Source organism: Lathyrus oleraceus, chromosome 3 (assembly GCF_024323335.1).
Source record: "Lathyrus oleraceus cultivar Zhongwan6 chromosome 3, CAAS_Psat_ZW6_1.0, whole genome shotgun sequence".
Classification (NCBI taxonomy): Eukaryota; Viridiplantae; Streptophyta; class Magnoliopsida; order Fabales; family Fabaceae; genus Lathyrus; species Lathyrus oleraceus.
The window spans coordinates 340895254-340967342 of NC_066581.1; the positions used below are offsets into that span (position 1 = coordinate 340895254).

The 72089-nt window shown below is 41.5% G+C and overlaps 1 protein-coding gene across 1 annotated transcript; it reads right to left on the reverse strand.

Annotated features, from left to right (window-relative positions):
• Positions 1-35025: 35025 nt before the first annotated feature.
• LOC127131183 (uncharacterized) lies at positions 35026-35538 on the reverse strand. Its single transcript, XM_051060118.1, has one exon. It carries the CDS (start codon positions 35536-35538, stop codon positions 35026-35028), a length of 513 nt encoding a protein of 170 aa, XP_050916075.1.
• Positions 35539-72089: the final 36551 nt, after the last annotated feature.

The window sequence follows — 72089 nt, forward strand, 5'->3', positions numbered from 1 at the left end:
TCCGAGACGATAAACACCCTAATGCCATTTATTTGTGGCACAAATGACCAATCTTAAGCCATGTCACAGAACAAAATTGTTTTCAATAGAGTATACAAGTCTGGTGAAAACAACATTATTTTAAGTGAGTTAAAGTAATGATCTAACCAAATCAAACCATTTATTCAATCACATAACTTCTAACTTAACTTAGAAGTCTTTTTCTTAGCATCAAAATTAACATAACTTTTTCTCTCCTTTTCATTATACCGGTTGTTACAATTGAATTCACACATATATAAAAAGAAATATTTTACTCCAACGGTTATAACAACTTTGAAAACATAGAGAGGGAACAAGTAAACTTAGGCCTCAAGATTTTTAAGTTCGCATTAAAAGCAAAGTTGTTAGTCTTATTACTTTTTCTATGCTTTTTTTCCTTTTGTTGTTTTTTCTTCTTTAGTTTAACAAGTTTTCAAAGTCTTGTGTTTATTAGGAGTTTGTTTTAATTTTTTTTACTAAGTTCAAATTCAAGTTTTGAATGTAGCATAAAGTGTTGGAATTTGAAAATTTGCTTTGGCTTCTCTTAAATGTGATGACCACTGCACTGGTAAAGAGGCGTGAAATGTGTGAAAAATTAAAGGGAAATTTGTTATGCTTTGTATTTTGAAATTTGAATTTGAAAATAAAAGGAACATATATGAAGCTATGAGTTTTATATGTATATATAGTACACTTAATTACACGTGTGAGTTTTCTAAATATGGATAAGTGAAGAGGGATATGATTTTTTCTTTTTTTGCTTGTAAAGGTTGTTGGTGAGTGAGTACACGTTAGTTGGCACAATTTAATATGTTCATTTGTTATTGCTCATGGATCATGATTAGTTTATAGATGTTGACGAGTTAATGATGGTTAAGTTTTATTTGAAAAATACTTTATAAATTACTACTATATAATTTATTTTATACCAAATACAATTCATCCATATAAAATAGGCAGTTGAGTGTTATGTTTTGAAGAGAAAAATTAACCGTTCAAACCAATATATTTTTAATGCACATATTTATCTACTTAATATAAGAGCAAAAGCCTTTAACTTCTCTTATTTTACCATCTTTTCAAATGAATATTATATAAATTGTGGTTTGTTCTATTTTTATATTTTTTTTGATAAAAGTTTATATTATTTTTTAAAATTCTTTTGTTATATTTTATTTTATAATGATTTATTACAAATTTTATAAATTTATTAATTTTAATTAAGTCATTACGATTAAATAAATTATCACATTTAAAAGTTTTTTGAATAATTTAATTTAATATAATATTTATAATTTTTTATAATTTTTTCACAAATTTAATTTCTTTCATGATAATATATCAACTACTAATAAAATCTCTATATTTTTCTAAAGAGAAATATTAGTATATATTTTATATTTTTTTAAGAAATATTAAGATATATTTTATATTTTATTTTATAAGAGGTTTATTTAAAATATTGGACCAGAATCTTTCAATTGTATGGGTCAACCCTGACAGTTAATAGTACAAGTATTTATCATCGATTTGGAGTCCACTATCATCATTCACACCAATTTTGGTTTGGGTGCGGAACTATGGCGCTGTATGTGGGAATTGACTCTTAATTCCTGCGAAATTCTAAGGATAGATCGTCTTCGATGCAAAGTCGGATCTCTACGAGAATCATTGAGAAATGGAGACAGTCGTCTCCAATATCACACCAAAAAGTCCTACTCAACCACTTAATCACGTTCCACCTTTATTATCAGTCATCGATGAAATTCATACAATGAGAGCATCTAGCGCATATTTGTTACCAGAGTTCCTCCTCCATACGGTAAGTAATATCATACTGATAAGCGAAGATCACAAGACACTAGGATTCCTAGATCGTGAGAAGATATATGGAGTTCCAGACGCAGAGTTGCCATTGGTTATGATAGTTATTGTTGCTTATCGCACTCTTACATGATTCCTTGTAAATGGAACATCCTCTACACTGATACGTTAGACATGTTAGGCCTTTAACAATTAGATATGAATCCATAAGATGACAAAGATATGCTAGCCTTCAACAATTCAGTAACTTGCCCCTGTGAAATGTTAGATTTGACAATATCGTTGGGAGAGGGATCAAACGAGAGAATGGTAAACCTCTTCTTCTTAGTAATTGCGTGCAGGAGCACTTTTAGTGGGATTCTTGGTATATCTTTCTTGGCAAAGCTAGATGCCATGGCTTCGTCAATCCATGTGAAGGTAGTATCCTAGAAATGAGGGAGAGTGAGTCGTAATCAACACCAACCTTCTAGAAGCGAAGCGCATTAGGGAAGTTATCCTCGAAGATCTCCCCACTCTTGCAGTAGTAATAGAAAAAGGCCATAAGGGGATCAATATCTTTGATTTAAACACACATGAATAGGAAGTTAGACCTATGCCGGATGGGGAGTTTGAAGTTGTTTAACTTGACGAAAATCCTACCCTGTTGATGAAGATCTAGAGCATAGGCTACCTTCTAGAGAAAAATACACATTGATCAAATGTCTTATGGAAAACACATATCTTTTTGATATCTCCATGCACGAGATGCCCGACATCAACCATACAGTAGCCTACCACAAGCTAAACGTCAACCCTAACGCCATATATGTTTACCAGCAAAGAAGAATGTAGTCCCTAGAAAAAGGCGAAGCTACTATTAGCACGGTGAAAGGCCTATTATATGCGAATTTCATTTATGAGGTAAAGTATACATAATGTCTTTCCAATTTCGTACTGGTTAAGAAAGCCTAAAGCAAGAGGAGGATGCGCGTAGATTGCACTGATCTTAACCGAACTTGCCCAAAAGAATCCTACGTGTTATCGAATATCGACAAACTTGTAGACAACTCATCCAAATATAAACTGCTATTATTCATGGATGTTTATTATGGGTATAACCAGATTCCTATATCCAGACCTGACCGGAAGAAGATGACCTTCATAAACAAACAAGATAATTACCAATACAATGGTATGCCTTTCATATTGAAGAATATCGGCACTAAATATCAAAGGATGATAAACAAGGTCTTCGGGGAAGAAATAGGATATGCATGGGAAGTGTATATAGATGATACGATCGTAAAGTCCGGTCAAGAGGAGGTGCATGATCAATACCGTCAATAGGTGTTCAAAAGAGTATGATAGTACAACATGAGACTCGATCCAGAGAAGTGCACATTTGGAGTTAGAGCTGGACAATTCATAGGATTCTACCTAACAGGAAGGGGACTTGAAGTCAATCATAACAAATGTGAAACAATGGTTCAAATGAATTTCCCAAACTCGAAGAAGGAGATACATAAGCTTAATGATATATTGATTGCTTTGAACGAGTTTATCTCAAAATTCACCCAACATGTGTTGCCTTTCTATGGGTTATTGTAGAAAGATGTGAAGTTCGAATGGACATATGAGTGGGAAGAAGCATTTAAGTCACTAAAGAAAGCACTAGTGACACCACTAATAATAACATGACCACTCCTTGGGGAAATCCTATACTTATACCTCGTAGTCTCAAAGGAAGCGATAAGCACTGCCCTGATTAGAGAACCAGAGTTTAGTATACTTCATATTGAAGGCCCTAACGGGACCAAAGATGCACTACCAGAAGATATATAAGGCATCTTTGGCATTAGTAATTATGTCGAGGAATGGTACTTCCTTGCTCAATCTATTGTTGTTCAAACAGATTTACCCTTGAAGCAAGTACTTCACTGGCCAGATTTGGCAAGGCGATTGATAAAATTGTCAATTGAATTATCGAAGTTCAAAGTATCTTTAAAAGCAAGGAAATCATTGAAAGCTCAGTCGTTTGTCGATTTCTTAGCTGAAATGACTCACATCACACTGGAGTGGAGTTATCAAACACATGGATAATATTCATTGACGAATCATCTAACAGTTGAGGAAACAGAGCAAGCATGATTCTAGAAAACGGATTCGGCCTAGTGGTAAAAGTTTCTTTGAGATTTGAGTTTTCAGCTGCCAACAATCAGGATGAGTATGAAGATGTGATTGTAGGAATGACCCTGAAAGAAGATACAGGAGTCGATAACATCAAGCTATAGATGGATTCCCAGTTGGTCATCTCAATGATTAAGGGGGAGGCTCATGCTAAAGATCCATTGATGCGACAATAGTTAAGGCTAACTAAGAATAAATTCACAAAGTTCAAGGCATCCGAAGTCGCTCATGTCACTCAGAAAGAGAACACTCGGGGTGACATGCTTTCTAGGTTGGCAAGCACAAGAAGCCCCGTAATGAATTATTCTTTCATCTTGGAAGAAACACTCAGAGAGAATTTCAGACAGGACTCTTAGTGTTGGGAAGAGCCGATGTAGGAGGAAGAAACGCTCGAGATGGTAAGTTGGCTGCTAATTGAAAAAGACCATACATGGTGAAATCGAGAACCGGGAAATGGGAATACGTATTAGAAACTCTTGTGAGGGAGAAAATACCAAGGATATGGAACGTCTCAAAGTTAAAGTGGTATTAGAACTGAAAGAGTTGTTCCTTTTGATTATACCCTTGGAACGTCTCAAAGTTAAAGTGGTATTAGAACGTCTCAAAGTGTAATGAAATTTTACCCTATCATATCAATTACATCCATTTTATTACGTTCTTTCTTTTAGGAAAAAGGAATCCAGGAAGACTAAGCACATTTCTGCGCAGTTGGAGGAACCTTCCCTTAGGAGCTAGACACTCCAATGGCATAGGCAGTGGAGCCCGAGAGACATCCATATCGATTCGAGTCATAACCCGAGGACAGGGACGAGGGTCATACCCTTGGCCAGGGATAATCCTCTATGACGCAAAGTTACAAACTTATCCCTACCAAATCCCTCCAACCCCTGTCAAGGGTATCGACACCATAAAGCAAAGATGAGTACAACAAATAAACATTGTGATAAACATTCTTCTATTTACAAGGAGAGAAATAACCATAAGTTACATAGTCTTTCTTGGAACAAATTTTAAAGAGCCACAAAAGGCTCGAACATTAGGATTAAAAATTTGTAGTTGGTCCATAACATTCCTGAACGCAATCTCCTTCAGACCTTCATCTGATAAAGCTAGCAACTGTTTATCCTTACTGGCTCGTGCCTTTTGGAAAGCCTTTAGTTCACTTGAGTGAGAAGTTTTTTCCTCTTTAAGCTTCGTCCTAGATACTAGGATACTTAAAGGCAAGATCTCTAGAGCAAGATTCACTTCATAATATCCTTTCTTCTCCTCCTTAAGCAAGGCCTCGAGTTCAGCCACCCTGCAGACTAAAGTTGCGGGAGACCCATGTAAGCCCACTTCTTCCAAAAAGGGAGACACTTGATCTAGGTGATGACGTAACTTGGACGATTCTCCCTAGAAACAGGTAACTTTTGACTCACCTGGAAAGTCTTGTCATCATTTCGAAAGATGGATACTGACCTATGGCCATATCATTTCCTTGAAGCAGGGTTCACACAAAAATATGTGAAAGAAGATATTTTTCGAGGTTGAGCTAGGTTGCCTCTGATATTTGTACCAATGTTGAAACACTTGCACATACGCCTAGGAAATTGGGTGGAGTTGCGAGGGAGATATGCAAAAGTGATCCAGTACCTCCTCCAAAAAAGCGGTAAGGGGAAATCGGGCACCCGACTTTTGGAAAATGCAAACGTATAAAGGAATATAAGACCCACCAAAATTGTTGCATATCCTCTTATTAGTGGGCATGAAAGAGGATGGACAAATAGAAGGACACCCCATTTTGAATGTAGGTTCCTTCATAGAAGTCTCCCGAATAAATGAAGAAACCATTCTATGGTATATAGGGTCTACCCAAAAATAATCACCTGCGTCAATCAGAGCCATACGTTCTTCAAGGCGAACAATTTTCGTTTATGCATCAGGAAATGAACCATTTTGGTTAATAATAATATAACTTCAACGGAGAGGACCTTTTTCTAGAGAATGATATATAAATTAGTCTCATGTTATGCTATCTCCAATAATATGAGATCCAAATTTAATTCAACACGACAAAAGGGAAGTGACATAGGTGGCTACATCACTTATCAGGGAGTCACCCTTATTAGTGGAAGAATATAAATCTGATCGAGAGTTATCACTAGTCACATTTAGGACAGGGTTAGAAAATTCCACCGCGGTGAAGAGGTATGTGATTTCGAGGTTCTCAACTGTCGTAAATGATGCAGGACCATCATTTTCAAGATCAAGATTATTGACTACGGGTACATCTCTAGAGTTATCCATAACAACCTGCAGATAAATACGACAACGCACCTTCGGATGGAGAAGAATAAAAAAGAGCAACCCAAAAGTGAGGAAGCATTAGAATCTTTAAATGTGGGAGCAAGCGAATATATGAGTAAATAGTGAGAGTAACATTTGAGTTGCAAATGAGGAAAAATAGACATTTGAACAAGGGCCAACCTTTTATAAGGAAATCAATCACAAATCAACAAACCAACTCAATAAAAGCAGGAGGGTGTAGCACCTCAAATTTGCACCCCCCATTTGTACATTCATTTCATTTTTAGGTCATTAACATTGCATAGTACCTTGCATCTTATCAGTCAAAAATGGTATCAGGAGAATTCATTTGTGCAAAGGAGCAAGGGTTTTCCATGAGGAAAAGGCCCTATGGTGGTTCTAGAGAGCTTATGTGAACCCAAGGTTCATTTTGAAGCAACTTGGCCAAGTGTTAGAGGCTCAAAGTCCACAGTGCAGTTTCAGGTCATCTGGGGCCCATAAAAGTCAACTGCAAAGTCAACTGAGGGCTAGGAGGTGGAGAAGTGGTGTGAGACACTTCATTCATGTCCAAAAGAGGTTTATTCAACATGCCAAACTCATACCTTGAAGACTTTGAAGCCAGATCAAAAGTTTCCCAAAATGGAAAGTGACATGTAATTTCAAGTTTCCAAAAATGGCAAGTTTTTGGACCAACTTCAACTTGACTTTCCAACATCAAAGAAGCTTCAAATGAAATTTTGTCCAACATGAAAGTTGAAGATGTTTCTCTCCCATTTCCAAAAAGTCCAAGATCATGAGCATCTGATGAATGGTTGAGGAGATATGATCAAATCATTGCCAAGTGTGCATGGAACTTCCAAAGGCCATAACTTTTGACTCATAATTCCAAATTGAGTGCTCCTTTTTGCATAATTCTTCTCATGACATGAACTTTTCAAATCATTCATCACATTGCATGAAATTTTATCATATGATCATTTGCTTATTCATGTGATTTTTGGAGGGAAAATCATGAATTCAAAATTGGTGCATCATATGGACTTTTTAACCATTCCAACATGTTCATAAGAGGATTTTAAGTGAAATTGCATGGCTATTGTTACTGTTCACGTGGGGATTGCATGCATGGGGTGAAAAAACCAAATTTTGCATAACACCTCTTTTCTCATTAAAATGTAATTAGCCAAGCCTAAGCATGATTAGGAAATGGATTAACATGTCATATACACAATGCACAATTCTAGATCTAGATTGAAAATTTCCCTCCAAAATTTCTCTTCTTCCAAATTCAAAAATTCTTCAAAGAACACTTGATTTTTCTTCCATATTCTTGTTCTCTGATATTGATTTAGTGTAGATCAAGCATTGGATCATTGATTTTGGCCAGAATTCATGCATAATCCAAGGAAGAACATGAAGATGGAAAATGATTTTTGAGCAAGATCTAAGCCTCTCCAAGCCTCAATTTCTAATTCAAGCTTCATAGCAAGTGCTCAGGAGTGGAATTGCACGATTACCAAGCCTTGAATCACCAGAATTCACTACTGCCATTGTTGGAGCTTCAAGAAGGTGCAAATTTCGAATCTCATAATTCTCAAATCTATTGACATGTTTAAGTAGATCTTTGCTTGCTGATTCCACTGGTATAAAGAACATGAAATTTGGTGCAATATTGAGGAAGATACATGAGATTAAAGTTTGAATGTTCATTTTGTTTTCCCTTCGATTTGCATAATATATGATGTTTTAGACCAAATTAGTAATGGATTCATGTTCCTCATTGCATAACGGTTCGAATGATATAAATATTGCATGATTCTGCAAAATTTTGTTTGGAGGTGGTACTGTTCCCCCACCGTCTCCATGAAGGAGACGGTTGTTTCCTCCGCTAGCAACAGTAGCGCTGCCGTGCGCTAGGGTTTCTGTTTTTTTTTTCTTCTTCTTCACTTAACCAAAACGACACCGTTTTTTTTGGGGGGGGGGGGGGGGGGGTAGCGCCATGGCCAAACGACGCCGTTTTGAGGCGCACGGTTTGATTCCGGCTGGAAGCAACTGCCATTTTATTCAATTCTTTTCATTATTTTCATTTTTCTTCAATGTTTATTTCATTTTTTCCACAATATTCAAAAAATCACCAAAAATAGATAGATGATCCAATTAATTCCCAACTTTTTTCTACTTGTTCATGTGGATGTGTAAAATTTTATGGCTTTGATTTTAGGATTTGATCATTTCTGGAAATTAAAATGTGCTAGACTAATTGAACATGTATGCTTTTGTGACATGCCTCATTCATCCTATCATAAAATGCTCATACATGATCCAAATGCCATGAAATTTTGCATGATGATTCTTAACACGTTGATGGATTTGTGTGATTTTATTTAGCATTTTTTGCTATTTCCTTCTCTGTTTGGGACACATGTACTTTAGGTGTGACAATGTGTGTCACACAATTGGATGTCTTGCTTGTGCATTTTATTTCTAGGTCATTTGAGTTCTGTTGATCCTTATTTTTGGCATGTTGATTGTGTTAGACATGTTGATTGTTCATGAAAATTTCCAGAATTGTTTGATTCATTTCTGTTTTAATATGGAATTTTGATTCTTGATGATCAATTGCATGCTTTGAAATTGCCTTTGCCTTCTCATGCTCATGAAATGACTTTGCTTAATGATTTTGATTTGGTCCTTTTTAGGACATGTTCATGATTGTTTAAATGAGCTTTATGTTGAGTTTTAGTTGCTGTTTTGACTTTTTTCTCCATCTTTGACCCTAGCCTTTGAGCTAGTGGTTTGAACTCACATTTGAGCTGTGTATTTCAGGATCAAGCATCCAATCTCCATGGTTGATGTTGCCTCATCATTTGAGTGTTGCTATTTACTTTGTCCACTAACCCTTGCTGTTTGTAGGTCATTTGAGATGATTAAACAATTTGAATGCTTGCATATAAAGCTTGCATGTTGTGTATATTGGTTGTCTGACTGTTGTTATTTGTTGGTTGTTTGTCTGAACATAGTACTGATTGTTTAGCTTTTCTTACAGGTACTTTAGCCGCTTTAACTCATTGTTTGAGTTGCTTTGCTTGTGGTTGGCATACCACCTAGGTAACTTCCTATTCTCCATGTAGTCTGGAAGACCTGTCATGTTATGTTGGCAGGCACCTGTCTGAAGCCCTCCTTAAGAGGCAATGTTTGTGGTTGTTTATCTCTGTGCCATGTACTTCAAAGACCTCCTAAGTGAAGAGGCATTGGCAGATAGAAGGGATGTGCAATCCATCCCCTGCTATTCAGTTGAGTCATTCATCTTGCTCGCACTACGTGCTGATGCATTTTGAATAAACACCCAAGATCCTTTGTATATAGAGTCAGTCAAGTGGAGTAGAGTCCCGCATTCTGGACTCCCACGTTTTTATTAAGTCAAGCTCACCCAGGCCCGGGTTAAGAGCTATGAGGTCTTATCCTCATCACCTTTCATCTGCTCACCCTGACGGTCAATGTCAGTGGTTAAGAGCCTCAGATACCTTTCCAGCCGGCTTGTTTGTCGAGGTTGACATGACCCCTCGACTAAAGCCTTACCCTTGATGTTTGAGCCCCTTGTTGGTGTGTTTACTTTATGCTGATGTTTTTGTGTGGTGTGATTGTATCCCTATAGGATTGCTAGACTTTGCATAGTCTCTCGTTTGCATGTCAATTAAGGTAGCACGGTTCCTTCGTCTAGGACTTCCTTTCTTGCGTGGGCTTTCCTAAAACACAAACAAATTTTATCCCCTCTTAAGGACACATTAACTCCTTCTACTGCAGGTGAGTAAGTCTCCCAAGGTCGAGCATCCGGTAGATTGTGTAGTAACGTCATCCGCTTAAAAAACACAAAACAAATAGAAATAGTTTAGCCGAACTACGATAACTCTGATTCTCATGTTCAGGTGAGATACGTAGGCACGAGATGCGATGTCTTGTCGAGTTTGACTAACAACTAACTTTGATCCTTTCTTTTCTCTCGCCCTCGTTGCGATTGAGACCTTCCCTTTCTCTTGCCCTAGTTGCAATCGAGACCCTCCTTCTTCTTGTGTGTGTGCTTGGAGTCTGACATAAGTCCAGCGATTGGCAGTCGGTTTCCCGTGTGTGTTTGTTTGTTTAGAGTCTGACATAAGTCCAACGATTGGCAGTCGGTTTCCCGCGTGTGTTTGTTTGTTTGGAGTCTGACATAAGTCCAACGATTGGCAGTCGGTTTCCCGTGTGTGTTTGTTTGTTTGGAGTCAGATGTAAGTCCAGCGATTGGCATTCGGATTCCTGTTTGCGTTTCTTTTGTGGAGTTGGATGTAAGCCCAATGATTGGCATCCCGTTTCCATTTTGTGTTTGTGTGTTTGCTCTGACGTCTCAGCGTCTTATTTCAGCGTTTTGTTGGGCGTGCGTCAGCCGAGCTACGAGTGCTCTGATTCTTTCTCTGGTTAGAGAAGATACGTATGCATAGGATGCGATATCCTAGCGAGCATATTCCGAGTCCGCTTCTTCCGTCTTTCATTTGTTTGCATATAGTGTGTGTGCAGTTTTGGGCAGTCTTTTTAGCAACCTTTCTTCTATTCTTTCTGAGCGTGGATCCCGTCGAGTACGACGGATGCGTAGGGGTGCTAATACCTTCCCTTCGCATAACCGACTCCCGATCCTATCAATCTCTGGTCGTAAGACCATTTCCTTTCCAGGTTTACTTCGAGCGTTTCCTTTCCCTCCTTTGGGATAAATAACGCACGGTGGCGGCTCTGTGTCTTTTCCCGCAGGTTTTTCGCGTAATGTGACAGCTGGCGACTCTGCTGGGGACAATAGAAGTTGACCTCTTGCTGGTCCATCTTCCCTAAGCGAGTCAATCCTAGCGCTCTTTAGGATAGTGTTGGTTGCTTTTACTGCTTTATTTATTGCATTTTGTTTATTATGATGTGATTGTATATATGTGCATTATATGTTTGCATGCATCATATTATCATCATGCTGGTTGTGTATCTGTTTCTCTGGTGGGTGGGGGATCACAAGAGGTAAAAGGCCCAATACCCAGGCTATGAGTGAACTTTAGGACACCTAGGAATAGAGTGATTCATGGGAAGCGGGTGGTGTGGCGCCACTTAGCGGAACATGGTATCACGAGCAGTTCAGATCCTGATGGGGTATTATCGTTGCATACATCTGGTGTGTATATGATGATATTCTTGAAAAGGTTGTTTATCCTGCGTTTCTCTTGACCTTACCCTGGCCTAGATGACACCCGTGAGTGGGGAGGGAATGAATCATTACATGTACAGTTGGTGACTTGATCTGTTGATGACTTGATCTGTTGGTGACCGTATCCTGTTGGTGACTCTTGGTCCTGTTGGTGACTTGGTTCTGAAGCAGGGGTTCCAGATGACTTTGGGTTCCAGATGACTTTGATTTGTGCTCTCCGGTTCCGAATTCATGCCGAAGTTCTGAGCCTGTGCCTCGTGATACACAGCCAACCAGTCATGTTTGCATCATTTGCATCATAGCATGTTTATTTTCAAAAAAAATAATGCAATAAAAAAGAAATGAAAAAAGAAAAGAGAAAGAAAAGAGAAAAGAAAAAAGCTAATCTCCTCATGCATATCATTTCTCAGGTTCATTCAGGAGTCTGTTCACTGTGAGAGATGGCAGCCATTCCAGAGTTGAAGAGGAAGACTTGCACCTATAGTTTTCACCGTGAGCCGTTGACATCTTTGGTAGAGTTGAGCAATCTTGTAATCGGGGGTAATCAGAAGGTGTTTGATGATCAATATGGGGATATTTTGACACTGTTGAGGATGGTGGTAGATCCAGTACCTCTGCAGACTCTCCTACAGTTTTATGATCCAGAGCTCCGTTGTTTCACTTTTCAGGACTATCAGTTAGCTCCCACTCTTGAAGAGTATTCCATTCTGATGAATGCCCCGATCAGATATCAAGTACCTTTCTTGGATGTGCCAAAGGAGGTTGATTTCAGGGTTGTTACGAAGACTCTTTATTTGAGTATCAAGGAGGTGAGTGATAACTGGAAATCAAGTGGTGATGTTGTGGGTTTGCCTTTGAAGTTTTTGGTGAGAATGGCTAAGGAAGAAGCGAAGAAAGGAAATTGGGAAGCTTTCAACGCTCAGTTAGCTGTCATGATCTATGGAGTTGTGTTGTTCCCTAGCATGCCTAATTTTGTGGATCTTGCTGCTATCACTATTTTCATTGGAGGAAACCCGGTTCCTACCTTGTTAGCTGACACTTATTATGCTATACACAGCAGGCATGGTAAGGGTGGAGCTATCAGGTGTTGTCTCCCATTGTTACTCAAATGGTTCTTGTCCTTTTTGCCGACCAGTGGACCTTTTGTGGATACCCAGAGCACTCATAAGTGGACTCAGAGGATCATGTCTCTCACATCCTATGATATCAGGTGGCAAGCTTACAGGTTGAATGTGCGTAATGTCATCATGAGTTGTGGAGAGTTTCGTAATGTGCCACTCATAGGGACTAAGGGTTGCATCAATTACAACCCGGTTCTTTCTCTCCGTCAGTTGGGGTTTGTCATGAATGGAAGACCGCTAGATGCTGAGATAGCTGAGAGTGTGTACTTTGAGAAGCGGAGTGACCCAGCTAGATTGGAGCAAATGGGAAGAGCTTGGAAGAACATTGGTGTCAAAGATGGATCTGTGCTAGGGAAGAAGTTTGCCATTGCTATGCCTGCTTACCTCGATTGGGTCAAGGATAGAGTTGGAACTTTGTTGTTACCCTATGATAGGATGGAGCCATTGCAAGAACAACCCCCTTTGATATATTCTGAGAATGTGCCCGCTGAGTACTACAAACAAGCCTTAATGGAGAATCGCCGGTTGAAAGAGAAGGAACAAGATATCCAGATGGAGCTTTATAAAGCCAAAACTGATAAGTTGAACTTGGCTCATCAACTCAAAGGAGTGCAAGGTGAAGATGCTAGCAGATTGAGGAGCAAGAAGAGGTCTTATGAGGAGATAGAGACAATGCTGAATGAAGAACACCATGAGCGTTTGAGGTTGCAAAAAGCGGAAGCTAATTACCAAAAGAAGATACGGGACTTGGAAAAGCAACTTAGGGACAAAGATGTCCAGCTGAAGAAGGAAGTGGACCTAAGACATGCATCAGAGAGGCAGCTGAGAGGAGAAGTAGTGGAACTCAGGGAGCAACTGAAGGAGAAGCTCACTCCTTTACCGGGTTGTTCAAAGTGTGACCTGTTGATAGACCAGTGCCAGTACCTGAAGACTCTCATTCCTGGAGGACGACTTTCTTAGATTGAATTTGTTGTTTATGTTGAGAATCACCTCCAGGATTGTTGGATGGGATCCCTTGTTTGATTTTGATGATTTGAATCTTTGCTTGAACCATGTTGTATGATCCTTGTTGCTCATGTTTATAGATGAGATTGTTGATGTTTCACTTGTGCTCATCATCCTGTGTAGGTTGTTTCTTTGTTGTTTATGCTGCAGGTTGCCATTTTTCAAAAGTAAACAAGGCTCTTGAATGCCTGAGAAATGAACATAACATGTGCATCATACACATCATACGCATCATACACATATCATTCTTGCATTACAGGTGTTCTTGAACGAGACTTCTCACTCTGGTTCCTGTTTTAGGCAGGATTGTTGATCGTCGTCCGCACCGCTACGTTACAAGACTGAATCAACAGAGGAGTATGGACCAAGTTCAAGCTGAGTTGGCTGAGATGAGGGATAACATGGCCCAGTTTATGACCATGATGCAAGGGGTCGTGCAAGGGCAAGAGGAGCTGCGTGCTTTAGCCCAGAGACAGGAAGCCGTGATTCCCCCGGTCAACCGTGCTTCACCAGAGGGGGTCCCTATTAATGACAACGTTGCTGCTGCTATTATTCCCGTCAACAACTATGCCATGGGTGATGAGTTGAGGGGTATCAGGATCAATGGACAACCCATTTCTCAAGAGACTGTCAATACTAGAGCAACCCGTGCTCCGGTTTGCCATCCTGCTCCGTTGGTTGATAGACAGGAAGACATGTTTACTCTCCTCAGTGATGATGATGAGGTTGGAAGGACTGAAGAGAGGGATAGGAAAGTTGATGCCCTAGCTGAGAAAATCCGTGCCATGGAGTGTCAGAACTCTTTGGAATTTGATGTGACCAACATGGGATTGGTTGATGGGCTGAGGATTCCTTACAAATTCAAGGCGCCATCCTTTGACAAATATAATGGCACTTCTTGTCCCTGCACCCATGTGTAGGCTTATTACAGAAAAATCTCCGCATATACTGACGACGAGAAGATGTGGATATACTTTTTCCAAGACATCTTGTCTGGAGCATCCTTGGACTGGTATATGGACCTGAGGAGAGAATCCATTAGAAGTTGGAGAGATCTGGGTGAAGCCTTCTTGAGGCAGTATAAGCACAACATGCATATGGCTCCGAGCAGGACCCAACTGCAGAGTCTGTTCCAGAAGTCTGGTGAAAGCTTCAAGGAGTACGCCCAAAGGTGGCGTGAGTTAGCTGCCAGAGTGCAACCTCCTATGTTGGAGAGAGAGCTGACTGACATGTTCATAAGAACCCTGCAGGGTGTGTTCATGGACCGTATGGGGAGTTGCCCGTTCGGTAGCTTTTCTGATGTGGTTATCTGCGGAGAGAGGACTGAGAGCCTTATCAAACCAGGGAAGATTCAAGATTCTGATTCCTCGTCTTCCAGTTCTAAGAAACCATTTTCTGGGGCACCCCGAAGGAGGGAAGGGGAGACTAATGTTGTGCATCACAAAAGGAATGTAAACAGAGGACAATATCGTCAGGTTGCTGCTGTAACCATCCCAACTCAACCTCAGCAACAACAACAAAGAGCTCCACAACAACAACAACAACAACGCCCGTTTCAGCCAAGGCAGAGAATGCCCGAGCGTCATTTTGATCCGCTACCAATAACGTATGCTGAATTGCTTCCTGAACTGCTCAGGTTGAAATTTGTTGAGCTTCGCACCATGGCTCCGTTGACAAGGATTCCTGCTGGGTATGATGCCAATGCTCATTGTGATTTTCATTCCGGTGCACCTGGGCATCATATTGAGAATTGTCGGGCTTTTCATCATAAGGTCCAGGATCTGATTGATGCCAAAACAATCAACTTTGCTCCTGTTCTGAATGTTGTGAACAACCCTATGCCTCAACATGGTGGGCCCAGGGTGAATAATATGGAAGATGAGGAGGCTGTAGATTTGGTGGTTGATGTTGATGAGGTTCAGACGTCGCTGATTGTGGTAAAGGAACGTCTGTTGAAAGGGGGAGTGTTCCCGGGCTGCGATGATGGTTGTTCAGACTGTGATGAACGTGGGAATGGTTGTGACAAGCTAAGGAGAGGTATCCAGGGTTTGATTGATGATGGTTGCCTGCAGTTTGCTCGGGCTGTAAAAGATCGTGGAGTGGTGTCAACGGTCACCATTTATTTCAAACCTTCTGAGGGTCCTGGACGTGCTCCGAGAACTGTTAATGCACCCGTAACTGTTGGTACCCCTGTCACCATATCTGCACCAGTAACGGTTGGTACTCCTACTACTATTGTTACTTCTAATAGAAGACCTGTTGAGAACAGTAGGGCCGTTCCTTGGAAGTATGATAATGCTTACCGTAACAACAGAAGGCCAGAAAGTCAGATCAGACCAGTGAGTCAAGCTCCAGTGACCATTGGTGTGCCAGTTAAAGCTCCAGTAACTGTTGGTCCGGCTGTGGACAATGTGGGAGGACCTGGGGGTTTTACAAGAAGTGTTCGTCTATTTGCACCACAGACTCTGAGAGACAACAATGCTGAGGCTCTTGCCAAAGCAAAAGAGAAGCAAGTTGTGGTTGAAGAAGGACCTGTGCAGAAGGAGGCGCCTGAAGGTTCCTTTGAGAAAGATGTAGAGGAGTTTATGAAGATCATTAAGAAGAGTGACTATAAAATTGTGGACCAGCTGAATCAAACTCCCTCGAAGATTTCTATCCTCTCATTGCTATTGTGTTCTGAGGCACACCGTAACGCCTTGCTGAAGATGTTGAATCTGGCTTACGTGCCTCAGGAGATTTCTGTCAATCAACTTGAGGGTGTTATTGCGAATGTGAGCACGAGACATGGCTTGGGGTTCACAGATCTGGATTTGACACCTGAGGGTCGCAACCATAACAGAGCTCTACATATCACCATGGAATGCAAAAGTGCAGTGTTGTCGCATGTGTTGGTGGATACTAGCTCTTCGTTGAATGTGTTGCCCAAGAAGGTTTTGAGAAAGCTGGATGTTGAAGGGGTTGTCCTCACTCCGAGCGATCTCATAGTACGAGCTTTCGATGGATCCAAGCGATCAGTCTTCGGTGAAGTCACATTGCCCGTGAAGATAGGCCCAGAGGTATTTGACATTGTCTTCTATGTGATGGATATTCAACCAGCATATAGTTGTCTTTTGGGGCGCCCCTGGATACATGGGGCTGGGGCAGTGTCGTCTACTCTCCATCAGAAGCTGAAGTATGTTTGGAATGGTCAGGTTGTGACTGTATGCGGCGATGAGGACATTCTTGTGAGTCATCTATCTTCCTTCAAGTATGTGGAGGTGGATGGCGAGATCCATGAAACTCTGTGCCAGGCGTTCGAGACCATTGCTATTGAGAAGGTGGCTTTCGTCGAGCAGAAGAAGCCAGGTGTCTCAATTGCATCCTACAAGCAGGCTTTGGAAGTTGTCAACTCTGGTAACGCAGAAGGCTGGGGCAAGATGGTTGACCTGCCCGTGAAGGAAGACAAATTCAGTATCGGTTATCAGCCTCTTCAGGCAGAGCAGGGTGTTCAGAAAGGGCCGAGTACCTTCACCAACGCTGGGTTGATGAACCATGGTGACATCTTTGCAGCCAGTAGCGAAGATGGTGACAGTGATTGTGATGTAGACAACTGGGTGCGCCCGTGTGCTCCAGGGGAGATGGTCAACAATTGGACAGCCGAAGAAATAGTCCAAGTTACTCTTCAGACAAAGTAATTTTCTTTTGTTTTTCATTCTGCATAAAAACCCTACGCTCTGCCCAAGGCGTAGTGGTTCATTGTAGGGTCACATCATGTTTTCAATGATTATCATTAATAAAGGACGTTTTGTAATCAAATTTGTGCTCACTGTCTTTCTATTTTTATTTTTCAAAACAATAAAAATGGCAATGTTTTTTGTTTTTTTGTGACTTTCTTGAACTCTTTTCTAAAATAAAGCATTGAACATCGTTCATGCAGAATTGATCTCGCGGACTCCATTATAAACAGTTTTGTTATGGCTCAGTATGATTTCGATAATCCCATTTACCAAGCCAAAGAGGAGAGTGAGGAAGATTGTGAACTCCCCAAAGAATTGGTCAGATTATTGAAGCAGGAGGAAAGGGTCATCCAACCTCATCAGGAAGAGTTGGAAGTTGTTAACCTTGGTACCGAGGACGCCAGGAAAGAGATCAAGATTGGGGCTGCTTTAGAGGAATCTGTCAAGAGAGGGCTGATTGAAATGTTGCGAGAATATGTGGAGATATTCGCATGGTCGTATCAAGATATGCCTGGGTTAGATACAGATATTGTGGTGCACAGGCTACCTCTCAGAGAAGATTGTCCTTCAGTAAAGCAGAAGCTTCGCAGAACTAGTCCTCATATGGCTGTCAAGATCAAAGAAGAGGTTCAGAAGCAATGGGATGCGGGTTTTCTGGCAGTTACCAGTTATCCCCCTTGGGTGGCCAACATCGTTCCCGTGCCGAAGAAGGATGGTAAAGTCAGGATGTGTGTCGATTACCGAGATTTAAATAGAGCCAATCCGAAAGATGACTTCCCATTATCTCACATTGATGTATTGGTCGATAATACTGCTCAATCTTCGGTTTTCTCTTTCATGGATGGATTTTCTGGCTATAATCAGATCAAGATGGCGCCAGAAGACATGGAAAAGACGACATTCATTACACCTTGGGGCACTTTCTGTTATAAGGTTATGCCATTTGGGCTGAAGAATGTCGGTGCTACCTATCAGAGGGCTATAACGACTCTCTTTCATGACATGATGCACAAAGAAATTGAAGTGTACGTGGATGATATGATTGCGAAGTCTCAGGCAGAAGAGGAGCACTTGGTAAACTTGCAGAAGTTGTTTGAAAGACTGAGAAAGTTCAAACTGAGGCTGAATCCAAACAAGTGTACGTTTGGAGTGAGATCCGGGAAGCTGTTAGGCTTCATTGTTAGTGAGAAAGGGATCGAGGTTGATCCAGCGAAAGTCAAAGCTATTCAAGAAATGCCTGAACCAAGAACTGAAAAGCAGGTCCGTGGGTTTTTAGGGAGACTGATTTACATTGCACGGTTCATATCTCACCTAACCGCCACGTGCGAACCAATTTTCAAGTTGCTAAGAAAAGATCAAGCAATCAGGTGGAATGATGACTGTCAAAAAGCTTTTGATAAGATAAAAGAATATTTGCAGAAACCTCCAATCCTCGTACCTCCAGTCCTTGGGAGGCCTCTGATAATGTACCTGTCAGTGACTGAGAATTCGATGGGGTGTGTATTGGGACAGCATGACGAGTCTGGTCGAAAAGAGCATGCTATATACTACCTTAGCAAAAAGTTTACCGACTGTGGAATAAGATATTCGCAGCTCGAGAGAACTTGCTGTGCTTTGGCCTGGGCTGCTCGCTGACTGAGACAGTATATGTTGAACCATACTACTTTGTTGATTTCTAAGATGGATCCAGTGAAGTACATCTTTGAGAAGCCGGCTCTTACCGGGCGTGTTGCTCGTTGGCAGATGATTTTAACTGAGTATGATATCCAGTATACGTCGCAGAAGGCCATCAAAGGTAGTATTCTGTCTGACTACCTTGCTGAGCAACCGATTGATGATTATCAGCCGATGATGTTTGAATTCCCTGATGAAGACGTCATGTACTTGAAGATGAAAGACTGTGAAGAGCCTCTTGTCGAGGAAGGACCAGATCCTGATGACAAGTGGACACTGATGTTTGATGGGGCTGTGAATATGAATGGCAACGGTATTGGGGTAGTACTCATCAATCCTAAAGGTGCACATATACCTTTTTCTGCCAGATTGACTTTTGAAGTGACCAACAACGAGGCTGAGTATGAGGCTTGTATCATGGGGATTGAAGAAGCCATCGATCTAAGGATCAAAACTCTGAACATTTATGGAGATTCCACTCTAGTGATTAACCAGGTCAATGGAGATTGGAATACTCATCAGCCACATTTGATTCCTTATCGAGACTACACCAGAAGGATCCTGACTTTCTTCAAGACAGTGAAGTTGTATCATGTTCCCCGAGATGAAAATCAGATGGCTGACGCCTTGGCCACACTGTCTTCCATGATCAAATTTCATTGGCAGAATCATGTGCCACATGTTGCGGTGAATCGACTCGAGAGGCCTGCGTATGTGTTTGCAGTCGAGTCTGTTGTGGATGAGAAGCCTTGGTACTATGATATCAAGAATTTCCTCAAAAGTCAGAAGTATCCTGAAGGAGCGTCAAAGAATGACAAGAAAACCCTGAGAAGGCTAGCTGGAAGCTTTTATCTGAATCAGGATGATGTGTTGTACAAGAGGAACTTTGACATGGTTCTGCTCAGATGCGTGGATAGACACGAAGCAGACATGTTGATGCAGGAAGTACACGAGGGGTCTTTTGGCACCCATGCTGGTGGTCATGCAATGGCCAAGAAGTTGTTGAGAGCCGGTTATTATTGGATGACTATGGAATTTGATTGTTTCAAATACGCTCGGAAGTGCCACAAATGTCAGATTTATGCAGATAAGGTGCATGTACCACCAAGCCCTCTGAATGTCATGAATTCGCCTTGGCCATTCGCGATGTGGGGCATTGATATGATTGGGAAGATTGAACCTACTGCTTTTAATGGGCATCGCTTCATCCTGGTTGCGATTGATTACTTCACCAAATGGGTGGAAGCAGCTTCCTATGCCAATGTTACTAAGCAAGTGGTTGCCCGATTCATTAAGAAGGGGATCATCTGTCGTTATGGGGTTCCTGAGAGAATCATTACTGATAATGGTTCGAATCTCAATAACAAGATGATGAAAGAGATTTGCAGAGATTTTAAGATCGAACATCACAATTATTCTCCTTACAGACCGAAGATGAATGGTGCTGTAGAGGCAGCAAACAAGAACATTAAGAAGATTGTGTAGAAGATGGTCGTGACGTACAAGGATTGGCATGAGATGTTGCCTTTCGCTTTGCATGGGTATCGTACTTCAGTACGTACGTCGACCGGGGCAACCCGTTACTCCCTTGTGTATGGTATGGAGGCAGTCCTACCTGTTGAAGTGGAGATTCCTTCTCTGAGAGTCCTGTTGGATATTAAGCTGGACGAAGCTGAATGAATTCGAACAATGTTTAATGAGTTGAGCCTTATTAAGGAGAGGCGATTAGCAGCTGTGTGCCACGGACAATTGTATCAGAGAAGGATGAAGAAGGCCTTTGATCAGAAAGTGCATCCCCGAAGCTATCAGACAGGTGATTTGGTTTTCAAAAGGATCCTTCCTCCCGGTACAGATAACAGGGGCAAGTGGACTCCGAATTATGAAGGTCCATATGTTGTTAAAAAGGTTTTCTCCGGTGGGGCCTTGATGCTGACAACTATGGACGGTGAAGATTTTCCGTCCCTTATTAACTCAGATGTAGTCAAAAAATACTTCGCATAAATTGACCCGTTGGACGAAAAGAATAAAAGAGTCCAGGCAAAAAAGGGCATCTCGGCGAACCAAGAAAAAAGAGAAAAAGGTTCGGGCAAAAGTTAGGGATAAAGAATGAAAAAATATATACACCCGGTAAGTCGAAAACCCGCAAGGGCGGCTTAGGCAAAAATGGGTATCCCGGTGGATTGAAAACCCGAAAGGGCGATCCAGGCAAAAGAGGGATTAAAGCGAAGGCTACAGTCTGAGTTATCTGTACTTCATCGCGCTTCATCGTCTACTATCTCGAAGGATATGATCGGTCCAATCGTTCTTCTCAGAAGGCAAGGAATGTGGGGGAAATTAATGATCTGTGAGTCATAACAGAATTGGAAAATAGTGGATGCCGTGTTCACATTGCCATTAGGATAGATTTTCCTTTTGTGCGCAATTGCCACTTTCTAGGAATTGCTTCCCGATGTATTCGCCTTTACAGGCCCATTTTCAATCAATAAAAAAGTCGTTATTCAGTTAAATTGCTCTCTTGTTTTTTTATTTTACTGTTTTGTTTGCAAAAACGTCTGAATTTTTGATAAACATTGCATATAAAAGCATGAAGGCTAGACAATAACGTGCAGAAAGATAAAACATTTGAAAATCATTTTTGAATGTTGAGTACACTTGGGTGTATTTTGTCCGTACAATCCCCTGGGGCATGTATGTCTTGCTGTTTTGCAGGTTATTATTTCTGATTGCTGGCTAGAGCAGATAAGCCACGGTTTGTTCAGAGATGTTTCAGCACTGTCCAGTAGTGTGAGAATTTGGGTTGTCTAAAGCAAGTTCAGGACATGTCTCCCCAACCTATTCGAGATCAGGGACTTCCCAGCAGGGTTGAGGACAGCGGGCTTGAAAGTTGCTCTTTCCCCAGCAAGTCTGAATACTGTTAGTCCCCACTGAGCCTGAAGGTTGCTATATCCCCGGCGGAGGTGTCTGTGGGTAGTTTGTTCCTCAGCAGTTGGGTCTGAAGTATTGTAATCCCCAGCAGGGTCGAGTTTGCAGTTTCCCCTGCAGGGTTATGAATGCCTTTCCCCAGCAGGGTTGTGAATGTTTTCCCCTAGCAAGTCTGAAGTGGGTAGTCTCCCCAGCGGAGGTTTGTGTTGATGGTTTTCCCCAGCGAAGTCCCCAAGCGGATCAGGTTCGGTGAAAATGGTCCCCAGTAGAGTTAATCCTGCCTGTGAGTTGGTAGTTAGCCCCAGTGAAGGTGAGCATTGGTTGTTTCCCCTAGCGGAGTTTCCAAGTGGATTGGATTTAGTGAAAGTTGTCCCCGGTGGGATTTATCCTTTCTCCAGCAACAATGTTATTCCCCAGCATGTTTGAGAGGTTGGTGTGTTCCCTAGCCAGAGGCTCCCCAGTGGAGTTGGCTTCTCTGCCGTCCCCAGAGTGTCAGATCAGCAAAGCACCCCCAACAGTGCGTCTCCCCACAGAGTTGGAGGATCAAATCAGAATTGTGCGCTCAGCAGAGCGACCAGTTCTCCCCAGCAGGAGTTTTCTTCATTTGCATCTTGCATGTAGTAATCATTGCATCCTCAAATAGCGTAGCATTTCCATTCAATATGGAGCATTACGCCATAGAAGTTCAAACATATGCATACATGTGTTAAACCAGATTGGATCATATCCCCAGCAGAGGCGGATCATATTTCAACATCCGTATGGCACAGTTGCTGCAGTTGCTCTTGACAAACAACATTCAAGATTGATAATCCCCCAGAGAGGTTTATGTCCTCACCCGTAAGTGAAAGGAAAGTTTGACTCACCAGCGTAGTCCCCGACAAGTGTGTGGCCTTGTTCTGACATATGTAGATGTCATCCTTACGATGCTAGTTGATCCCCGTATGGGTCCTTCTTTTTCTTGGTGTCTGTAGACATCATCTTTCGATGCCCGTAACGTCTTTCTCCTATTCGTCCGTTGACGTCTAGTCGTGGTTCCTTTATTCCTATTCGTCCTTTGGCGTATAGTCGTGGTTTCTCTTTCCCCTATTCGTCGGGTGACGTCTAGTCGTGGTTTCTTTTCCTATTCATCGTCTTTCGATGTCTAGTCGTGGTTTCTTTCTCCTATTCATCCGTTGATGTCTGGTCGAGTCTTTCCTATTCGTCCGTTGACGTCTAGTCGTGGTTTCTTTATTCCTATTCGTCCGTTGACGTCTAGTCGTGGTTTCTTTATTCCTATTCGTCCGTTGATGTCTAGTCGTGGTTTCTTTATTCCTATTCGTCCGTTGATGTATAGTCGTGATTTCTCTTTTCCCATTCGTCCGTTGGCGTCTGGTCGTGGTTTCTCTTCCCATTCATCGTCTTTCGATGTCTAGTCGTGGTTTCTTTCTCCCATTCATCCGTTGATGTCTGGTTGAGTCTTTCCCATTCGTCCGTTGGCGTCTGGTCGTGGTTTCTCTTCCCATTCATCGTCTTTCGATGTCTGGTCGTGGTTTTTTTATTCCCATTCATCGTCTTTCGATGTCTGGTCGAGCCTTCCTATTCGTCCGTTGACGTCTAGTCGTGGTTTTTTTATTCCCATTCATCGTCTTTCGATGTCTGGTCGTGGTTTCTTTCTCCCATTCATCCGTTGATGTCTGGTCGAGCCTTCCTATTCGTCCGTTGACGTCTAGTAGTGGTTTTTTTATTCCCATTCATCATCTTTCGATGTCTGGTCGTGGTTTCTTTCTCTCATTCATCCGTTGATGTCTGGTCGAGCCTTCCTATTCGTCCGTTGACGTCTAGTCGTGGTTTTTTTATTCCCATTCATCATCTTTCGATGTCTGGTCGAGTCTTTCCTATTCGTCCTTTGGCGTATAGTCGTGGTTTCTCTTTCCTATTCATCGTCTTTCGATGTCTAGTCGTGGCTTCTTTCTCCTATTCATCCGTTGATGCTTGGTCGAGTCTTTCCCATTCGTCCGGTGGCGTCTGGTCGTGGTTCCTTTTTCCGATCAAAATCAAAATCCCCAATAGAGTCGTTCGTAAACGTCTTGTCTTGTCCAATTGTAAATATCCAATCCCTAGTGGAAGCCACTATTGGTGGATGGCCTCGCTTTCTTCGCTTTATCCCCCCCGCAGAGTGCAAATTCCAGGTTCTTTTGGTATTCAATCCCTGTGTACCTTGAAGGTCTGACAGCCGTCGCTCTCGTCCGTTCAGGTTCTCAGTTGATTGAATAGGGGCAGAGGGTATGAGATCTACAATTGGATTTCTCCTAGTGAACGTAAATAAACTCAAGTGCACTACATGGAAACACCATACCCTAGTGTTAGCCTGAGAGTTTTACTCAGTATAAAAATTCAAATGAATGTTACACTAATGAAATGCTAAGTGTGAGCATTGATGGGTAGATGTCGACAATAATGACACGTCGACTACAACTTCCAATCTGACATTTTTAGATGTGGTTCGGAAGAATCTAAAGAGAAAATCTTGAGATTTGGTTTGGAGGAGTCTCATGAACAGACCTAGGTAAGCACTCGACACCATGTTGAATACGAGACTCTCGAGAGGCTCGAAAGACTTAGAAAATTGAGGAAACCAAAGACATAAGGGACTTAGCACTATTAATAACTACCTTCGACAAACAAGCAGTTACTAGTCGCTAAGAGCAGTTAGAGAATGTGGGATAATGGTTTTCAGCAGTTTCGAAGTGTTGACAACGTGGTTGTGTGCTGGAAAAGGAGTTGCATGAATTCGAAGACCTGTCAATTATTTAGGAGCAAACGGTCGGAAACATTTATTTTAGGTTTAGTATATATAGCAGACTCATATGTTGTAATCTAGGTCACAAATTTCATATATTTTCTCTATAGAACTAGAGTACCCAAGCCAAAGTGTTAAACTATTTGTGAGTAATATGTGAGTCTGCGTTCTTTTTTCTTTGTACTTTTTTTATGTTTTATTAATTGAAACACCTTTTTCTTTTGTCACTTATTTAATGTTGTTTACTTTAAACATCTTTTATTTTAATTGGAGCTTTATAATCTTTAAAGTTTTTTTTTACACTGTCAGCACCCAGACATTCGTAGTCACATCATACACATACTTTCTTATAAAGGTTTTTGCACAAAGATATTCTCGATATTTTTCGAGTTAATCTCAAATATTTTCAAAATGATTGTTCGCTAAAATCACCTGCGAACAAATTGGCACGCCCAGTGGGACCCGTTTTGTGCAAAAGAAAATTACTTTCCTTTTACAAGAAATTGTAGTATTATTTACTTAGTTTTATCGTTGAAATATTTTCAATGTCCAAGGTCATATACATTTGAGGAATGGTAAGATCTTAGTAGAAATGGTTAACACAAAGAACACTTCTCGTGCCCTAAGCGATGCTCCAGACCATGAACTAACAGTTACTACGATGGTTGGAATAATAGGGACAACAAACACTATCGGAGTCACATGCCTCATCCTATCTCTGATAGAAACTTCTACGTCGATGCTAGGAGTGGTGGCTACTTTACCATCGGTAACAAGCGTGCCAACCTCTTCTAGGCCTACTTCGACAGTTGTGGGAGACCCTAGCCTCCCATATGTCCCGAGTTTTACTTTGCCCTTAGTTTCGAGGGATTACCCATATGGAATGCCAAATTCCATGATGGAGAGGTTAAAAATTCATGCTTTGATGTTTGCGGATAATGCTACAACAATAGTGTCACCCCTCAATCCATATTTGGCGTAAGGATTTTCCATAAGCAGCCCTAGTCAGATGAGGCAACCATAAGGAGGGCTTCGATATTGTCCTCCTATAATGCCAACTTTAACTACTGATTCCCTAGCGACTATGAGGAAATAAATGGATAAAAGTAAATGTGAGATGGTGAAGATGTTAAGACAACAAATAGGTACGGTGTTTCATCCCATGATGGATAACACTACCTAAAGTTACCTGTAGTTAGCCCATCAGATGGGCATGATTACTGGCTTTTTTAGGGCGCCTCCAGCGCCAGTTGTGCAACCACCTATTAATCAAGTTCCTGTCAAACAACCTCCACCGAGTATAGTCGAGAGAACCAAGTCCAAAATGGTCCTGAAATAGTTAGGGTGTAAAGAGACCAGAACACCGACCAAGTACTTAGGAATATCCAACATAATGGCTTTGGGGTGAAGAATAACATAACTAACATGGTCGAATAGATTTTGGCCCAAAGTGGCCTCAATGTTGGCCTTCATATTCCTAATCATGTGTCCCATATGTCAGAATATGTTTGACATACCAAACTCCCTAGGGGGTGGAAAGTCCCCAAATTCACCAAGTTTTCTAGTGAGAGCAATGAGTCCACAATCGAGCATGTCTCTAAATACCAGACTGAGGCAAGGGATATGACTAATAATGAGAATTTAAAGATGAAATACTTTCCAAATCCTCTGATAAAAAATGCCTTTACGTGGTTCACCACACTCTCTCACCATTTCATACATTCTTGGATTCAACTAAAGAGAGTGTTTCATGAATAGTTCTACTTGGGCAAGTAAAAAATTAGCCTTAAGGAACTGGCCAGTGTTAAGCGTAAAATGCCTGAGTTGATTGATGAATACTTGAGTTGGTCAAAATGACCGCTGGTGGTTTAGACAATTTAATTAGAAAGAAGTTAGACACTCAGTACCTAAGGGATATGGCCCAACTGTAAGATATGGTTCTACATGTCGAACATTTGAAGGCCGAAAAAGCCAGGTCGAGTAAGTGTCATAAAAAGGAAAAAATATCTTACGTCGAGATAGACGAAATAGATAACTTATTCGACATAGATAACAAAATTTTCAAAGAAAACAGGGTCAATATGGCAGAATTTAAGCCATGACCTCCTTATGTGTATAAATTATTGAAACCTTTAAATGAGAAAAATCCTATTGAGCCTAAAAATGAGAAATTTATCACAAAAACTTATAAGTTTGACGTAGCTAAATGTGACAAAATTTTTGACCTTCTAGTTTTCTGATGGCCAAATAGTAATCCATAAAGGGTTTAAAACATTGTCGTTAGAACATAGGTAAAAGTTTTTTTTTTGTAAATTTCATAATTTTCTTGGGCATAAAACCTTACAATGTGTGCTTTTTAGGTACCTGGTTCAGAGTGCGCTGAAGGAAGAAAGACTCAAGTTTGCTGAGAAGCAAGAATCTCGACCAGAGGGTGAGTCTGAAATAAAGTTGAGGAGGTTAGATTCGTCGAGCCTATAAATGTGTTCGTGGTGGACATAAATGAGAGTACAAAAGAGGTTGGACCTAACTATAAAAAGCATATGAAAGTAGTTTTTCTCAAGGTTGAGGAGGAACTCATAGATTTTTTGAATAGATGTAAACTCAAGGATTTTGAGGCTATCTTATGTCCATGCTACAACGACGTCTTCGCTAAGGAAGCGACAAAAGAGTTGGAAAACACTAACTCTGATCAATTAAAGAAAGTTGGCCGACAAGACCAACGCAAATAATTCCTTTTTAATAAGAGGATGGTACCTCAAAGGACTCAAAGGCCTAGGACTTACATTCCACCTACCAATGTTCCTCTTATGGAGTGGTTTGGACCTATAGGGTGGTCAGTCGCTTAAAAAGGAAATTGGAAGTGGATCAATATAGGCAGAGGATCTTCCTACCTTGTGTTATACCCCAATTTTGTCTGGGAATTTTAAATTCATTTGATACATGTCCATTTGTCAAGTTTTGAATTTTTTAGCCATATGCATTTTTATCATCTAATAAAGTCACCCTAATCATGTATGTATGCATATATAGTAAAAAAGTTAACATAAAGTAAATATTTTACATATTGAAGAAATTGACTAAAATTGCATTTTTTCATTATGCATTTTGAAAAATAAATTCATGATCATTTGATTTATCATCAAAATATCCATTTGAATTTTACTAATCAGTTTCATGCATTATAAAACAAAAATCAATGATTCTAGAAAATCCAAAATATCTCTCATTTATTACATCATTATTCCATGCATGTATATATTACATCATTATTAACTATTTAATTAAATAAGTGTTTAGAAGACACTCACATTCTTTGTATAATTCATAAACTACCATTTTTAGAGTCTATAAATAAAATCATTCCCACTCACAAATCTCACCAAGAATCACTCACAAGAATAAGCCAAAAATTTGCATAAATATCTCTCCAATTTTCAAGTCACTTTTTATTCTTCTTTATTTAGGTAGGATTTTAATTTTTGTGTATTTAATTTTCTTTGCATTAGTATTCTTGTTGCATTATCTTAGTACTTTAATCATCACCATTTTGCATAGAAAATCCATTGGTTTAGAATCAATAATTTAAAGTGTTCTTGAACCTTGTCATACCCTCAAATTTACCCTACCTCATGTCACCTTATTAAATCCTACTCCATATGCATACATACCACACATGTCATCTCATATGCATCCGTACTTAACAATCCACAATAATCCATAAATTCAAGGCATGAGATTCATTTGTGAAGAGTCAAGGTCCTCAAGCCATGTTGAGGTGTGCTCAAGCCAACTTAACCCTAATCTCATCCTATAGAATCCCATAAATCTTGTAGGATTACTCAATACATATCACTCACTCCCCAAACCCAATTTGGGTGGTGAGTCCCCTTTGAAAAAGCTTCAAGATTCATCTATCACTCAAGGACCAAGTCCTAGTTCTTGACCCTGCTTTGCCTTGTACAAGTCATGGTTCACCATGGATTTTTACCATGCCATTGAGGACCCATCAAATCTAAACTTTGTCCATGCCCCACACCTTTGAAACATCCCAATGTGACCCTTGGATCTCAAACCCTAATCCATATGGATTTGGTTTTTGACAAGACTTGTGGCTCAAGAAACCCTAATTTGGGGATCCTTCAACCATTGATCTTTCCCCATTTTGATCATCCAATCACCATTACTTCAACATCATTTCATGTCTATTATAATCAAAATCCCTCATTTAAACATCCATTCAATCCATTTTACAAGTACTTGATTTGTTCCTGATTTTTCAACTTTCAATGCTTTGATCCACCTATCAACTTTGCCAAAAATCATCCCACAAAGATCCAAATCTTATTTCCTATCATGGCATGATCATATGAACTAAAAAAAATTCACCTTTGTGCCTTGGAAATCAAGAAATCACCGAATCACATTTTTAGGTCATGTTGGTTGGTTGCATTTTGGCAAGAATGACCTATGGAAAGTTCCAAAGACCATAACTTTCTCATTTCTCAAGATTTTTAAATTCCAATTCAATTAAAATGTCCTAAATAAGTTTCTCTCCAAATTTGTTTAAATGTCCAAGATCTAAATCATTGAGGAATTACTTCGATTTTGCTATTGGCCAAGCTGGTCCAAAACGCCTACCATGCCCTAAAAGCATGTCATGGCCATTACTTTAGCATATTGCCATTTCCAAACCACAAACCGTTTTGACCTGGTGTTTACCAGTGATTTCTGATAAACAACCGCTAGTCTTCCAAATTTATATATTTTTGGTAACTCACAGGATCGACTAGATTGATCCTAGGACATGTGTCTTAAGAATTATTATTACGGTGATTTGACTCATGGTTAAGTTTGTTTCTAATTCTTAGATGATGAAAGGCGTATAGACAACGATTCTAAGTGAAACTTATGACTTTATGAACAAAGTAAATGACGATAACTTCACAGTAAAAGATTTCTCAAAGATAACAAAAAGACTTAGGAAAGGTAAAGATAAATGACTCAAAGTAAATGCTTTAAGTTTTTTAGAAAGTACTGGAAATGAACATTTGGCGAAGTGTAAATGCAGAAGTAAAAGTGATGATAAATTACTGAAAAGTAAGGGTAATTCGACAGATTAAAAGGCAGTAAAATACTTTAATTTAAATAATTTGTATGAAAAATATAACATGAACGAAACTTATGGTGTTCTTCAATACATACATTTTCAGCGTAAAACTCTTTTCTCTCGCTCCGGTACTTCGAGTGTATTTGTGAATTTCTGTATATCTGTTTGAACCACCTTTGAATCTAAAACTAAGACCCCTATTTATAGTAATTTGACCCTAACGGCCTTTACACATATGACTGCCACGTTCGTCGTTCCCAAGCGTTGCATATCTTAGATGTTTCCACGTGTTGGCCTGACGAAACGACTTTGTTTAAATTTCAAATACTTCCGCTTGAAGCTTCGACTCTGTGAAAGCCTATGTCAAAGAGAGCTTTATAAAAACCCAAAAAAATTTCTAAGTTCCAGGCTTCGACAACAAAGAATTGTTCACCCACAAAAAGAATTTAAACAGCTTCGCCACAATCATCTTTTGCTTATTCTCAAAACATAATATTTCCAAAGACCTTCAGCTATCTGTCGAAATCCCCAGCTAACAAATTGCCCCCAAGAAATGTCTATTTTGAATTACTGTAGAAATGGACATTTTTTGCATTTACCAGATTTCGACCAGAGACCTTTCATAGTCCTAAAAGTCCATGTTTGTCAGTTATTCATGATTAACTCTTTTAAAAAGTCTCATCAGAACGTGTGTGCAGTTATATGCCATCATGAGTTTTAACTTCCAAGAAAATGAATAGTATTCCCTGTACCCTTTTCTCAGAAAAACTTCCACGTGGCACACTACCCTAGTAAAGCGTAACCAGTCAGCTTCACGAATTCAGCATTATAAAAGCTCATTTGTCATTTTTCTGTCTCTTTTCACGAAAATCTCCATTTTTCCTCTAAGTTCATCTTCTTCAACCTTTCTGAAAAATGCTTCTTCTTCCCTAAACCCTAATCCTTCAAAATCTCCAAAGTCCATTACAATGTCTTCTGATAAACAACAAAAGCAATCAAAGAACATCAAAGGTGTTGGACCTTCAAAGAGTTCTACTTCCCTGAACATTCCAACCAGCACAACCATCACTATTGGGGACCGAGAATACATCACTGCTCCAAAACTTTTGAAAGAACAGAAAGCAATTTTTGCTTCTCAGGTAATGGTTCCTTCCCTTCTTTCTGGAAATCCTTTAGGGTTTCTAGGCCCATTAGTATCTGAAGAACATTTAGAGAAGTGTGCTCAATTTTTTCCTTGTCACTATACTACTAAACCCATAGCCAACAAAACCCTTTCTTATAAAGACAATGAGGATCTAAACCAGAGAGAGGCTTTTCAACTGGACTTTATCACTGATAGTTTCAGACCCTTTCGGTCTTGTCCTACTCTAGACAAATCCTATCTCGCTTGGTTAACAAAAGTCGAGAAGAAGAAAGCCTTACTTTGGAAAGAATTGGGTATTTTTGACCTAATCCAGATGTCGAAGCTGGGATTCAGTTACTGTCAGCCTTTATTACTATCCAGCCTATATTTCTGGGATAGTACCTATAACACCTTTCATCTTCCTTGTGGAATGATGACTCCCACACTTTTCGACGTAGCTGCCATTGCTGGACTTCCTCCGACAGGAGAGACCTTCGACCCCTACCAAGACTGTGAAAACTTGATTGACTTTAATGTTAAGAACGCTTCATTTAGTACTTACATTAATCTATACCACACTGATGGGGAAGAAGTTTCTGATATAGAACATATAGCATTCTTAGGTTTATGGTTGTCCAAATTCTTCTTTTGCTGCAAATCTCTACAAGTTGCTAAGAGATTTTTAACGCTCGCTAACCAATTGCATGTTGGTCGAAGAGTATGCTTGAGTGAACTCTTATTGGCTAGTTCGTACGAAAGTCTAGGATCAACTAGTGCTAAGCTAAAGGAATATGAAGCTGGCACCAATCTATTACTATCTGGGCCTTATTGGCTTCTTCAATTGTGGCTTAATGCCACTTTCAAATCCTTTTTGCCAACACGAGGAAACGTCGAAGAAGACGCCCCAGAGATAATGAATCGAAGCATTGAGGGCACCAGACTCCTTCGACTGACTCCAGCTGATGATGTTGATAACTTACAAACTTCCCTCACGAAATACACCTTGATGTTCTCGAAGCATCATCATTTCCTTCCTTCGATGGTTCCTTTTTCCAGTCGAACGTATGGTCCTTCCTGGTTTACTGCCTCACTCGAAGATGTTGTGAAAAATGCCAACACAGAGATCGAAGACATATGGCGTGCCTTTCTCCTTCCAAGGCTACTTGTTTCTAGGATTCTGCCAGTAAAGAGTCATGTGTGTCTGTTGGCTTATTAGCCTAATTTTGTCTCTAGACAATTTGGGTTGTGTCAACTCATACCTTTCTCTTTATTCAAAAGGAAGCGCGAGATCTGCTGTGCAGGAATTGAATGGAGCGCTCGAGACATTGCCGTCCACAAAGAATTCTATGCTAATTTTGCGGATTTTCAATTAATAGCCTTCCAACCGTCGTTCTATTCCACCAATGGTTTCGCCACTGGGTGGACAGATTTCTATTCCAAGAATATGTTTTTGACTGCTGAAATCAAAGAACGTCTAACGAAGGCTTTTTCATCTTTGTAGGAAAATGTCCCCAAGGGTAGGCTTACTCATTCTGCAGAAATCCAAGCATTCCAAAAGTACTTTGAAACTGTCTATAACCCAACGAACATTGTTGAAACTGTTTGTTATGCAGCCCCAATTTTAAAAAAAATAATTGAAAAGCAGATTGCCAAAAGAAAATCTCTAAAAACTGTAAAACCCGAATTGAAATATGACTTGGCCTTTGAGTGCGAACCACCCAAATTTCCAAAGTTACCCAGTGCAGATTTTGCTTTGTCATTTTCCCCCCTTACCCTTACTGGTTCACGTGTGGGAACATTTTTAACATACTAAAAAATGACCAACAAAAGCCTGCAAAAAGAGTAGTTGCTACCAAACATACCTTAGACAGTTTCAAAGGCTTCCTTCACTTTGATTTATCTGCAGTGAGAATCACTTCTCCGACATGTGAAGGTGTGGAATGTTTGGATTTCTTGGTTTTACAACTCCTTTTCGTTTTTTGCCAGTATTTTAAACATTTGCATGTTTCGACTAACTCACATCCTTCTTTAGCTATCGAAAGGAAGGTGGTGAAGAAAGAAAAACCTGTGGCGAAGGCTAGTTCGACTACTGCTTCTAGGCCAACTACCTCTTCAAGCCAGGGAGTGCCTTTTGGCACCGCTCCAGAAAAAACGAAGAAGAGTTCAAAGGTATTACATCAAATAACTTCTCTGTCTCTTTCGAATTTCTTTCTAATTATTTATAATTTTCTTTCTTCAGGGTAGTGGCAAGCCTCCCTTGACACCCAAGAAAAGAAAAACCTCTCCTGCCAATATCATTCTTGTCGAAGATGATGAAGAGGATACTCCTCCTACTCCACTCAAGAAAAAACAGAAGGAAAACAAGGCAACAGTTGCCCCTTTCCAACCAAATCAACAACAAGGTGTCGAAACCACAACTCTCCCTCCTCTTCCAAAGAAAATTCCATCCCAGCCTTCTGGTGTTGCAGTGCTGGAGCATATTGGGAGCAATGCCTCTGATCCTGAGGCTCAACAGGTATACTTCGACCTTAAGTGTTTAATCTAGTTCGACAAATTCATATTTTCAATCTAACATTTTATTTTCAGGACAAAGCCGCCACTCCCCTCATTTCTACTGCCAATCAAAGCGATCCTTCGAGCGGCATGAATCCATCTCCTCCTCTGACAGTCAGCGGTGCTATCCAAAACAAAGGCTCTTCGACTGGAGCTCACAATCTTGAAGAAGACAATGCTCAGAACAAAGAAGAAACCTCTTCTCCTGGTGAAGATGGTAAAAGACATTCGAAGCACGTCGACGAGAAGGACTTAACAGGGAAAGAAAACTCTGAGAATACTCCTAGTGATTCTCCCGCCAGAGTTGCATTCCCTTCAAATGATGCTGATGAGGACGATCAGGATTCAGATGAAATTGAGGGGTATTTTTGAGAAGATGAAGACATAAATATGGGAGAAGCTGATACTGAGGAAAATCAAACTGGAACTAGTAATGCCAGCGTCGATACGGTCCCAAATCCCACTAAAGTTCGACCATCCATCACCCAGACTTCGCCCATACCACTCACTAAGGAGGAGAAAAGATCTTTAAAACAAAATGATCCCCTCAACTATGTGAGGTTAATGATGGCTCAAAGAGAGTCTTCCTCAGAGCAAAGTATTTCTGGAGCTTCGACCCAATCTGGTGCTAGTGCAAACGAAGCATCACATGACGAACTCCTTCAGCAGGTGAAGAAGGTAGTTTTTGATGTAAATCTCTTTGAGGAGCTGAAGAATAATGTGGGGGCGAGCTTTAGCATAAAGAAGCTGATAAGCAAGATTAGCATCACTGCTTGCCCCACTGATGTAGGTGAAGCCCTTATTGATATTCAAAACCTCATTGACCAAGTGTGTGCTGAATATCATAGGGAGGTGGATGCCAAAGCTAAGCTTCTATCGACTGAAAAAGCTCAAGCCATTGAGTTTGACAATGCCCTTAGAACTTCACAAGCTTTTGAGGAGTTAGCTGCTTCCAGAAAATCAGCCCAAGTAGAGTTCGAGACTTACACTGCTTCGATACGTCTCTGGGAATCTCATATTGCAGAATTGTAGCAAAAGATTTCTGATGCTAAGGCGAAACATGCTGCTATCCGAGGCTTGGATAGTACTGAAGCTGATGATCTAGAGAAGCAAAGCGTGGACCACGTCGAAAAAGCTACGACTATGAACGAAGATATTGCACGCCTCAGAGGAGTTCAAGCGGCTGTTCAGTATAAGATTGGCTTGGCGAAGAAGAAATATGATCAGATGAGGGCCACTATTCCTTTGATTTCCTCCTATATTTGCTTTATTCGACTCTTGTTTACTTGTAATTTGATTAAGACAAAAACCATTTTGGCACATATTTTGAGTTTAAATATCTTCACCATTTTAGCCATGATAGTTTTTTTACTTACTCTGCTGTTATGATTCTAACTTCGTGCATAAATGGTTTATACTTCTTTAAGTATTTTCCATTTACTTTTAGGATTCTTCGATCTTCTGCTAGTTCTTCTATTTCGTATGCATTGTTTGAAAAGGCTTTTAGAATTCAAAAAGGTCCTTCCCAATGTGGAGACCATTTTCCTAATGCCTTATTCTTTCGATCCATAGGCAATATGACTTTCCACACTAAATCATTCATAGTAAAGGTTTTACCTTTGACCCTCTTATTGTATGCCCTTGCTACCCTCTCCTTCTGTCTTCTTAATACTTCTAACGCATGTAACCTTTCTTCGTCCAAATCCACCAACTCATTTATCATCATTTCCCAGTATAAGTCAGATGGGATTTCTCCTTGTGTTTGGATTCTTACTGATTTCAAGTAGACTTCGACAGGTAGTACTGCATCATGTCCAAATGTAAGCTGGAAAGGTGTAATGTTAGTGGCTTCTTTAGGGGAGGTTCGACAAGCCCAAAGTGCTTGGTCTAAAGTTTTGTGCCAATTTTTTGGCTTTTCCCCTACATGCTTTTTGATTAGCTCAATTATTACTTTGTTGGCTGCTTCAACTTGCCCATTGGCTTGAGCATAATAGGGTGTGGATGTTAACAATTTGAACCCCATTTCCTTTGCAAATTCTTACATCTTTCGACCAGTAAAAACTGATCCTTGATCTGTTGTTATACTTTCTGGGATTCCAAATCTGTATAAAATTTGCCTTTGAAGGAATTCGATAACAATTTCTTGATCCACATTTACTAAAGGTACTGCTTCGACCCATTTAGTGAAAGACTCAATTCCTACAAGTATGTATCTTTGACCTTTGGATGAATTGGGTCTAATTTCCCCAGTTAGATCTAATGCCCAACCTCTGAAGGGCCAAGGCTTAATAATTGTATGGAGTTCACTTGCAGGAGCATGTTGAATTCCTGCGTGTATTTGACATTCTTGGCAACCCTTAGCAAACTCTATACAATGTTTTAACATGGTGGGCCAATACATTCCATATCTGAAAAGCAACCATTTCATCTTATGGCCTGCCTGATGTGCTCCACAAGCTCCACTATGTACACTAGATAATGCCAAGTAAGCTTCACTTTCTCCTAAGCATTTCAACAGGATCCCTTCAGGGGTTTTCTTGAATAATTCATTCCCTATCAATACATAAGATAAAGCCTTGTACTTGGTTTTTCTTTCTGTGTCTGTCGAAGGGTCCTTGAGATAATTAATAATTGGACTCCTCCAATCTGTATCTATCAAGGTATCAATGGCCAATACTTCAAACTCCTCTTTGTTAGCATATCCTAACTGGGTGCTTTCCAAATCTGTCGGAGATAATATGGCAGCCATTGCCTTTCCTCTTACTTCGACAAGTTCTTCTAGCTTCTCTTTTGAAATTCTATACCCTGAGGCTATTTGTGCTAAGTCATTAACCTCTTGGTGTTTTATTTTTAGGGACATGTTTTATGTCGACGTAATCGAATTTTTTGAGTAACCTATTTGCAATGACGAAGTACATAATCAAATTTTCTTTTATACATTTGTACTCCTTCGTCAGTTGCTTGATTACTAATTTTGAATCTCCTTTAATTTCGACCCTAGTTGCCCCCAATTCCAACAAAGCCTCAAGTCCTCCAATAAGGGCTTCATATTCTGCTTCGTTGTTAGAACACAGGGGACCTTCAATTCTATATTTGAGTTTTGTTGGAATTTCGTCAAGAGAAATTAACATTATCCCAACCCCACTTCCATTCTTATGAATGGAACCGTCGAAGAATAATTTCCAAGGTTTCAACTCGACTTGAAGTTGAGGATTTTCGACCACTGCATGGTCTACAATAAAGTCTGATACTACTTGTCCCTTCATCGCCCTTAAAGGCATAAAGGTTAAAGAGTACTCAGTGAGTGCTAAAGCCCATTTGCCAATTCGAATGTGCATTATTGACTTAGATAACATATATTTGATGACATCAAAATGCGAAGAGATGTATAAATCAATAGGTTTTATATAATACTTGAGTTTAGTACAAGAGAAATGCAAGCAAAGACACAACTTTTCTATTGAAGTGTATCTAGTTTCTGCATCATTTAGAACCCTACTAAGGTAATAAATGGCTCTTTCAACGCCATCTTCATTCTCTTGCGCCAACATACTACCTATGGTAGTGTCGGAAGCTGATATATACAGTCTCATAGGCTTCTTTCCACATGGCTGTGCCAAGATAGGAGGATTCGTCAGATAATGTTTGATCTTGTCGAATGCCTTTTGATGTTCGTCATTCCATTCGAACTTCCCTTGTTTCAGGCGCAGAAGGGGAGAGAAGGCTTGAGTTCGACCACTTAAATTCGAGATGAATCTTCTTAGGAAGTTTATCTTTCCTAATAATGATTGCAATTCTTGTTTGGTTGATGGTGCTTTGGTCTCCATAATAGCCTTCGTATTGTTCTGATTGATTTCTATCCCCTTTTTGTGGACCACAAAGCCCAGAAAATCTCCAGCCTGCACAAAGAATGCACACTTAAGAGGATTCATTTTTAAGCCATGTTTTCTCATTCTTTCGAATGATTGGCTGAGATGGGATAAATGATCTTCATCTGATGTAGATTTTATCACAATGTCATCTATGTATACTTGCATGAATGTCTCTATATAATCATGAAATATAGAATTCATTGCTCGCTGGTATGTTGCCCCAACGTTTTTTAGGCCAAAAGGCATTACTATCCACTCATATGTGCCTATTGCCCCTGGACATCGAAAAGCTGTTTTAGAAACATCTTCTTCTGCAATGAAAATTTGGTTATAGCCAGAATATCCATCAAGCATGCTGAGATATTCATAGCCTGCGGCTGAGTCAACCAACATCTCTACCACAGGCATTGGATGCTCATCCTTAGGGGTTGTTGCATTTAGGTCACGAAAATCTATACATACTCGCAAAGAGCCATTTTTCTTGATAACTGGGACAATATTAGCAATCCAATCGACATACCTTGTGGTCCTGATGAAATTGCAACGAAGAAGTCTTTCGACCTCTTTTTTGATCTTTGTGAGGATTTCTGGGGCGAATCTTCTTGGAGTCTGCTTGATGGGCTTCTTGCCATCCTTTATAGGCAGCTTTAATTCGACCAAGTCCCTCTTCAAACCAGGCATCTCGTCGTAATCCCAAGCGAAGCAATCTTTGTTCTTCCTTAGTAATTCAATAACTCTCACTTTCAACTTGGGGTCCAGTTTAGCGCTGATGTAGGTAATTCTTTTTGCACTTCCATCTCCGAGATCAATCTCCTCGAGAAGATCTTGCGCTAACATCTTTGCACTTGACGTTACTGGATCTTTTTCAAATCCCAGAGGCTCTTTGTCGTAAATGGCGTCCAACCTCTGTTCTGTTGGTTCCACAGGTACTTGTTCGTCAGGGGGTTTTGGTTTAAAGAACTCCCCTGGTCCTGTATTACAGATTTCAGTATATGTGGCTTTGTTAGCCATGTTTGTTATCTCGGCTTCGAGAGCCGCTTGTCTTTTGTTCTCAGCCATGTAGGCCGAAATCTTTTTGAAGAAAGAAGACTCAGTCATAGTACAGGTCTCATCCCAGCCTGTTGGCCGTATTTCAGATGATTATCCTATTTTTGGGTCTCCCATAATCTCCCTATCCCACTGAAAGCCATTTGGGTGGAGAGTCAAGAAGTACAAGGCATTTTTATTTGGGGCGTAGCCTTCTTCCGCTGGATAACATGGTCCTATGTGCGCCAAGTTCCTGTCGAAGTTTCTCTTGTCCACATGGTTTACTTCTGCCATGAAGTAACTTTGGTGAGCTTCGACATTCTCTACCATGCCATCTTCTCTCCAGATAGATATTCTTTGATGCATGGTCGAAGGGACCGCTCCTATTCCATGTATCCATTCTCTTCCTAGTAGTAAGTTGTAATTTGCTTTTGCAGGTATTACCATAAACATAGTTGGTCTTGTGATTGACCCAACAGTTAGGTCCACTTGTATGACGCCTAGCGTCTGTCCTATCTTACCTTCATAATTTGACAACACCATGTTGTGAGGTTTGACATCAGTGTCGAACATCCCTATCTTTTTCAACATGAATTGGGGCATCAAATTGACTACTGCTCCCCCGTCTGTAGCACCTCAAATTTGCACCCTACCTTTTGTACATTCATTTTCATATTAGGTCATTAGCATAACAAGGTCCATTGCATAGCATTGCATAGCCATTTGCCCAAGTGCAAGTTCAGCTGACAAATTAGGTCAAACTGGTTAGGAGATCAGGTCAAACAAGCAAGCATGTGCCATTTTCATTGAGACGAGGCCCTAGGGTTGATTTATCAAGTTCATATGGTCTAAGGATCATTTTGAAGTGATTTGGCCAAAGATTGGATGCTCAGAAGTCATCAGTCAAGCTGAATTTCAGCTGAAACCATAAAAAGTCAACTGTGGTCAACTGTGCATGATTTTATGGATTGGAAGGTGTGAGATGGTTTGTAAGGCCTCATTCATGTCCATATAAGTCTCATTTGACATATCAAAGACCAAGGTTGAAGAATTGGAGGTCAGACAAGAAGTTTCCTAAAATGGCAGGTGACCTGTAATTTCAGCTGCCCAAAATGGAAAGTTTTCCTCCTCAAAATTACTTCATCATACAAGCTTCAAATGGAATTTTGTCCAACATGAAAGTTGAAGATCTTGATCTCACCATTCCAAAAAGTCCAAGAACTTGAGATTCCCATGTGTGGTTGGCAAGATATGGTCCATTCATTTTCAGAAAATGCCCAAATTCAAAGTGCCATAACTTTCACATGGAAAGGCCAATTTGGCTGATTTTTCTTTGAGCAAACCACATTTCATGTGATCTTTCATGGTGTATAATCACATTTTATCAAAAACTCTCATAGCAAAATGGCATTTTTCAAGTGAATTCATTTGCATTTTTGGCATGACATAATGATTTTGAGAAATACGTGGCCTATGCACATGGGACCTTTTGCAACACATTCCAAATGACATTTTGGACTTGCTTGAACCAAATTTGGACTGATAAATTGGCTGCACAAGAGAAAGGGTATTTTGGCCAAAGCATGAAAATGCACTTTGTACTAATTACTTCCATTTGCTTAATCTTGATTAAATTTTGGATTAGGCATTGGTATAAAGAGATAATTATAACAGAATATCATAATCACATCTCATTTTTTCAGATCCAAAAACAAAAATCTCACAATTCTCTCATTTTCTCTCAATTTCTCACATACTATTTTTCCTCATTTTCATCAAGAATTCATCAACACTCGTGGCTTCTCTTTGTTGATTCTTCACTTGCAGGTAAAATAGAAGTTCTGTTGAAGCTCACAGTGGAAAAACCTTGAAGATCCATGGCCATGGCATTTGCACTTTGTGTATGACAGTTGAAGATTGCCACGAATTGGAATTGCTGCGAGCTGAAAAGTTGATTCCATCTTCTTATCTACACCTTGCTGCGCATCTGTTTTTGGATATCAAGGCCTGAATTCACCAAATCCGTAGCTGCACTTCGATTAAGGTTGGAAATCGAACTTCATAATTGCTTCAATTAGGATAGGGGTTCGATAGAATGTTCATTGTAGAGTAGCCTAAAGCTTGAATCGTGTATTTTCGTTGTATATTCATTGAGAAATCTTGAATCAAAGTTTAGATGCCAAAACTATTTCTGTCTGATTCTCTTTGTATGTTGAGTTCTGGACATTTTCCTCATCATATCCTTGATCCTCATGCTTAGACGGTTCCAACGGTATATTGTTTGTTCATTTTGGTGCAAAAATGTTCTTGATGATGATTTTGATGATGAACTGCTATGAACGTTGATGAACACGGTTCCAGCGAAGTGTTTGATCCATTTTCCTGCGCCTCAGTTTGAATTTCATGTTTCCCTCCGGTTTGGACCAATCAGAACGCGCCAGGCAGTTTAATGAAACTGCATCGTTTTGGCCTGGCGCATGAGAATTACAGAAATGCCACTCGGATTAATTAAATTCATTTTAGGTTTTAAATAAATATTTCAATTTCTAATCAAACTTCAAAAAATCATAATAAATCCAATTTTGGTCCAAATTGAATGGGAATTTTTGCATCCATCTCCAAATTTTGTCTAGTTTCTTTTAGGCATAGTAGTCAAAGTTGTGCCTGATGAATTTTTGACTTTGCCTAGTGATCTTGTTCATGTATGCATTTTTTGTATGTTTTACCATTTTTTACATGAAATCTTGATGCCTCAGCCAAAATGAATGAAATTTCACATGCTTGTTCATGACTCATTGCTGGTGATTTTGATGTATAGTTTGTGAATTTTGAATTTATGGTTTGTAAGATATGATGTGCTCAAGTTGAGTGTGACAATGTGTGTCACACTATGTTATGCTGTGTTCATGAATTTTGTTTCCCTGCCTATGCTTTGCCAAATGCTCCCAATTTTTGCATGTGATATCATCTGTATGTCTAGCTTTGCCATGATTTTTTGTAGGAATTGTTGATTCATTTCCTATTTGATTGGGATTTTTGCTTGCTGTTTAGACATTTTAGGGTTTTGCTTGAGTGATTGCCTTCTATGCCTTGTGAAATGCTCATACCTTATCATATGAAGATGAAATTTGATGGAGTGATTCCTAACATGTTTGAGTTCACTTTGGCTTTGGTCCCATTCATTTATCATTTGTTCTCACTGTTTTATGATTGATGGATGTTGATGCTTGTTTTGATGCCATGTATGGGTTTATTTGCATTTGTCCTGACTTGTTGAATTTAATTTCCTTACTTACTCTTGTCCAAATAGCATGAAATTTGATATGTAGCTCCTTGAATGTGTTCTGTTTAGGCTGGAAGTTTTGTGGAATTTATTGAGCTGTTTAGGTATTTGTTTGAGTGTGGCCATTCTGTTTGCTCATATATGGTTCACAATTGCCTAGTTTGACTTAAATTGTGCATGAAGTGAATTTGGTGCATAGTTTTGATGTGAGACCAATTGGATTCTCTTTTTGATTGATTAATCTTGATTTTGATCATTTTTCACTTGCTGTTTTGGATTTTTCATTTCCTTTTGACCCTAGTCTTGGACTAGTGGTTTGTGATCTCACTTTTGAGTTATGTTTCAGGTTAATAGCACAAATGGCCTTTGCTTGATGGTGTGCTTCCATTGGACTTGATTCGTGACTTGTGTATAGCTAATTTTGACTTTGTTTTGCAGGGATTGATACTTGAGTTTGAGCCTTAATGGCTTGCACCTTTGTGCATTGGCTTGTGTTTGTCTGTGTATAGCTAATTGTGAACCATTTGCTGTTTAGTTCTGTGATTGGTATACTGATTGTATTTGATTGATTTCAGGTACATTAGTTGCTAATATTGCTTTGCTTTGCTTGATAAGCAATTTGCATTGAGGTATAACATTCTTGTCTCCATGTAGTCTGGAAGACCTGGCCTGTTACTTGGCCAGGCACCTGTCTGAAGTCCTCCTTAAGAGGTGATGTTTGTGCTTGTTTATTTTTGTCCCCAAGCAGGTAAAGACCTCTATGAGGCAATGGGCGGATATAAGAGATATGCAATCTATCTCCCGCTATTCTGTTGAGTCATCCCTCTGCTCACACCACTGTGTTGATGCATTGGGATACAAACCCAAGATCTTGTACAATGTACAGTTGTGTCAATATCTTAAAGTGTAGAAGGGTTCCCACTTTCTGGACCCACACTTATTTGTCTAAAGCTCTCCCTGGCCAGGGATAAGAGCTGTGAAGTCTCATCTTCACTCACCTTTCATCTGCTTCACCTTGGCTCTCAATGTCAAGGTTAATAGCAAAACTCACCCTGTACAGATGGCTTGCTCTTGCAGCCCCACCCTTGTTTGAGCCTCACTTGTGTGCATATAGTGTGTGCTGTTTGTGACTGTTTGCTATTGCTTGTGCTTTAGGATAGGCTTGCTTCCTGTGCAAGTTAGCTAGAAACCTTGACTTAGGGATGATTTTGCATGATAACATCTAGGCTCGAGTCGTAGTCTCCCTAGTTGTGTCTCCCTCTGTTATCTGGTTAAGCTAGTCCTGTGTCCCTTCGTAGGGGAACTACGTCGCCCTGATCCTCATACCAGATGAGGTACGTAGGCAGGAGATGAGCAGATCTCTCCGGGCGCCTGTGTCTTTGTTTTGTCTTGTTGTGTGCTTGGAAGCTGATGTAAGTCCATCGAGTGGCATTCGGGTTCTAGTGTGCGTGTGTTTTGGTTCGGATGCTGATGTAAGCCCAGTAATTGGCATTCAGGCTCCATGTTTGCCTTTGCCTGTGTTTGTTTGTGTGCGTGTTAGCCGAGCTACGGATGCTCTGATTCTCCTTCGTCCAAAGGAGGTACGCATGCATAGGATGCGACATCCTAGCGAGCATGTGTCGTTTCCCCAGTCCGAACTACTTTGACTCTGATGTCTATGCTTGATAGACTAAGTAGGCCCAGGATGTGATATCCAGCCGAGTCAGTTTCAGTCTGTTTTCTTGTGTCTCTTTCAGCCAGTGTGTGTGTGTGAGCAGTGTTTTAGCAACCATTTTCCTTCCTTTTGTGCGTGGATCCCATCGAGTACGACGGATGCGTAGGGGTGCTAATACCTTCCCTTCGCATAACCGACTCCCGATCCCATTCTCTTTGGTCGCGAGACCATGCTTTTTTCTAGGTTTACTCTGAGCGTTTCCTTTCCCTCTTTTGGGATAAATAACGCACGGTGGCGGCTCTGTTGTTTCATTTTCCCGCCGGTTTTTCGCGTAATGCGACAGCTGGCGACTCTGCTGGGGACTAAAGAAGTTGACCTCTTGCTAGTCCATCTTCTCTAAGCGAGTCTCTCCTAGCGCTCTCTAGGTTAGGGCTTTGGTTGCTTTGTGCTGTGTTATTTATTGCATTCATTGTTTATTGTTTGCATTTATTATGGGCATTGATGTTTGCATTCATTCATATTCATCTGCTGTGCTGGCTGTGTTTCTCTGTTTGGGGGTGGGAGTTACTCGAGGTAAAAGGCCCAAAACCCAGGCTATGAGTGAAATCTAGGAAACCTAGGAATAGAGTGATTCATGGGAAGCGGGTGGTGTACGCCACTTAGCGGAACATTGATATCACGAGCAGTTCAGACTCTGATGGGGTATTATCGGTGCATACATCTGGTGTGCACAGGATGATATTCTTGAAAGGGGTTGGTTATCCTGCGTTTCTCTCGACCTTACCCTGGCCTAGATGACACCCGTGAGTGGGGAGGGAATGATCACTTTAACAAGTACAGATGGTGAATGATGGTGACTGATGGTGACTTGATGGTGACTCAGGGTTCTGATGGTGACTCAGTTTCTCAGATTGGGTTCAGATGACAGTTGATCAGTTGACTTTGGGTTTCAGATGATGGTGATCAGAGCTCGAGCCGAAGTTCGATCCTGTGTTCAGAGATGCACAGCTTGCCAGCCGTGTCTGCATCATGTGCACCATAGCATATTTATTTTTCAAAAGAAATGCAAAAAAAAAAGAGAAAGAAAGAAAAAACTAATCCCTGCATGCATATCATTTCTCAGGTACATTCCAGAGCTTGGTTCACTGATAGAGATGGCAACAGTCCCAGAGCCGAAGCGGAAGACTTGTTCCTACATTTTCCACCGTGAGCCTTTGACACCTCTGATTGAGTTGAGTAGCCTTGTGACCAGTGATCATCAGAAGGGGTTCAGGGACCAGTATGGGGATCTGTTGACTTTGTTGAAGATGGCAGTCGATCCGGTGCCGTTGCAGACTCTTCTTCAGTTTTATGACCCGGAGCTTAGATGTTTCACTTTCCAGGACTATCAGTTGGCGCCTACTCTCGAGGAGTACTCCATTCTGTTGTGCGTCCCTATTCAGCATCAGATTCCTTTCTTGGACGTACCAAAGGAAGTTGACTTCAGGGTTATTGCTAAGGCTTTGCATTTGAGTATTAGAGAGATCAGTGATAGTTGGAAGACCAGTGGGGATACAGTTGGGCTGCCTTTGAAGTTTCTGCTGAGAGTTGCTAGAGGAGAAGCAGAGAGGGGGAATTGGGAAGCTTTCTATGCCCAGCTTGCTGTCATGATATATGGGATCGTCCTGTTTCCGAGTATGCCCAACTTTGTTGACTATGCTGCAGTTTGCATCTTCATTGGAGGAAATCCAGTTCCTACTCTGTTAGTTGACACTTACTACGCTATTCACAGTCGGTATGGTAAGGGTGGAGCTATCAGATGCTGTCTCCCACTCTTACTCAGATGGTTTATGTCTCTTCTGCCAGTTAGCGGACCGTTTGTTGATGCTCAGAGCACTTATAGGTGGACTCAGATGGTGATGTCTCTTACTTCATATGATATCAGATGGTAGTCTTACCGGATGGACGTGCGGGATGTTATTATGAGTTGTGGAGAATTCCGGAACGTGCCACTTGTAGGGACCAGGGGTTGCATCAATTACAACCCAGTTATTTCTCTTCGCCAGTTAGGGTTCGTGATGAGTAGAAGGCCACTTGAAGCTGAGATAGCTGAGAGTGTGTGTTTTGAGAAGCGAAGCGACCCTGTTAGATTGGAGCAGATTGGGAGAGCTTGGAAGTCTATTGGTGTTAGAGATGGATCTGTCTTAGGGAAGAAGTTCGCCATTGCTATGCCTGATTACGCTAATTGGGTGAAAAAGAGAGTGGAAACTTTGTTGTTGCCCTATGATAGGATGAATCCGTTGCAAGTGCAACCACCCTTGATTCTTGCTGATACTGTGCCCACTGAGCAGTACAAGCAAGCCCTGATGGAGAATCGCCGTCTGAAGGAGAAAGAGCAAGATGCCCAGATGGAGTTGTATCAAGCCAAGGCTGAAAAGCTGAACCTGTCTCATCAGCTCAGAGATGCCCAGAGTGCAGATGTTGGTGGAGTGAGGAGCAAGAAGAGATCTTATTCAGAGATGGAGACCTTGCTAGATGCAGATCACAGAGAGTGTTTGAGATTGCAGAGAGCTGAAGCCAGTTATCTGAAGAAGATCAGAGACTTGGAGAAGCAACTCAGAGACAAAGATATCCAGTTGAAAAAGGAAGTCGACCAGAGACTTGCATCAGAGACCCAGCTTGGGGCAGAAGTTGTCGAGCTTAGAAGACAGTTGAAGGAGAAGATCACTCCCTTACCAGAATGTTCAGAGTGTGAACTGTTGATAGACCAGTGTCACTACTTGAAGACGCTCATTCCTGGAAGTCATTCGTCTTAGCTTGTACTTTTCTGATGTATATGTTAAGAGTCACCCCCAGGCTTGTTGGGTGGGATTCTTTGTTGTACTTTGTTGGATATTCGGATCTTTGTTGTATGATCCAGTTGCTCATTTATAGATGAGATTGTCATTTCACTTTGTACTCACTGCTCTGTTGTATGCTGTTTCTGTATCTCCTGTGTTGTTGTTGCAGGTTGCCATCTTTTGAGGATGGATCAGGCTCTTTGAATGCCTGAGAAATGATCATTATCATTTGCATCATATGCATTAGCATCATACTCATAACATTTGCATAACAGGTGTTCTTGCACCGACTTCTCACTTTGGTTCCTGTGCCAGGCAGGATAGCTGATCAGCGACCACACCGGTATTCTACCAGACTTAATCAACGAAGGAGCATGGATCAGGTTCAGAACGAATTGGCTGAGATGAGGGAAAACATGGCCCAATTCATGACGATGATGCAAGGGGTTGCTCAGGGTCAGGAGGAGCTCCGTGCTTTGGTTCAGAGACAAGAGACGGTTATTCAGGCGTCTAACCGTGGTTCACCTGTTGCTCCACCTGTTCATGAGGCCGTTAATGTTGCTGCTGCTCCCGTTTATGGCTATGCTGTGGGAGATGAGCTCAGGGGTATAAGAGTGGATGGACAGCCTCTTGCTGCAGAGGTCAATGTCAGAGCTACCCAGGTTCCGGTGCGTCATCCAGCTCCTATTGTCGACAGACAAGAGGACATGTTCACAATGCTGAGTGAAGATGATGGTGATGTTGTCAGAAGGGAGGATAGGGATCGTAAGGTTGATGCCCTGGCTGAAAAAATTCGTGCGATGGAATGCCAGAACTCTCTTGGGTTCGATGTCACAAATCTGGGGTTGGTGGAAGGTCTGAGAATTCCCCACAAATTCAAAGCGCCCACCTTTGACAAGTACAATGGTACTTCTTGCCCTCGCACTCACGTGCAGGCGTATTATCGGAAGATCTCGGCGTATACAGATGACGAAAAAATGTGGATGTATTTTTTCCAAGATAGCCTATCTGGGGCATCTTTGGATTGGTACATGGAGCTCAAAAGAGATTCTATCCGATGTTGGAGGGATCTGGGGGAAGCTTTTCTCAGACAATACAAACACAACATGGATATGGCACCGAGCCGGACTCAGCTGCAGAGTCTGTGCCAGAAGAATAATGAGAGCTTCAAAGAATACGCCCAGAGGTGGCGTGAACTTGCTGCAAGAGTTCAACCCCCTATGCTGGAAAGGGAGTTGACAGATATGTTCATCGGCACACTTCAGGGAGTGTTCATGGACCGAATGGGGAGTTGCCCATTTGGAAGCTTCTCTGATGTTGTAATCTGTGGTGAAAGAACCGAGAGTTTAATCAAGGCCGGGAAGATTAATGATGTGGGTTCCTCTTCATCCAAGAAACCTTTCTCTGGGGAACCTCGCCGTAGAGAAGGTGAAACCAACGCTATTCAGCACCGCCGAGGTCCGAACAGAAATCAAAATCAATACAGACAGGTTGCTGCAGTGACCATTCCTGCACCTCAACAACGTCAACCTCCGCAACAACCGAGACAACAACAACAACAGCAGCAACGTCCTTATCAACCGAGGCAGAGGCTGCATCCTGACAGACGGTTTGATCCCTTGCCCATGACCTACGCTGAGCTACTGCCTGAGTTGCTCAGACTAGGTTTTGTGGAATTGAGAACCATGGCTCCACCAACTGTTCTGCCACCAGGGTATGATGCAAATGTCCGGTGCGATTTCCATTCTGGAGCACCAGGTCATAATATTAGGAAGTGTCGGGCTTTCCAGCACAAAGTCCAGGATTTGATCGATTCCAAGGCGATCAATTTTTCTCCTGTGCCCAACGTTGTGAATAATCCTATGCCCGCGCATGGCGCTCACAGGGTGAATTGTATTGAAGGGGTCGAATCTGAAGATTTGGTTGTCCGTGTTGAAGAGATTCAGACTTCTCTACTGGTTGTCAAAGGTCGTCTGCTGAGGGGTGGTGTTCATCCGGGCTGTGGTGAAGACTGTTTGGGCTGTGCAGGGGCTGAGAACGGTTGTGAACTGTTAAGGGCTGGTGTCCAAAGATTGATTGACAAGGGCTGTGTGCAGTTTGGCCGGGATGACAACAGAGATCGTGGGGCAGTGTCTACTGTCACAATCTTTTTCAAACCGTCTGAAGGACGGGCGCCTACAACTAGTGGTAATCCAGTTACCATATCTGCACCAGTTGTTACCAACACTCCGACAACGATCGTCGCTCCGGTAAGAAGGACCGTGAATAGTAATGCTGTGCCTTGGAGGTATGACAACGCCTACCGAAGCAACAGAAGGGCTGAGAACAGGGTCAAACCTTCGAATCAAGCGCCCGTGACAATAAGTGTGCCAGCCAGTAAAGCTCCTGTGGTTGCAAGTCCTGCTGTGGACAATGTGGGTGGACCAAAAGGCTTTACTCGCAGTGGTCGGCTGTTTGCGCCTCCACCATTGAGGGATGCTAATGTTGAGGCATCTGCTAGAGCTAAGGGCAAACAGGCCGTAGTGGATGAAGCGCCTGCTCAAACAAATGTGCCTGGTGGCTCATTTGAGAAGGATGTGGAGGAATTCATGCGCATAATTAAGAAGAGTGACTACAAGATTGTAGATCAGCTCAACCAAACTCCCTCCAAAATCTCTATTCTTTCGCTGCTGTTGTGCTCTGAGGCACATCGAGACGCCTTGCTGAAGATGCTGAATATGGCGTATGTACCTCAGGAGATTTCAGTCAATCAGCTTGAGGGTGTAATTGCTAATGTGAGTACCCGACACAGTGTGGGGTTCACTGATCTTGATCTGACACCCGAGGGGCGGAATCACAACAAGGCCTTGCACATCACCATGGAATGCAAGGGGGCTGTGTTGTCTCATGTACTGGTGGACACGGGTTCTTCGTTGAATGTGCTGCCGAAGCAAATATTGAAGAAGATACCTATTGAAGGGGTTGTGTTGACGCCTAGCGACTTGATTGTTCGTGCTTTTGACGGATCCAAACGTTCTGTGTTTGGGGAAGTCACTTTGCCCATGAAGATAGGTCCTGAGGAGTTTGACATCGTCTTCTATGTCATGGACATCCAGCCTGCTTACAGTTGCCTACTGGGACGTCCATGGATTCATGCAGCAGGGGCGGTCTCGTCGACTCTCCATCAGAAGCTCAAGTACGTCTGGAATGGTCAGATTGTGACCGTGTGTGGCGAAGAGGACATTCTGGTGAGTCATTTGTCCTCGTTCAAATATGTCGAGGTGGATGGCGAGATCCACGAGACTTTATGCCAGGCGTTCGAGACGGTGGCTCTCGAGAAGGTGGCGTATGCTGAACAGAGGAAGCCAGGTGCTTCAATTACTTCTTACAAGCAGGCTAAGGAGGTTGTTGATTCCGGTAAGGCTGAAGGCTGGGGCAAGATGGTGGACTTGCCTGTCAAAGAAGACAAATTTGGCATTGGGTATGAGCCTCTCCGAGCAGAGCAGGATGCAGTAGGTCCAAGTACCTTCACCAGCGCAGGGCTGATGAACCACGGTGACGTCTTCGCAGCTGATGTTGAAGACAGTGACAGTGACAGTGATCTCGACTGTTGGGTTCGCCCGAGTGCACCAGGGGAAGTGATCAACAACTGGACTGCGGAGGATATAGTCCAAGTTACTCTTCAGACAGAGTAATTTTCTTGTTTCTTCATTCTGCACAAAATCCTACGTTCTGCCCAAGACGTAGTGGTTCATTGTAGGGCCTCATGTTTCAATTTTCATCATTAATAAAGGACGTTTTGCAAACAATTTTGTGATCCCTGTCTTTCTATTTTTGTTTTTCATTTTTCAAAAAATAAAAATGGCAATGTTTTTGTTTTTTGTGACTCTACTGAACTCTTTCTAAAATAAAGCATTAACATGCAGAAATGACCTTATGGCATCCACTATGAACAAATCTGTTATGGCTCAGTATGATTTCGACAATCCCATCTACCAAGCTGAAGAGGAGAGTGATGAAGACAGTGAACTCCCGAAAGAATTGGCTAGATTGTTGAAGCAAGAGGAAAGGGTCATCCAACCTCATCAGGAAGAGTTGGAGATTGTTAATCTTGGTACTGAGGACGCCAGAAGGGATATCAAGATCGGGGCTGCTTTGAAACCAGAGATCAAGAGCAGATTGATCGAGATGCTGAGAGAGTATGTGGAGATATTCGCCTGGTCTTATCAAGATATGCCTGGGTTGAATACTGATATTGTGGTTCATAGACTACCTCTCAGAGACGATTGTCCTTCGGTCAAACAGAAGCTTCGTAGAACGAGTCCTGATATGGCAGTAAAAATCAAGGAAGAGGTTCAGAAGCAGTTCGATGCGGGTTTCTTGTCAGTAACAACTTACCCACCGTGGGTAGTCAACATCGTTCCCGTGCCGAAGAAGGATGGCAAAGTCAAAATGTGTGTCGATTACCGGGATCTGAACAGAGCGAGTCCGAAAGATGATTTCCCATTACCTCACATTGATGTATTGGTGGATAATACGACTCAATTCTCGGTATTCTCTTTCATGGATGGTTTCTCGGGCTATAATCAGATTAAGATGGCGCCAGAGGACATGGAAAAGACGACATTCATTACACCTTGGGGCATGTTCTGCTATAAGGTGATGCCATTTGGGCTGAAGAATGCCGGTGCTACCTATCAGAGGGCAATGACGACTCTCTTTCATGACATGATGCACAAAGAGATTGAAGTGTATGTAGATGATATGATTGCGAAGTCGCAGACAGAAGAGGAGCACCTGGTTAATTTGCAGAAGTTGTTTGACAGATTGGTCAAGTTCAAACTGAGGCTGAATCCAAACAAGTGTACGTTTGGGGTGAGATCAGGGAAGCTGATAGGCTTCATTGTCAGTGAGAAAGGGATTGAGGTCGATCCAGCGAAAGTCAAAGCTATTCAGGAAATGCCTGAACCGAAAACTGAAAAGCAGGTTCGTGGGTTTTTAGGGAGATTGAATTACATTGCAAGGTTTGTATCTCACCTAACGGCTACGTGTGAACCAATTTTCAAATTGCTCAGAAAGAATCAAGCAATCAGGTGGAATGATGACTGTCAGAAGGCTTTTGACAAGATCAAAGAGTATTTACAGAAACCTCCAATCCTGATCCCTCCAGTTCCAGGGAGACCACTGATAATGTACCTGTCAGTCACCGAGAATTCAATGGGGTGTGTATTGGGACAGCATGACGAGTCTGGTCGAAAAGAGCATGCCATATACTACCTTAGCAAAAAGTTTACCGACTGTGAAATCAAATATTCACAGCTTGAGAAAACTTGTTGTGCTTTGGCCTGGGCTGCTCGCCGACTGAGGCAGTATATGTTGAACCATACTACCCTATTGATTTCTAAGATGGATCCAGTGAAATACATCTTTGAGAAGCCGGCTCTCACTGGACGTGTTGCCCGATGGCAGATGATTTTAACTGAATATGATATCCAGTACACGTCGCAGAAGGCTATCAAGGGTAGTGTTTTGTCAGACTATCTCGCCGAACAACCGATCGATGATTATCAGCCTATGATGTTTGAATTCCCTGATGAAGACATCATGTATCTTAAGATGAAAGATTGTGAAGAACCTCTTGTCGAGGAAGGACCGGATCCTGATGACAAGTGGACATTGATGTTTGATGGGGCTGTTAATGTGAATGGTAATGGTGTTGGTGCAGTGCTGATCAATCCGAAAGGTGCTCATATACCATTTTCTGCCAGATTGACTTTTGATGTCACCAACAACGAAGCTGAGTATGAGGCTTGTATAATGGGGATAGAAGAAGCCATTGATCTGAGGATCAAAACTCTTGACATTTTTGGAGATTCCGCTCTAGTGATCAATCAGGTCAATGGAGATTGGAATACGAACCAGCCACATTTGATTCCGTATAGAGATTACACCAGAAGAATACTGACGTTCTTCAAGAAGGTGAAGTTGTATCATGTCCCGCGGGATGAGAATCAAATGGCGGATGCCTTGGCTACTTTATCTTCCATGATGAAAGTTCATTGGTGGAATCATGTGCCACACGTTGCGGTGAATCGACTCGAGAGGCCTGCGTATGTGTTTGCAGCCGAGTCTGCTGCGATTGATGAGAAGCCGTGGTATTATGATATCAAGAACTTCCTCAAGACTCAGGAGTATCCTGAAGGTGCGTCAAAGAATGACAAGAAAACCCTGAGAAGGCTAGCTGGAAGCTTTTACTTGAATCAGGATGACGTGCTGTATAAGAGGAATTTTGACATGGTCTTGCTCAGATGCGTGGATAGACACGAAGCAGACATGTTGATGCAAGAAGTGCATGAGGGTTCGTTTGGTACCCATGCTGGTGGTCATGCCATGTCGAAGAAATTGTTGAGGGCCGGTTATTACTGGATGACGATGGAATCCGATTGCTTCAAGTATGCTCAGAAGTGCCATAAGTGTCGAATTTATGCTGATAAGGTGCATGTACCACCAAGCCCGTTGAATGTCATGAACTCGCCTTGGCCGTTTGCCATGTGGGGCATTGACATGATTGGGAAGATCGAGCCTACTGCTTCGAATGGACATCGCTTCATCTTGGTTGCGATTGATTACTTCACCAAGTGGGTGGAAGCAGCTTCTTATGCTAACGTTACCAAACAAGTGGTTGCCCGGTTCATCAAGAAAGAAATCATCTGTCGTTATGGGGTTCCTGAGAGAATCATCACTGACAATGGTTCGAATCTCAATAACAAGATGATGCAAGAGCTTTGCAAAGATTTCAAGATTGAACATCACAATTCTTCTCCTTACAGACCAAAGATGAATGGTGTTGTAGAGGCGGCAAACAAGAATATCAAGAAGATTGTGCAAAAGATGGTTGTTACGTACAAGGATTGGCATGAGATGCTGCCTTTCGCTTTGCATGGGTACCGTACCTCAGTACGTACGTCGACCGGGGCAACCCCGTACTCCCTTGTGTATGGTATGGAAGCAGTCCTACCAGTTGAAGTGGAGATCCCTTCTCTGAGGGTATTATTGGATGTCAAGCTGGACGAGGCCGAGTGGATTCGGACAAGGTTTAATGAGTTAAGCCTTATCGAAGAGAGACGGCTAGCAGCTGTGTGCCATGGGCAGTTATATCAGAGAAGGATGAAGCGAGCCTTTGATCAGAAAGTGCGTCCTCGGACATTTCAGACTGGTGATCTAGTTCTGAAGAGGATCCTTCCTCCCGGTACAGATAACAGGGGCAAGTGGACTCCTAATTACGAAGGTCCATATGTTGTGAAGAAGGTCTTCTCTGGTGGACCCTTGATGCTTACAACTATGGATGGTGAAGATTTCCCGTCCCCTGTTAACTCAGATGTAGTCAAAAAATACTTCGCATAAATTGACCCGCTGGACCAAAAGAATAAAAGAGTCCAGGCAAAAAAGGGCATCCCGGCGAACCAAAAAACAGAAAGAGAAGGTTCGGGCAAAAATTAGGGATAAAATGAAAAGAACTTGTACACCCGGTAAGTCGAAAACCCGCAAGGGCGGCTTAGGCAAAAATGGGTATCCCGGTGGATTGAAAACCCGAAAGAGCGATCCAGCCAAAAGAGGGATTAAAGCGAAGACTACAGTCTGAGTTATCTGTACTTCATCACGCTTCGTCATGTGCCATCTCGAAAGATGTGATCGGTCCAGTCATTCTTCTCAGAAAGCAAGGAGTTGGGAGGAAAACTGATGATCTGTGAGTTATAACAGGATTGGGAAATAGTGGATGCCGTGTTCGCATTGCCATTAGGATAGATTTTTTCCTTTTGTGCGCAATTGCCTCTTTCTAGGAATTGCTTCCCAATTGTATTCGCCTTTTCAGGCACATTTTCAATCAATAAAAGTCGTTATTCAGATAAAATTGCTCTGTTGTTTTTATTTTTTGTTTGCAAAAACGTCCCAATTTTTGATAAACATTGCATATAAAAACATGAAGGCTTAACAATAACTTGTAGAAAGATAAAACATTTGAAAATCACTTTGAATGTTGAGGACACTTGAGCGTATCTTGTCCATGTATCCCTGGGGCATGTTGATTGTGGTTGTTTTGCAGGTCGTTATCTGTGAGCATTCCCCAGCAGATATTTTCTCTCCAAGCAAGTTCGAGAGCTATCAGAGTCTATTCTCTCCCCAGCAGTCGGGTTTGAAATAGTATTGCCATCCCCAGCATGGTCGTGAGCGTTTGTTTCCCAGCATGGGTTGTGAATGTTTCTTCCCAACACAGGGTTTGATGAGTGTTGTTACCGCTAGAATTTTGGTTCATCCTCAGCAGAGAAGTGTTTCATCCCCAACAGAGGTTTTCCCCAGCTAGTCCCTGAGTGGAGCGGGTTTCAACGAAATATTTCTCCAGCAGAGTTCATCCTACCAGCGGATTGGACAAGTTTCCATAGCAGATTGATATTTGCCTCCCCAGCTGAGTCTATTCTACCTGTGGATTGGGTGGGTCGTCCCTAGTGGAGTGGTAGTTATTCCCCAAAGCAGAGTTTATCCTACCTAAGGTTTGGTTGAGTCTTCCCCAGTGAAGCCGCTTTATCATTCCCCGGTAAAGTCGTCTTGTTACTCCCCGGCGAGGAGTTTCACCAGAGAGTTGCCTGGATTGCTTTATCCAGTGGAACAGTATGGATTAACCCCCGAAGAGTTGCCTGGTTTGTTCCCCAGCGGAGTATTTGTTTGCTTCCCGAGCGGAGTGGGCCCTGTGAAGGATGTTCCCCAGCGGAGTCTATCCTTTCCCCGACAACAGTTTTGTTTCTCCAGCATGAGTGAGAAGTCGGCGCTTCCTTGGCAAAGCATTCCCCGATCAGGCTCTCCCCGCAAAGTATTCTCCAAGCAGAGTCTCCCCGCAGAGCTAGAGTATCTGGTCCTTTGGCTCCCCAGCCGGAGTTCATTTTGCATTTTTGCATGTAGTAATCATTGCATTTTCAAAATGCGTAGCATTTCCATTCCAGATGGAGCATTACGCCATAGAAAAATTCAAACATATGCATTCATGTGTTCGAAACCCCATCAGACTGCATCCCCGGCAGAAGCGGATATTTGTTCAACCTGTATGGCACGTTTGCTACAGTAGCTCCAGTTAACTGTTGATGTTGACAATCCCCACAGAGGTTTATTTCCTCATACGTTGGTGAAAGGAAAGCTTGTTTCTCCCCAGCGAGACCCCTGCAAGTGTTTAGCCTTGCCTTGTCATCTTGTAAATGTCAGTATCCCGTCAGCACCCGCGTGTGTTGTTTCTTTTTTGGTGTCGGTAAACACCATCTTTTGGTGATTTCCAGTCATGCGTAAGTGTCTGGTCTCCTTTTGATGTCTGTAAACATCATCTTTCGATGTTCGTAACGTCGTCCTCCTTCCCTAGTGAAATAGCTTTCCTCCTCTCCGTTGGTGTCGATAAACGTCGAGTTTTTCCCGATTATTCGTTGATGATTTGGTTGTGCTCACTCTCCCCAGAAGAGTCCTCCTCTCCGTTGGTGTCGATAAACGTCGAGTTTTTCCTATGCGTCCATTGGCGTATAGGTGATATCTTCCCCCACAGGGTCGTCCCCAGAAGAATCCTCCTCTCCGTTGGTGTCGATAAACGTCGAGTTTTTCCTAGTTATCCGTTGATAACTAGGTGTATCTCCTTCCCAGTTCATCCGTCGTCCGTCGATGTCTGGTTACCTCTCCGTTGGTTTCGATAAACGTCGAGTTTTTCCTAGTTATCCGTTGATATCTAGATGATTCCCCTCAGAGTTCCTCCTCTCCGTTGGTGTCGATAAACGTCGAGTTTTTCCTAGTCGTCCGATGACGTCTAGTTGTACCCTTCCCCATGCGGATTTACCTCTCCGTTGGTTTCGATAAACGTTGAGTTTTTCTCATTCGTCCGTTGACGTTTGATTGTATACCCTATTCCCAGTCATTCATTAATGTCTGGTTGATTCCCATCCAGAATCCCCAATAGACGTCCTATTCGGTTTTTGATTGTGGTGCCTTTCCCTCGTGAAGTGGCTTTCTCCTTCTCTGTTGGTGTCGATAAACGTCGAGCTTCTCCCTTTCGTCCGATGACGTCTAGTCGAGTCTTCCCAGTTCATCCGTCGTCCGTTGATGTCTGGTCTCCTTCTCCGTTGGTGTCGATAAACGTCGAGCTTCTCCCTTTCGTCCGATGACGTCTGGTCGAGTCTTCCCAGTTCATCCGTCGTCCGTTGATGTCTGGTTACCTCTCCGTTGGTCTTAGTAAACGTCGAGTTTTTTCTGGTCGTCCTCCAGTAGAGTTACCTCTCCGTTGGTTTCGGTAAACGTTGAGTTTTTCCCACTATGTCCGCTGACATGTGGTTGTATCCCTACCAGTCCTTCATTAATGTCTGGTTACCTCTCCGTTGGTCTTGGTAAACGTCGAGTTTTTCCTAGTTGTCCGTTGGCATCTAGTTGTGATTCTGATTCCCATTCATCGTGTTGAGATGTCTGGATGTGACTGTACCTTTGAGAAGAAGAAGAAACAGAAAAATCAAAATCCTCAGTAATAAATATAAAATCCCATTGGACGGTTCCGTTGGTGGATCCCAGCAGTGTGCAAATTCTACGGTTCTTGGTATTCAATCCCTGTTTACCCTAAAAGTCTGACAGTCGTTGCTCTCATCCGTTCGGGTTCCCAGTTGATTGAATAGGGGCAGCTGTAGCACGTCAAATTTGCACCCTATCTTTTGTACATTCATTTTCATATTAGATCATTAGCATAACAAGGTCAATTGCATAGCCATTTGCCCAAGTGCAAGTTCAGCTGACAAATTAGGTCAAACTGGTCAGGAGATCAGGTCAAACAAGCAAGCATGTGCCATTTCCATTGAGACGAGGCCCTAGGGTTGATTTATCAAGTTCATATGGTCTAAGGATCATTTTGAAGTGATTTGGCCAAAGATTGGATGCTCAGAAGTCATCAGTCAAGCTGAATTTCAGCTGAAACCATAAAAAGTCAACTATGGTCAACTGTGCCTGATTTTATGGATTGGAAGGTGTGAGATGGTTTGTAAGGCCTCATTCATGTCCATATAAGTCTCATTTGACATATCAAAGACCAAGGTTGAAGAATTGGAGGTCAGACAAGAAGTTTCCTAAAATGGCAGGTGACCTGTAATTTCAGCTGCCCAAAATGGAAAGTTTTCCTCCTCAAAATTACTTCATCATACAAGCTTCAAATGGAATTTTGTCCAACATGAAAGTTGAAGATCTTGATCTCACCATTCCAAAAAGTCCAAGAACTTGAGATTCCCATGTGTGGTTGGCAAGATATGGTCCATTCATTTTCAGAAAATGCCCAAATTCAAAGTGCCATAACTTTCACATGGAAAGGCCAATTTGGCTGATTTTTCTTTGAGCAAACCACATTTCATGTGATCTTTCATGGTGCATAATCACATTTTATCAAAAACTCTCATAGCAAAATGGCATTTTTCAAGTGAATTCATTTGCATTTTTGGCATGACATAGTGATTTTGAGAAATACGTGGCCTATGCACATGGGACCTTTTGCAACACATTCCAAATGACATTTTGGACTTGCTTGAACCAAATTTGGACTGATAAATTGGCTGCACAAGAGAAAGGGTATTTTGGCCAAAGCATGAAAATGCACTTTGTACTAATTACTTCCATTTGCTTAATCTTGATTAAATTTTGGATTAGGCATTGGTATAAAGAGATAATTATAACAGAATATCATAATCACATCTCATTTTTTCAGATCCAAAAACAAAAATCTCACAATTCTCTCATTTTCTCTCAATTTCTCACACACTATTTTTCCTCATTTTCATCAAGAATTCATCAACACTCGTGGCTTCTCTTTGTTGATTCTTCACTTGCAGGTAAAATAGAAGTTCTGTTGAAGCTCACAGTGGAAAAACCTTGAAGATCCATGGCCATGGCATTTGCACTTTGTGTATGACAGTTGAAGATTGCCACGAATTGGAATTGCTGCGAGCTGAAAAGTTGATTCCATCTTCTTATCTACACCTTGTTGCGCATCTGTTTTTGGATATCAAGGCCTGAATTCACCAAATCCGTAGCTGCACTTCGATTAAGGTTGGAAATCGAACTTCATAATTGCTTCAATTAGGATAGGGATTCGATAGAATGTTCATTGTAGAGTAGCCTAAAGCTTGAATCGTGTATTTTCGTTGTATATTCATTGAGAAATCTTGAATCAAAGTTCAGATGCCAAAACTATTTCTGTCTGATTCTCTTTGTATGTTGAGTTCTGGACATTTTCCTCATCATATCCTTGATCCTCATGCTTAGAAGGTTCCAACGGTATATTGTTTGTTCATTTTGGTGCAAAAATGTTCTTGATGATGATTTTGATGATGAACTGCTATGAACGTTGATGAACACGGTTCCAGCGAAGTGTTTGATCCATTTTCCTGCGCCTCAGTTTGAATTTCATGTTTCCCTTCGGTTTGGACCAATCAGAACGCGCCAGGCAGTTTAATGAAACTGCATCGTTTTGGCCTGGCGCATGAGAATTACAGAAATGCCACTCGGATTAATTAAATTCATTTTAGGTTTTAAATAAATATTTCAATTTCTAATCAAACGTCAAAAAATCATAATAAATCCAATTTTGGTCCAAATTGAATGGGAATTTTTGCATCCATCTCCAAATTTTGTCTAGTTTTTTTTAGGCATAGTAGTCAAAGTTGTGCCTGATGAATTTTTGACTTTGCCTAGTGATCTTGTTCATGTATGCATTTTTTGTATGTTTTACCATTTTTTACATGAAATCTTGATGCCTCAGCCAAAATGAATGAAATTTCACATGCTTGTTCATGACTCATTGCTGGTGATTTTGATGTATAGTTTGTGAATTTTGAATTTATGGTTTGTAAGATATGATGTGCTCAAGTTGAGTGTGACAATGTGTGTCACACTATGTTATGCTGTGTTCATGAATTTTGTTTCCCTGCCTATGCTTTGCCAAATGCTCCCAATTTTTGCATGTGATATCATCTGTATGTCTAGCTTTGCCATGATTTTTTGTAGGAATTGTTGATTCATTTCCTATTTGATTGGGATTTTTGCTTGCTGTTTAGACATTTTAGGGTTTTGCTTGAGTGATTGCCTTCTATGCCTTGTGAAATGCTCATACCTTATCATATGAAGATGAAATTTGATGGAGTGATTCCTAACATGTTTGAGTTCACTTTGGCTTTAGTCCCATTCATTTATCATTTGTTCTCACTGTTTTATGATTGATGGATGTTGATGCTTGTTTTGATGCCATGTATGGGTTTATTTGCATTTGTCCTGACTTGTTGAATTTAATTTCCTTACTTACTCTTGTCCAAATAGCATGAAATTTGATATGTAGCTCCTTGAATGTGTTCTGTTTAGGCTGGAAGTTTTGTGGAATTTATTGAGCTGTTTAGGTATTTGTTTGAGTGTGGCCATTCTGTTTGCTCATATATGGTTCACAATTGCCTAGTTTGACTTAAATTGTGCATGAAGTGAATTTGGTGCATAGTTTTGATGTGAGACCAATTGGATTCTCTTTTTGATTGATTAATCTTGATTTTGATCATTTTTCACTTGCTGTTTTGGATTTTTCATTTCCTTTTGACCCTAGTCTTGGACTAGTGGTTTGTGATCTCACTTTTGAGTTATGTTTCAGGTTAATAGCACAAATGGCCTTTGCTTGATGGTGTGCTTCCATTGGACTTGATTCGTGACTTGTGTATAGCTAATTTTGACTTTGTTTTGCAGGGATTGATACTTGAGTTTGAGCCTTAATGGCTTGCACCTTTGTGCATTGGCTTGTGTTTGTCTGTGTATAGCTAATTGTGAACCATTTGCTGTTTAGTTCTGTGATTGGTATACTGATTGTATTTGATTGATTTCAGGTACATTAGTTGCTAATATTGCTTTGCTTTGCTTGATAAGCAATTTGCATTGAGGTATAACATTCTTGTCTCCATGTAGTCTGGAAGACCTGGCCTGTTACTTGGCCAGGCACCTGTCTGAAGTCCTCCTTAAGAGGCGATGTTTGTGCTTGTTTATTTTTGTCCCCAAGCAGGTAAAGACCTCTATGAGGCAATGGGCGGATATAAGAGATATGCAATCTATCTCCCGCTATTCTGTTGAGTCATCCCTCTGCTCACACCACTGTGTTGATGCATTGGGATACAAACCCAAGATCTTGTACAATGTACAGTTGTGTCAATATCTTAAAGTGTAGAAGGGTTCCCACTTTCTGGACCCACACTTATTTGTCTAAAGCTCTCCCTGGCCAGGGATAAGAGCTGTGAAGTCTCATCTTCACTCACCTTTCATCTGCTTCACCTTGGCTCTCAATGTCAAGGTTAATAGCAAAACTCACCCTGTACAGATGGCTTGCTCTTGCAGCCCCACCCTTGTTTGAGCCTCACTTGTGTGCATATAGTGTGTGCTGTTTGTGACTGTTTGCTATTGCTTGTGCTTTAGGATAGGCTTGCTTCCTGTGCAAGTTAGCTAGAAACCTTGACTTAGGGATGATTTTGCATGATAACATCTAGGCTCGAGTCGTAGTCTCCCTAGTTGTGTCTCCCTCTGTTATCTGGTTAAGCTAGTCCTGTGTCCCTTCGTAGGGGAACTACGTCGCCCTGATCCTCATACCAGATGAGGTACGTAGGCAGGAGATGAGCAGATCTCTCCGGGCGCCTGTGTCTTTGTTTTGTCTTGTTGTGTGCTTGGAAGCTGATGTAAGTCCATCGAGTGGCATTCGGGTTCTAGTGTGCGTGTGTTTTGGTTCGGATGCTGATGTAAGCCCAGTAATTGGCATTCAGGCTCCATGTTTGCCTTTGCCTGTGTTTGTTTGTGTGCGTGTTAGCCGAGCTACGGATGCTCTGATTCTCCTTCGTCCAAAGGAGGTACGTATGCATAGGATGCGACATCCTAGCGAGCATGTGTCGTTTCCCCAGTCCGAACTACTTTGACTCTGATGTCTATGCTTGATAGACTAAGTAGGCCCAGGATGTGATATCCAGCCGAGTCAGTTTCAGTCTGTTTTCTTGTGTCTCTTTCAGCCAGTGTGTGTGTGTGAGCAGTGTTTTAGCAACCATTTTCCTTCCTTTTGTGCGTGGATCCCGTCGAGTACGACGGATGCGTAGGGGTGCTAATACCTTCCCTTCGCATAACCGACTCCCGATCCCATTCTCTTTGGTCGCGAGACCATGCTTTTTTCCAGGTTTACTCTGAGCGTTTCCTTTCCCTCTTTTGGGATAAATAACGCACGGTGGCGGCTCTGTTGTTTCGTTTTCCCGCCGGTTTTTCGCGTAATGCGACACCGTCCACCAAGACTTTATTCACTCCCACTTGTCCAACTTTGACCCTAATGCATAGGGGCTTGGGGTGACTCTGCATCCCCTGGTGTGGCCTTTCGAACACAGCGTTCTGTTCTTCGATAACACCACTGTTCAGAACATAATAACATACTGGTTGATGCTTCGCCATCTCCGCGGCGTCCGCTTCCTCATTATCTTCGACCTCTGTTTCCTGGTTATACTCGTACGGCAGGACTGAGACTATGTTGCAATTCATATTCACAGAAGACACTCCGTCGGACTCGAAATCGTCTGTGAGCATTTCCTCTTCTCTTTCTTGTTCCTTTTGAACCTTCTGAGTTATGTTTTCATCTGGAAATAACCTTCTTCCTACGGGTGGTTTGGTTGAATCCATGATATTTGGGGGATTTTTGACGCTGCTGGATTCTCCAGTTTCTTTTAGATTCATTTCTCTTTCTGCTTTCCTTATCCTTTGATGTCTTCTCCATTGGGATCTTGACATAGGGTTCTTTCCTTTGTAATTTTCTAGCCTGATAGCCTCTCTTTTGGATGCCTGAAATTGTTTTCTGTACGCCCACGAGGTTCTTCCTCCATCTTCGAAACTCCTCCACTTTCCTTTCTTTGGTCCCGCCTGAGTCCACTTCTCCTCAGGGACTTCTGCTGGCAATTTAAACATGACTCTCTTCGCCCTTGGGTGAGGTCTATCTGGTCTCCTAGGTGCTCCCCTCTTGTCGAAGCTATACATGTTTGGATTACCTCCATGTCCGTCCCAACCTTGGTCATATGGGATTCTTTCGAATGCTTCGGCTAATTCTCTATTGTACACTGCCCCACACCTGGGACACATCAAACATTCCGTTTCATATTTGTAGCAGCGCACAATGAAACCCAGAAGGCTTTCTCTTGGTGTGGGATACACCTTCTGCAATTGGCTTTCTTTCCTCCAGTTTCTCTCGGTCTTTGTTCGTTCCCATCTCTCGTAATCCTCATCCACCCTTCGAGATATCCTGATGCTGCATCTTGGGCACAGCAACATATCAGCATTCTTTTTGTGACATCTCCAGAGATATTCACGTAGGCTTTTGTTGGCTTTGGGATAGTCAAACTTCATCCCTTCTTGCTCCATCTTCAAACATTCCTCCACTTCCTCCATTTCCGGAGGGGTTTGCTTCAGATCTACCATGTTGACACCTAGACTGGCGCCATCACTGATTGAAATTGCTTCGAACTTCTTTGTTAGGCCCTCAGTAGCCCCAGTTGTTTTCCCTTTGAGACCTTCAGTGGCCCTTGGTTCGACGTTAACAACCTGTTTACCTTTGACAGAGATTCCAAAGGAAACGTTGTTACTTAGGCCATCGGTAGCCTGCTTTCCATCCAACGTGTAGCCTCCAGTTCCTGTTGCTTTTACAGCCTCCACTTCCCTTACGTCAACCATGTTGATTTTGACAGGTTCAACATAGTTGGTCTCAGCAACATTAAGGGGATCAATATCAACTTTCATCCGGTTTTTTCCTTTGTCGGCGAACTTGAGGCGGCCATCTCTGATTGCGTTCTGAATAAGATCCCTGAAAAGAAAGCATTGTGAGGTTTTATGGCAAAAAAAATTATGATATTTACAGAAACCTCGTTTCTTTCGTTGTTCTAACGGAGGAATCTTGGTATTAGGAGGCACTATCATTTGGCCATCTTTTACTAATAGATCGAAGATCTCGTCACATTTGGTAACATCAAATGTGTAAGTCTTTTTGGGAAATCTCTCGTTCTTTTCAGTTTCGACAGGATTTCTGCCATTCGACGGTGTAAGTAATTTGCAGGCGTAGGGTGGTGCTTCTTTTAATTCTGCCAAATCTACTTCGAATTCCTCAAGACCATAGGGGTCTTCAGCAATTTCAAACTCTTCGTCTTCGAATTCGACATAAGCAACCCTCTCTTTCTTAGAATTCTTATTCGCTCTGGCCTTTTCAGATTTTAAGCGTTCGACCTGTCGAATCCTATCTTCTAATTGGGCCATGTCTCTTAGATGCTGGGTATCTAACTTTTTCCTGATGGAATAGTCCAGACCTCCAGCGGCCATTTCGACCAATTCGTGTTCAGGCACTATTGTAAAACATCTAGACTTCAACAAACAGAACCTATTTAGATAATCATCTATAGGTTTGGTGAATTTTCTCTTGATGCTGGCTAATTCCTTAAGGCTTATCTTAGTTTGATCCATATAAAATTGTTCATGAAACAATCTTTCTAACTGGGGCCAAGCATCTATGGAATTTAGTGGCAAAGTCGTAAACCACGTGAAGGCGTTCTTTGTTAAAGAACTAGGGAAATATTTCATCCTCAAGTTCCCACTGTTCGCCAAATCCCCTGCCTCAGTCATGTATCTGGCTATATGCTCTATAGTGGATTCACTAGTATCCCCTAAGAATTTGGTGAACTTAGGGATTTTACAACCCCTTGGTAATTCTGTTTGAAGGACATATTCTGATAAAGGAGAAGAATAATTTGGCCGTCGAAGTCCTGTGTTCAGACCATTCTGGGCCATGATTCTCTCTATCATATTGGTTAGGTCGTTTTCCATCATGTTTTCTCGCATGACCCTATGAATTACTTCGTCCGGGTCCTGGTCTCTGTTAACCATTATCACTCTCCTAGGTTGTTCTTCAGGGACTTCCCATCGAATTGGCTGTTGTTCTAATCTTGCCCCTGTGACTCTTTGGTCAGGGGCCTGCCTTTGTGGTCGAACCTGATCTATCGTTGGTTCTTCTCCCTGGATTATAACTTGGTTTGGCCTGCGTAGAACAACAGGTTGTGGGGCGCCTAGAAAATCTGCTATGCGTCCCATCTGTGCTGACAATTGTTGGTATGTTTGGGAATTGTCAGTATTAGTCCTATTCACATTCTGTATTAAAGGAGAGAAAATGGTATTCATTTCTCTGGCCAGAATTCCTACCATATCATGGTTACTGGCATCCATTTGTTGTCCAAAGGCTGCCTGATTATTCGTTGTAAGGGTAGGTAGTAGGGTGGGGATTCCTTGTGATTGGTTATTTCGACCCACATGGTTCATGCCAGATCCAGAATTTTGAATTGGCGAAATAACCGTATTATGTGGTTGAGTATATATGGAAGAATTATTTTGTAGCCCTGCCATGGCGGTAGATGGCATTCCATAAGGGTAATCTCTCACAGGTCTAAAGTTTTCGAATCCTGGTGGCCTAGGGGTTGAAACTGCAGGAGTATCTGCGGCGCCTGATATGATAGACATTGCTGTCGAATTATGCAAGGACATGGATCCAGACGTTGGTATGGCCTGTGCATTTGGGATTTCAGTGGATACGTTAATCGAAATTGCTCCGATTGTACCCGTTCCCTGGGGAGAGAATTGTTCCCCTTGACTGGTTGTATTAACCATCTTTTTTGCATTTTTTCTGTTGGTTATAGGTTGTGAATTGTTGGCTATCCTGCCACTTCTAAGGATCATACAACACTAATTTTTAAACCAAAAGAATAACAACAATTTTGCGAATTGTAAAACAACTATTATAATCAACAATTCTTTTGACACTGTCCCACCAGGTGTGCCAATTTGTTTACCAGTGATTTCTGATAAACAACCGCTAGTCTTCCAAATTTATATATTTTTGGTAACTCACAGGATCGACTAGATTGATCCTAGGACACGTGTCTTAAGAATTATCATTACGGTGATTTGACTCATGGTTAAGTTTGTTTCTAATTCGTAGATGATGAAAGGTGTATAGACAACGATTCTAAGTGAAACTTATGACTTTATGAACAAAGTAAATGACGATAACTTCGCAGTAAAAGATTTCTCAAAGATAACGAAAAGACTTAGGAAAGGTAAAGATAAATAACTCGAAGTAAATGCTTTAAGTTTTTTAGAAAGTACTGGAAATGAACATTTGGCGAAGTGTAAATGCAGAAGTAAAAGTTAAGATAAATTACTGAAAAGTAAGGGTAATTCGACAGATTAAAAGGCAGTAAAATACTTTAATTTAAATAATTGGTATGAAAAATATAACATGATTGAAACTTATGGTGTTCTTCAATACATATATTTTCAACGTAAAACTCTGTTCTCTCGCTCCTGTACTTCGAGTGTATTTGTGAATTTATGTATATCTGTTTGAACCACCTTGTAACACCTCAAAATTTGCCCTCCTCTCTTGGGACTAAGCTAATCATATTGCATATCATTTTAGGTCATTAGGCATTTCATATTGCATATCATGTGGTTACATTGTGCAAGCTATCCTCCCAAGTCTTGATCAGAAGATGAGGAAGTCAAAGTGCAAGCCTAGGGTTTATTGACTGATCATTAGCCATCTGAGGATTGGGCTGTGAATTAGGGTTTTATGATTCTCAAAGGATATTGGTCTTCATCTTGATTGAAGTGATACATCATCATCATCATGGTTTGATTTCATCAAGAGATGGAGGCAGATTCCTTGAGATTAGGGTTTTGACCACTGGTCAACCCTAATCAGTTGCATTGGGCCAGTCAGGGCATAGTCAGAAGATGGGATCTGTGATGGTTATGGGGTTCATTTTATGATTATTTTGTGATTATTGAGGCTAGGGTTTCACCCTTGAGCCATTTCAGTTGAAGATTGGAGCTCAGATTGATCTATGCATTGCCAAATTTATCTATCAGATGAAAAGTCAACTGTGGTCAACTGTACATGATCTGATGGATTTGGAGGTGGAAATGAGTTGGATACGCTTCATTCATGTTGGAACAAGTGTTATATGACATTGCAAAGCTTAAAAATGAAGGAAATCAAGTCAGGACAAAAACTGCCAAAAATAGAAAGTGACTTGTAATTGAAGTTTCCTAAAATGGAAAGTTTTGGACCTCAAGGCCACGTGTCCAAGGAAGCTTCAAATGAAAAATTGTTCAACATGAAAGTTGTAGATCTTGTTCTCACCTTTCCAAAAAGTCCAAGAACTTGAAAATCCCATGTATGGTTGGAAAGTTATGGCTCAGTGAAATTCAAAAATGACCCATAATCAGGAGGCCATAACTTCCACATGGTTTGTCCAAATTGCAAGTTCTTTATATGCACAAACTCCATTTGACATGTACTTTCATGGTGCATAATTGGATTTTTCCAAAAATGGCCAATGCAAAAAGTCAATTTTCAACTGGACAGTTAAATTGGACCAGGGGCAAAATTGTCCAACTTTCAAAATAATTGGAATTTTTGAGTGGGGATTTTTGCAACACCTCATAAATGGTATTTGAAATGTGTTGGAATCATCACTTCATGGCTAGGCTTCATGGTTTGAGATTTGGCTTGAAAAATGGAAGTGTGAAAATGGACAAAATGCAAACACAAGGTGAATTTGAGAATTACACAACCAATGAGCATGAGACAAGTTTCAACAACTCACACATGACATTTGGAAGGTGTATGAGCTGTCAAAACAGGTGGCAATGAGCTGGCCTTGGAAATTCCATTTTTACCCTCACTTGAATTTACCATTTTCATTAACAATTCCAATTTGGCTAATGGCATGATTAATTGGTGATTAGTGCATCATATATAATCTTAATCACATGCTAAGCATAACAGAAAATCATTTTCACCAAGATTCAGATCTAAAACTTTCACATTCTCTCAAGAACCTCTCAAGAACACATTGGACTCAAACTCACCAAACTTCTTCATTCCTCAACGAATTCTCGGATTTCTTTTTGCATCCAACTCCTCTCATCATCATCTCAATCTGTTTGTGGAAATTGGAGTGAGAAGAGTGGCAAATCGCAGCTGTCCAAAAGTGCATCATCAATGGTGAAACTCGGATTCAAGCACTAGAAGCAACCTGGACTTGAAGCAAGCGCATCAAACATCTTCCTTATCATCTGTGTTCATCTGTTTGTGGAAATAGAGCTTCAAGAACAACAATTCCAGCGCTGCAATTTCCAGGTGAGTGAAAATAGAATCTCACGTTTTGCTTGATTGGTGTATGCATTTGGTAGAGCTTTCCACGAGGATTCCAATGATATAGGTAGTTTAGCAAATGATGAACCATAGCTTACGAAATCTGGATTTGAATTTTTGTGTCCAAACCTTAACCTCTTCGATTCGCATGATATAGGAACTTTTAGGTTGAAATAAGTTGATATTCGTGTTGTGTGTTCTTAGACGGTTCGAATGACTATAGGCTTGCTCATTTCCATGAAGATTTTGTGTTCTTCGATTTTGTGAGAATTCTGGAAAATTGCGAGGAAGACGATGAAGGTTCTGCGCAGTTTACTGTTTGATCCAATTTTCCATTTGAAATTTCAAATACGGTGTTTACCGCCCGCGCCATGCTTATTTACAAAACTGCCATTGGCTATTTCAATTAATTTATTTAATTCTTCAAAAATTATTAACACATTGAAAAATTCATAACATGTTTAAAAAATCATAAAAAATTGTAGAAAATTCAGAAAAATATGGAAATTTTTCCTTTGACTTCCTTGTTGACTGTAGATTATTTTTGACCTATTGGTCAAAGTTGTGCATGGTATAATTATTGTTTGACTTAGGCTTATCTCACATGTACTCATATTTAATACATTCTACCATTTTGTTCATAAAATGCACATGCTTGCAAATAAATTCTTGAAATTTTTTGTGGCAATTGTTGACTGGATGAGGTTTATTTCCATGTAAATTTCATGAATTTTTGATACCTGGTCATTGAGCAGCAAATTTTGGAACTTAGGTGTGACAATTTGTGTCACACCTCTTGATGTCAACTTGAGGGATTTAATTGAGTGACTTATGCTTGGTGAAATGAAGTGAAATTTTGCATGATGGTTGATTAGCATGTTAAGATGCTATGTGAATTTTTGTGGAATTTTATGTGGCATTTTCAAATTGATTGCTATTTTTCATCTCTGGTGGTTGAATTTGCAAGTTCATGTGACATAGGTTGGTAGATTCATTGTGAAATGCTCATATGGTATTGGATAATCATGAAATTTGATATGCTTGTAATAGACACATAATGTGACATCCCTGTTTTGGTCTCATCCATTTCTTTATTGTCTTCATTGAGTTATGAATTTTTGAAGTGGATGTATGTGTTGATGTTGTGAGTTGGAGCATGAAATTGTGTCTGTTTTTGTTGATTTTCATTGACATGGTTCCATTTGCCCAATTGAGCTCAAATTTGACATGGTAGATCTTGAATATCCCCTGTTTAGGTGTAATTTATCTGAGATTTTTTGGAATTGTTTTGATGTGGATTTGAATGCAATAGTTCTGTTTGCATGTTTGATGCTTCATTTGGACCAATGTGGATTGTTTTGTGCATAACATGAGCATGATGAATGATATAAACATGAGACCAAGTGTGTTTGCTCTTGTTTGACATTAATTTGACTTTGGTTGGTGAATACCTTGCTGTTTAGAAATTTTTCTTGCCTTTGGACCCTAGGCTTAGCCTAGTGGTCTTGTTGCTAATATTTGCTTGATTTTTCAGGATCAAAAGCATAATGCACATGGAGAATGAATCAAGTTAAATGCAATTGAGGTTGCTTGATGTTTGTACACTAACATAACATTGTTTTGTAGGTTGTGAAGTTTGGGCTTGAACTTTGAGCTTGCTTTGTTGTGCATTGAGCTGTATAGATTAACTGATTAAACTTTTGCTGTTTAGTTTTGTCTGTCTGAGTACTAATTGTGTTTGACTGTTTCCAGGTACTTTAGTTGCTCAGTTCCTTGTGAACTTTTGCTTTGCTTTGCTTAAGCAACTTGCATAGAGGTATAACTTTCTAACTTCATGTAGTCTGGAGACCCGGCTGTTACCGGGCCGGGCAAATTGTCTGAAGTCCTCCTTAAGAGGCAATGATTGTGGTTGTTTATTTTTAAGCCCAAGCAGGTGAAAGTCCTTTAAATAAGGCAATTGGTGGAAGGTAGGGGTATGCAGTCTACCCCCCACTATTCTGTGAGTCTTCTCCTTGCTCCCATTACATGGTTGTAGCATTGAGATTACAAGCCCAAGATTTGTGCAGTGCACATTGTGTCAGAGTCATCGAGTATAGAAGGGTTCCCCCATTCTGGACCCATGCTCATTTGTCAGAAGCTCTCCCTGGTTAGGGATAAGAGCTGTGAGGTCTCATCCTCACCTCATCCTTTCATCTGCTTCACCTTAGCCTCGTAATGGCAAGGTTAAGAGCAAATCCAGCCCGTACAGACGACTCGCTTAGGCAGTCAAACCTATTGATTGAGCCCCTTGTTTGGTTATAGTGTGTGCTCTGTGGATATCTGATTGACATGTTTGTTTGAGATGCTTGTTCTCATTTGACGTATGCTTGTATGCTTGCTCCTTTCCTGGTTAGGATAGGCTTGCTTATGCAAGTAGGATAGAAAACCGAACTTAGGGTAAACGATGCATGACAACACTAGGCTCGAGTCCAGCTCCCTAGTAGTGTGTCTTTCCCAGGTTTCTGGTTAGCAATTCAGTCCCTTTCAGGGGAACTACATCGCCCTGATCCTCGTGCCAGACGAGGTATGTAGGCAGGAGACCGCGCGAGGTCTCTCCGGGCACCCTTTTCTTTTTTGCGTGTGTTTTGTTTGGCAGCTATCAGGCTCGAGTTCCCGACTCCGTGTTAGTCTGTGTGTGCCGTTTCTTCTGACGTCTCAGCGTCTTCTTCTGGTTTGCTTGATGACTTATAGGCTCGAGTTCCCGACTCCCTACTAGTTTGCATGTTTTTTCTTTCCCTTTCAGGGGAACTACATCGCCCTGATCCTCGTGCCAGACGAGGTATGTAGGCAGGTGATCGTGCGAGACCACTCCGGGCAACCTTTTTCCTTTTTGCGTGTGTTTACTTGTCGCTTTGAGTGCGTTTTGGTTCGGATGCCGACGTAATTCCATCCAGTGGTTGTCGGGCTCCATGTTTGCCATCTGTTTGTGTGTTTTGTGTTGTTTGGCGTGCGTAAGCCGAACTACAGAGGCTCTGATTCTTGTTCCAGACAAGATATGTAGGCATAAGGTGCGATGCCTTATCGAGCCCGTTTCTCTTAACCCCACCTGCGTTCCCTGAGTGTGTGTGTGATGTTTAGCAACCTATTCTTTATTCTAGGACGTGGATCCCGTCGAGTACGACGGACGTGAGGGGTGCTAATACCTTCCCCTTGCGTAACCGACTCCCTTACCCTGTCTCTTTGGTCGCGAGACCATTTCCTTTCCAGGTTTTTCTGAGCGTTTCCTTTCCCTACCTTGGGATAAATAACGTTTAGTGGCGGCTCTGTGTGTGTTTGTTTTTAGCTCGCCGGTTGATTTTTCGCAGGATGCGACAGCTGGCGACTCTGCTGGGGACCTTGATGTAGACCTATGCTGGTCCATCGTCCCTAAGCGAGTCCTTCCTAGCGTTTTAGGATTGGTTTGGGTTGCTTGTTGTGTGTTATTTATTGCATTTATTATTCTAACCAGTGTGTATCTATTTGCATTAATGTCTGCATGCATCATACTATCATGTTGTTGCCGTCCTCTGTGCAGGTGGTTCCTCTGTTTGGGGTGGGTGTTCTGAGTGGGGCTAAAACCCAGGCCCGAGTATACACCTAGGACTAGTGTGGTCTCATGTCGCCTCTTTCGTGTTAGGTTAACATGTGCCTGGCGGCGTGATGTACCACAAGCCGGACGAGGTTCATTTGATAGTGCTTTCCTCTGTGGAGTATCCACTTTGGCTTAGTTACTTCATCTGAGCTGTTGACTCTGGTGACCGATCATTTCCCGGATCTTTGGTTTAGACGATCTCAGGAGAGCTGCAATGGCACACCCGAAAGGGCAAACCCATTGAGTATCTCTGCCCGATTGTCGAGACTATTATCCGCCTTAGGATGACCTGTTTAGAATTGACCTGTGAGGGGAGGGTTGATTATTTCAGATGCATTGCTCAGATGGTGACTATTTGTTCCGTGGGTTTTATTTATAAGTCGGATTTATGGCTGTTTATTTCAGAGACGCCGGAGTGCTGTCCGTGATTTATCAGTGGGGATCCGTTTATTTCTGGATTCCCCGGGCCGAGATATTTATCAGTGGGGATCCGTTTATTTCAGGATTCCCCGGGCCGATTCAGAGGGTTGTGAATGTCTGCTCAGAGATTGATGATGATGATGATGATGTATCTTTCGTCCGTTTATTTCGGAACCCGTGGATCGGATTTGTGATTGTACACACCTCAGATGGTTATGATCAGTTCAGAAACCAGATTCAGTGCAGATGATCAATTGGCTTGGAGGATGGCAATGCATTGCATTCATTCATCAGCATCATTACATCTTGCATTAATTGCATCTAACACATGTTTACCCATATGCAGGGACATTTTTGATCGAGATCCTGGTTGAGAGATTTCTTTGCTCAGAGATGAGGACCGGTTTGAAGCCCGATGTTGTCTACAGTTTCTTCGATCCAGAGATTGGTGTGCTGAAGGAGATGATAGCATTGATCACTCCCGACCATGTGGGGATGTTCAGAGAGGCATATGGCGGTATCCTGAAGATGGTTTTCAGGCTCACTGACAGTGACAGAAGCGCCATCCATACTCTTCTCCAGTTTTATGACCCGGGGCTGAGGTGTTTCGTAT

Coding starts and splice junctions, on each gene's coding strand:
- LOC127131183 (XM_051060118.1), bottom strand. CDS start 35,538: ATGGGGTTCAAATTGTTAACATCCACACCCTATTATGCTCAAGCCAAT.